Source organism: Triticum urartu, chromosome 2A (genome assembly GCF_056163025.1).
Source record: "Triticum urartu cultivar PI428250 chromosome 2A, HENAU_Tu73, whole genome shotgun sequence".
NCBI lineage: Eukaryota > Viridiplantae > Streptophyta > Magnoliopsida > Poales > Poaceae > Triticum > Triticum urartu.
In genome coordinates, this window is record NC_141874.1 from 653,418,227 (window position 1) to 653,479,174 (window position 60,948).

The 60,948-nt window shown below is 48.8% G+C and overlaps 1 protein-coding gene across 1 annotated transcript; it reads left to right on the forward strand.

The window, feature by feature from the left end:
- Window positions 1-39,049: 39,049 nt before the first annotated feature.
- On the forward strand, window positions 39,050-40,210 carry LOC147986436 (putative F-box protein At3g25750). The gene has a single exon (XM_087542008.1). The coding sequence runs from the start codon at window positions 39,050-39,052 to the stop codon at window positions 40,208-40,210; it is 1,161 nt and encodes a 386-aa protein (XP_087398134.1).
- The last annotated feature ends 20,738 nt before the right edge of the window (window positions 40,211-60,948 follow it).

Sequence of the window (60,948 nt, forward strand, 5' to 3'; positions counted from 1 at the left end):
GGCTCACTTAAGTTGTTGAGCGGACTCGAAACAAAATAAGGGCGCAACTAGCTACGAGTTGGTTCCTCCGCGCACAGGTTTTCCATACAAAGTGCGGTCGTTCAAGGGAGATAACTTAAAATTTAAAAAATTTGATTGCTCAAACTTTGGCAACTTAGCTTTTCTGTTGTTTGCTTCCCGGCAAGGCGAAACTTTCTTGAACGACGCCTGGTCCATACCATCGTCTTCTCCTTCCCCCCCCCCCGGCAAACTTGTGGGCAAGGGGAACCTTCCTTTCAAAAGAAAGAAGAGACAAATACAGATATGGAGCTTTACGGCTCGTTACTGCTTACCGTGGAGTAGGTGCTGCACAAAGTGTCAGATCATATATGCCAAAAAATAGAAAGCATAAAATCGACAAAATGTGCGGGGCACACGAGCTTTATTTACGCACGGGGTCTGCGCCCGGCTTTGTACAAAGGATTACATGCAGCAGCGGCAAGACTTGTACAAAAGGTGGTTGCCGGAACAGGTTCCGGCAACCGCGCCTTACGGGTAAAACTTACGAAGATGCTCAATGTTCCAGGAGTTGCTCACCGGAATGCCATCTTCGGTCTCAAGGCGGACAGCGCCAGGCCTAGTGACTCGTTTCACCCGGTAAGGGCCTTCCCACTTCGGCGTCAGCTTGTTGGAATTCTTGGCGGTCTGAACGCGCCGAAGAACAAGGTCGCCTTCCTCGAGACTTCTGGCGTTGACTTTGCGGCTATGGTAGCGGCGCAAAGCTTGCTGGTAGCGAGCAGCTCGCACAACAGCCTGAAGACGGTCTTCCTCAAGGAGCAGCGCGTCATCTTGTCGCAGCTGCTCTTGCTCAAGCTCATCATAAGCGAGCACTCGAGGTGACCCGTATACGAGTTCCGTGGGGATAACTGCCTCTGCTCCATAGACTAGAGCAAAAGGTGTCTGGCCAGTGGCTTGATTTGGCGTCGTCCTGATCGACCAAAGAACCACCGGCAGCTCCTCGATCCAGTTTCTTCCGCACTTGTGCAGCCTGTCGAAAGTTCTGGTCTTGAGCCCGCGCAGCACTTTAGCATTTGCCCTCTCCGCTTGACCGTTGCTTCTCGGGTGAGAAACAGAAGCGAAGCAGACCTTGGCGCCAAGATCTTGGACGTACTGCATGAAGGTGCGGCTCGTAAATTGTGTACCGTTGTCGGTGATTATCATGTTAGGGATCCCGAAGCGGCAAACAATCAACCTGAAGAACTTGACTGCTGACTGTGCTGTCACCTTCCTCACTGGTTCCACTTCCGGCCACTTTGTGAACTTGTCGATTGCAACGTACAAGTACTCAAAGCCCCCGACAGCTCGGGGAAAGGGGCCGAGGATGTCGAGCCCCCAGACCGAAAATGGCCAGGATAAAGGGATCGTCTGGAGAGCTTGAGCTGGTTGGTGTATCTGCTTGGAATGGAACTGGCACGCTTCACACTTGGTTACTTGTGCAGTTGCATCCTGGAGGGCTGTTGGCCAAAAGAAACCTTGCCGGAAAGCTTTTCCGACAAGTGCTCTTGCGCCAATGTGGTGACCACATATGCCTCCATGTATCTCTGCCAATAGTTTTTGTCCATCTTCCCGGTGAATACACTTCAATTTCACACCGTTCAGTCTTCTTCTGTACAGTGTCTTGTCGACAAACTGGTACATACTTGACTTCCGGGCTACTCTTTCCGCTTCTTCTTGCTCTTCAGGAAGCTCTCCTGTCTGAAGGAAATGGACAATCTGCTGCACCCATGCTGGAGCTTGTGGCTCGACAACAAGGACTAAAGGCAAATCTGCGGCTGCGAGAACGTCCGCTTCTACGGCAAGAACCTGCGGGTCTGCCGGAGCCTGACGTTCCCCGGGAAGCTTGCCGGAGCAAAACTTGTCGGGAGCTTCTGCTTCAACGGGACAAACCCTAGGGCTTGCCGGAGCAGACTGCTCCTCAGCGCTCTTGGCGGTGATCTTAGGGACTTTCTTGGCGGCGGCTTCGGGAAGCTCTGCCGGCAAATAGTCACCTGAAACCAACTTCCTCTTCTTGTTCGGTCCAGTTGATTGTGTTACGGACGGCTGAGTCAGCTTGAGCACAAAGATCCCTGGTTCCACAGGTAACTTAAGTGCGGCGCACTTCGACAGGCCGTCGGCAATGGCATTCTGAGCTCTTGGAACATGCTCCATCTGCAAGCCTTCAAAGTGCTCTTCTAGCTTTCTCACTTCGTCGACGTAAGCTTCCATCAACGGACTCTGATAATTCTTGTTTACTTGGCGGACGACAAGCTGTGAGTCGCCCCTGACAATGAGCTTCTTGATCCCAAGGTCTGCTGCGATCCTGAGACCGGCAAGCAAGCCTTCATACTCTGCAGTATTGTTTGTCGCTTGTTCCTTGGGAAAGTGCATCTGGACTACGTACTTGAGGTGCTCTTCTGTGGGTGCGACAAGCAGCACACCAGCACCGGCGCCTTGCAGCGAAAAGGCACCATCAAAGTACATCAGCCACTCTTTGCTTACTTCCTTGTCGGGGATGCTCGTTTCTGGGATTTCTTCATCTGGTGTTGGCGTCCATTCTGCTATAAATTCTGCCAATGCTCTGCTCTGTATAGTTGAAGTACTTTCAAATTTGAGGCCAAAGCTTGACAGTTCCAGTGCCCACTCAACAATCCTGCCTGTCGCTTCTGGATTCTGTAGTATCCTCTTCAGCGGAAAGCGAGTGACAACTGTGATCTCATGTGCTTGGAAGTAATGGCGCAGCTTTCTCGAGGCCATGAGGAGGCCGAAAAGCAATTTCTGCACGCTAGAGTACCTTGACCTAGCCCCCTGCAGAAGGGAACTGACAAAGTAAACTGGGCGCTGCACCATCTTCTTCTGTGTCTCCTTGTGCGTCTGCGCAGACCCATCTTTGTCGGGACCAGAGCTTGTCGGAGAAGCTCCCCGCTTGTCGCTGGATGTGCTTGCCGTGGTTGCTGGCTCGTCATCTGCCTCCCTCTCTGCTACTAACGCAGCACTAACCACTTGATTGGTTGCCGCTATATACAGCAGCAACTTCTCTTGTGGCTTAGGTGCGACAAGTATTGGAGGGGAGGACAGGTATCTCTTCAAGTCCTGCAGCGCAGCCTCCGCTTCCGGAGTCCATTTCATTGGACCTGCCTTTTTCAATAATTTGAAAAACGGCAGGGCGCGCTCAGCAGACCGAGAGATAAACCTGCTGAGAGCAGCCACACAACCGGCAAGTCTTTGTACATCCTTGACGCGCTTTGGTGCTTCAATCTGCTCAATGGCCTTGATCTTGTCGGGATTGGCTTCAATTCCCCGCTGAGACACGAAGAACCCGAGAAGCTTGCCAGAGGGGACTCCAAACACACACTTCTCTGGGTTGAGCTTGAGGCTGATCTTGCGCAGATTTGCAAAGGTCTCGTCTAAATCTTGAATCAAAGTTGCTCTGTCCTTGCTCTTGACCACTATATCATCCATGTAGGCTTCCACATTTATGTGTATTTGTGGCTCAAGAGCGACATGGACTACTCTTGCAAATGTTGAACCAGCATTTTTTAAACCGAAAGGCATCCGTACGAAACAGTACGTGCCACATGGAGTAATAAATGCGGTCTTCTCTTCATCCTCTTCTGCCATGAAGATCTGATGATATCCTGAGTATGCTTCAAGAAATGAAAGCAAATCACATCCGGCTGTGGAGTCAACAATCTGGTCAATGCGCGACAAAGGAAATGGGTCTTTGGGACAAGCTTTGTTAACATCAGTAAAATCGATACAAAGTCTCCATTTCCCATTTGCCTTGCGCACGACTACAGGATTGGCCAACCACGTAGGATGGAGCACTCCCCTGACAAGGCCTGCTGCTTCCAGTTTCTTGATTTCTTCTGCAATGAACTCTTGGCGCTCCACTGCCTGCTTCCTGACCTTCTGCTTGACGGGCCGCGCATGAGGACAAACGGCAAGGTGGTGCTCAATCACTTTCCTGGGAACACCGGGGATGTCAGACGGCTGCCACGCAAACATGTCGACATTCGCCCGCAGGAAAGCAACGAGCGCACTTTCCTATTTAGGGTCGAGAGTGGCACTGATGGTGAAGGTACCACCAGTGCCGTCCTCCTTGGCGGACACCTTTTTCGTCTCTAGCGGAGCTGCCATCGTCTTCTTACACTTGCCAGTGGAGCTCGATGGCGCGTCCTCGACGGCAGCGCAGCACTCCGAAGAGGTGCGCTTGCCGGAGTGGGCATCAGAACTCTTGCCGGACTTGGTCTTCTTCCCCCCGGGAGCTTCAGCGGCAAGTGGTTTGCGATCTGCCGCGGCTGCCGCTTCCCGGTAGATCTTGTCGGCACAGATAAGAGCATCCTTCTTGTCGCCGGGGACAGAGATGACGCTTATCGAGCCTGGCATCTTCAGCATGTTATATGCGTAATGAGAGGCTGCCATGAACTTGGCGAGTGCTGGACGGCCAAGTATCCCATTGTAAGGCAATGGAATATCGGCAATGTCAAATGTGACCCTCTGAGTCCTGAAGTTTAGCTCGCTGCCAAATGTTACTGGCAGCGTGACTTTCCCCTTCGGCTTGCTCCTTCCTGGATTGATTCCTTGGAATGTGCCGGTCTCTTCGAGCTCGCTGTCAGGGATCTGGAGTTTTTGGAGTACAGTGGAGGAGATCAGGTTCAAGCCGGCCCCGCCGTCAACTAGCATCTTGGTGACTTTGAGGTTGCGGATAGTTGGTGAAACCAACATCGGCAAACACCCGACCGCAGTTGTGCGATCAGGGTGGTCCTCAATGTCAAAGATGATAGGCGTGCTGGACCATTTCAGAAGTTTGCGCGATTCGACAGGTGGTTCTGCCGCATTGACTTCCCGCACCCACTGCTTGAGTTGGCGGTGCGAAGTATGCAGAGAAGCACCGCCGTCAACGCACAAGACCTCTGTGGCTTTCTGAAACTCCTGCTCACTGGTCTCAACATCATCCATGTCTTCGTCATCGTCGTCGTCTTCATCATTGTCGCGGCCGCGGGGAGGTCTATCTCCTTGCCGCTGCTTGGCCTTGCCGCGGCGCCCTCCCCGGCCGGCACGCTTCTTGCCGGATTCTCTAGCACCTCCTTGGGCCCTCTCCTTGTCTCGTCGCTCATACTCAGCCTTTTGCTGCTGGACAAGCTGCTCGACCTTCTTGCAGCTCTGGAGGTCATGGCCCTTGGTGCGGTGAATCTTGCAGTACTGCTTGTCGGTGTCGTCCTGCTTGTCGGCGACCGCCACAGCCTGACAGTTGGTGCACGCGGCAATCTCCTTGCCGGCGCAACCAACCTTGGCCTTCTTGGCGCCACCTTCATTGCCGGACTGCTCAACGACTAGCACCTCTTGGCCTTTCTTCTTCCTGTTCCGCCACCGGTTTTTCTTTGCCGGGGCAGCATCCTCACTGTCAGATCCTTCTTCTCCGGTCTTCTCTCTGGGGAGTTTCCTTCCTTCCTCAGCTCGTGCACACTTGTCTGCCAGGGCGTACAGCTCACTGACGTCTCTGATCCTGCACATCGCCATCTCCTCCCGCATCCTGCGGTTACGCACGTTCTGATGGAACGCGCTGATGACCGCGGCGGGGTGGACGTCTGGGATGTTATACTGTACACGGCTGAACCTCTGAATGTACTTGCGCAGGGGCTCTCCTTTCTTCTGGGCGAGCAGATGAAGGTCACTCTCTTGGCCATGAGGTTTGTGGCCGCCTGTAAAGGCGCCAACAAACTGATGGCATAGGTCTGCCCAGGAGGATATGGAGTTGTCCGGCAAGTGCATGAGCCAGGACCTGACGTTGGGCTTGAGCATCAACGGGAAGTAGTTGGCAAGGATCTTGTCGTCTCGCCCCCCGGCAGCTTGCACCGTGATGGTGTAGATGCTGAGGAACTCCGACGGATGCGTCTTGCCGTCATACTTCTCTGGTACATCTGGTTTGAAATTCTTCGTGCTGGGCCATTGGACTTGCCGCAGCTCACGAGTGAACGCTGGGAAACCTACCGCGTACGACAAGTCGCCTGGTTCCCCTGGCGCATGCATGTCAACAGAGGGCCCAACACGCTGGTCTGATTGACGTCGCGCTTCTCTTTGGCGCTCGATGCGAGTACGAGCGTCTTCTTGTTGTCGTTCTTGAAGAACTTGGCGCTGATCGCGACGAGCTCGCGGATCTGACGACGCGGTGGAGTCATTGTCGAGGTGGATCCGGCGAGTCGGCGATCTTGGCCTTCGGGGAGGAGAGTGCACAGTAGTTGCACCCCCACCAGTCTTGTCGTCTCCGGCTCGTGCCTGGCTGGCTTGCCGCGGCTGCGACGTGCTCGACTGCCGTGGAGTGTCGCCGTTGGCGAAGCCGATGAGACTCTGGATGGTGGCCCTCTAGTCATCGATCTTGTCCGCCGTTGGAGGGTAGTCTAGGAGCAGCTGAGCTCGCGCCAAAGCTTCTGCTGCAGTGGCGGGTGGCGGTGGCGAACGGTGCGAGGAGCGGGACATGCTCGGACTCCTAACCACGTTAGAAGGAGCAATATCCCGTCCAGGCGACCGTGTCTCGCTCGCGCCAGCATGTTGGCGTGCATGGTGGTCTTGAGCGCTCCGAGATCCACCGGCTTGATCTTGGTCTAGCAGACGCATGGTACCGTGAGTACCATGACGCTGCCGGTCCCGCGCCTCCTGAGATGGGCGCGGTGCATGCACGGACGCCGAGGTCTTGGAGTGCGCCCGGTCGTTGTGGGAGCCGGCTACGCCGCCGATGGGCAGCGCAGCCCTGTCCTTAGACCTGGCAGCACCGTGAGCTCCCTCGTCGACGCGTGTTCTTCCGCCAGCGCCTGCCCCATCAGCCGTTTGCTCCGGCGATGGTGGGTTCGGCGCGGACGGAGCAGCCGCCTCCGAAACCTTCTTCTTCGGCGGCATGTCGATGAAGATGATGAAGATCTAGCTCGCGAGAACGCCGGATCTGGTTCACACAACTTCGACGCCCCCTACCTGGCGCGCCAAAGATGCCGGGGTACTGATCCACGAGCACCTATGGGACCGGCGGACCGGGTCCCTTTCGGTTCGGCGGGGGCGGAGGTCGTGCAAAGAGCAAATCGAGGCGATGCACGCGAGCGATTTACCCAGGTTCGGGCCGCATGGATGCGTAAAACCCTACTCCTGCTTTGTGGTTTGTATTGATTTCTTGCTCGGGAGCGCGGAGTGCTACAGTACACACCAGCAGCTAGCGAGACCGAGCGTGAGTGTTCAAACCCCCCTCTACGTTGCACACGGGCCTCCTTTTATATGCTCAAGGGGTTACCGACAGGTGACAACGGAGGTAAAGGGCAAAAATGGAAAGGTGATGTGGTAGGCACAGCTACCTGCTACAGTGTATCATACCTAACCCTGACGGCAGGGGACAAGAGCCTTAAATGCCCGTCTGTGTCACCTAAACAGTGCGAAAAGGGACCGCCAGGGACGCCACCGTTTGCCACGATGGCGATCTTGTCAGCGCCGCTTGCCACCGCACGCCGCTGGCTGCATAGCCTCCCGCCACGTACGCCTGGAAGGGCCCCAGAGCGACACATTGGTGGATGTGCTGGAGTGCGGGCCTAGAGAGGTGGCTTGCCGCGGCAAGCGCCTTGCCGCTGTCGTTGTCTTGTCGCGTCCGGGAGCTTGTCTCTCACCGGGCCTTGCCGGGGCGCGTGGTGCGCCGCGGCAAGTTCCTTGAAATGCCTTGGGTAGCCTTCCTGGCAAGCTCCTCTTGCCGGGGCCTTGGGATGCTTTTGTTGGCCTTCCCGGCAAGCTTCTCTTGCCGGGGCCTTGTCTTCTTGGCTTGGACACTTTATTCTTGAATGGCTCCAAAGGAACCACGGAGGACCTTGGCGGTCACCCGGCAAGCCTTGCCGCGGGACGCTGCGACTGCCCGTGCACAAGTTCGGGATACTAGGATACCCCTACTCTAGTACACCGACACTACAACAAAAGTATTAAGGTAAACCTAACCATAGCATGAAACATATGGATCCAAATCAGCCCCTTACGAAGCAACGCATAAACTAGGGTTTAAGCTTCTGTCACTCTAGCAACCCATCATCTACTTATTACTTCCCAATGCCTTCCTCTAGGCCCAAATAATGGTGAAGTGTCATGTAGTCGATGTTCACATAACACCACTAGAGGATAGACAACATACATCTCATCAAAATATCGAACGAATACCAAATTCACATGACTACTAATAGCAAGACTTCTCCCATGTCCTCAGGAACAAACGTAACTACTCACAAAGCATATTCATGTTCATAATCAGAGGGGTATTAATATGCATAAAGGATCTGAACATATGATCTTCCACCAAATAAACCAACTAGCATCAACTACAAGGAGTAATCAACACTACTAGCAACCTACAAGTACCAATCCCGGACTTGGAGACAAGAATTGGATACAAGAGATGAACTAGGGTTTGAGAGGAGATGGTGCTGGTGAAGATGTTGATGGAGATTGCCCTCTCTCGATGAGAGGAGCGTTGGTGATGACGATGGCGATGATTTCACCCTCCCGGAGGGAAGTGTCCCCGGCAGAACAACTCTGCCAGAGCCCTAGATTGGTTCCGCCAAGGTTCTGCCTTGTGGCGGCGGAGTCTCGTCCCGAAAGGTTGCTTATGATTTTTCTTCGGACGAAAGACTTCATATAGCAGAAGATGGCCACCGGAGAGCCAACAGGGGGCTCACGAGGCAGGGGGCGCGCCCAGGGGGTAGGGCGCGCCCCCCACCCTCGTGGACAGGTGGTGGCCCCCCTGACTTATTTCTTCTGCTCAGTATTTTTTATTATTTCCAAAAATAACTTTTGTGGAGTTTTAGGACTTTTGGAGTTGTGCAGAATAGGTATCTAATATTTGCTCCTTTTGCAGCCCAGAATTCCAGTTGCCGGCATTCTCCCTCCTTATGTAAGCCTTGTAAAATAAGAGAGTGAAAGAATATGCGGTGCCCCCATGTTTGATTTTGGTAATTGATGACAATCTCTATGGACTAATGGTTGCCTTGAGTTATATTTGAAGGTTTTGTCCATAGGCTTTTCTTGGTTTCAAGGAGAGTTTATGTCGACCAAGGTGTTATTCAAGGAATTACCTAAGAGATTGGTCTTATGAGAGGTTGATCAAGACTAAGTCAAAGAGTGAATCAAGTTGATCAACACACAAAGCATAGAAGATGTACCGAGAGGGATCAAGTGATCCCATGGTATGATAAGAATTGTCAATTACGCTTTCTGTACTAACCCCTAGTCTTCGTGAGAGTTCTTTGTGGGGTTAGGATGCGGTGTGCAAGTTCAAGTGATGCATCATGAAGAGATCAAGTGCTTGAAGCTTGCCATCCATTGTGGTGACAATGGACTTGTGAAGATGAGCCGAAGAGTGGCTCACCCATAGTGGACTATGGGGGAGCAATCATCTAGTCTTCATCGAGCCAACACAATCAAGAAAGGTGGTCCAACTTGAGGGAGTCAAGATCGTCATCATCTAGCTCAAGTGGACCATGTGCAAGGCAAAGGTTTGCCCTTGATAGGTTTTCTATTTTACCGGTCTCATAGTGGTAGCTGGGAGACCGGGTTATAGGATCGATTGTCGTACTATCAAGAGGGGCTCTCAATGAGTAACTTGATCGTATCGTTCGTAGATAGCTCAAACCGCTGCATCCTTGCATCATCCTTCTTGGTTCTTGTTTGGTTCTCTTTGTGATTCTTAGAGCTTATGGTCATCTTGTTGACAAGCTCGAGTTCATCGATAACGGAGTTCACATGCATCTTCTATGATGTTTTCGATGTTGGAGGTTCTGTCGGTTCTTCTCTGTTGGAGGTCTCTCTCCCCTTTTCGTTAGGCATACCTCCCCTGCCTCTTCTCACAATAACCGGTTCTTCTCTGCCTCGTCTCACTGTAACTGGTTCTTCTCTGCCTTTTTGATGTTGGAGGTTATGCTGTTTTGACGCTACTCTTCGTCTTGTATCCAACAAGCTTGAGTTTGCTCAATTCAGAGCTCATATGAAGAAGTTATGGCAGTTCTGTTTTTCTCCTTGTGGTAGTACCGCGGTGGCAGCGGTAGTACCGCTTGTAGCGTCAAGCGGTAGTACTGCTCCAGTACCGCTCTACTACCGCCTCGATTTTGGGTCTGCTCTTTTCGTGTCGGGTTCAGCAGTAGTCGCGCGGCAGTAAGGCACGGTAGTACTGCCTAAGCGGTAGTACCGCTCCGGTCGGGCGGTAGTACCGCTACTACACTACTGCCACCGTTCTCTGATGTGTCCTGCCTCCTTTGGCCCCGTGTTCTGCTTCTCCAGCGGTAGTACCGTTGGGTGAGCGGTAGTACCACTTTTAAGTAGTACTACCGCCCCAAGGTTCATGTTTTGGTGCTCCTTTTCCCTGCTTCTTCCGCCCGAGCGGTAGTACCGGTCGTGGAGCGGTAGTACCGCTCGTGTGCGGGCTGAGCACATAACAGTTGGATTCGGGAGGCCCTATAAAAGGGGGTCTTCTTCCCCAATGAACCTTATCCTCTGAGCTCGTGTTCTTCCCCCATTGTTGACCTTCTTCGAGCTTGCTAACTCTTAATCCCTCCATGGATTCTTGCTAGTTTTTGAGGGAAAAGAGAGAGGAGATCTAGATCCACATTTCCACCAATCACTTTCTCCTCTATGTGAGGGGAACCCCTTGGATCTAGATCTAGGAGTTCTTGGTGTTCTCCTTCTTGTTCTTCCTCTCATTTTCCTCCCTAGCATTAGTTGCTTCGGTGGGATTTAAGAGAGAAGGACTTGGGCACTCTGTGTGCCCTTGCCATTGCATTTGGTGCATCGGTTTGAGTTCTCCACGGTGATATGTGGAAGTTACAAGTTGAGAAGCTTATTACTCTTGGTGCTTAGTACCCTTGAGCTTGTTCCTCTTGGGTGCTTGGGCGCCTGAGGGAGTCCTAGATTAGGGGGTGTCCGGATAGCCGGACTATACCTTCAGTCGGACTCCTGGACTATGAAGATACAAGATTGAAGACTTCATCCCGTGTCCGGATAGGACTTTCCTTGGCGTGGAAGGCAAGCTTGGCGATACGGATATATAGATCTCCTACCATTGTAACCAACTCTGTGTAACCCTAGCCCTCTCCGGTGTCTATATAAACCGGAGGGTTTTAGTCCGTAGGACGAACAACAATCATACCATAGGCTAGCTTCTAGGGTTTAGCCTCCTTGATCTCGTGGTAGATCTACTCTTGTACTACCCATATCATCAATATTAATCAAGCAGGAGTAGGGTTTTACCTCCATCGAGAGGGCCCGAACCTAGGTAAAAACATCGTGTCCCTTGTCTCCTGTTACCATCCGCCTAGACGCACAGTTCGGGACCCCCTACCCGAGATCCACCGGTTTTGACACCGACATTGGTGCTTTCATTGAGAGTTCCTCTGTGTCGTCACTTTTAGGCCCGATGGCTCCTCCGATCATCAACAGTGATGCAGTCCAGGGTGAGACCTTTCTCCCTGGACAGATCTTCGTATTCGGCGGCTTTGCACTGTGGGCCAATTCGCTTGGCCATCTAGAGCAGATCGAAAGCTACGCCCCTGGCCATCAGGTCATATTTGGAAGTCTAAACTACACGGCTAACATCCGCGGGGACTTGATCTTCGACGGATTCGAGCCACAGCCGAGCGCGTCGCGCTGTCACGATGGGCATGATTTAGCTCTATCGCCGAATAGTGCCTTGGAGGCCGCACCCGCATCAGCTCCGACCCTTAATTCGGAGCCAACTGCGCCGATCAAGGATGGGTGGTTGGACACCGCCTCTTGGGCTGCAATCTCTATGGCGATCGAGCTGAACACCAGCCCTGTCCTCTGCAAAACTCGTGACTCCAAGGAGCCGGACTCCTCTCCGGACTTCGAGCCCCCTGCGCCCCTGCCGATCGAATCCGATTGGGCGCCGATTATGGAGTTCACCGCCGCGGACATCTTTCAGCACTCGCACTTTGGCGATATTCTGAAATCACTAAAGTCTCCCTCTTCATCAGGAGAGCCCTGGCCGGACTATGGTCAGCAAGGTTGGGATACGGACGACGAAGAAATTCAAAGCCCACCCACCACCCACTTTGTAGCCACTGTTGATGATTTAACCGACATGCTCGACTTCGACTCCGAAGACATCGACGGTATGGACGCCGATGCAGGAGACGATGAAGAACCAGCGCCTATAGGGCACTGGAAAGCCACCTCGTCCTATGACATTTACATGGTGGACACCCCAAAAGAAGGCGATGGCGATGGAACAGCGGAGGATGACCCCTCCAAGAAACAGCCTAAGCGCCGGCGTCAGCGGCGCCGCTCTAAATCCCGCCAAAGCAAAAACGGTGATTCCGGCACGGGAGATAATAACACTCCGGACAGTGCCGAAGAAAACCCCCTCCAGCAAGATTCAACACAGGAGGATGGAGAAGCCAGCCCTCATGAGAGAGCGGCAGACAGAGAGGTCGAGGACGATAATTATATGCCTCCCTCCGAAGACGAGGCAAGCCTCGACGATGACGAATTCGTTGTGCCGGAGGATCCCGTCGAACAAGAGCGTTTCAAACGCAGGCTTATGGCCACGGCAAGCAGCCTCAAGAAAAAACAGCAACAGCTTAGAGCTGATCAAGATTTGCTAGCTGACAGATGGACTGAAGTCCTTGCGGCCGAAGAGTATGAACTCGAACGCCCCTCCAAGAGCTACCCAAAGCGCAGGTTGCTACCCCGATTAGAGGAGGAAGCACCCAATCCTACATCACCAGCGCATGATGCGGACGACCGGCCACCTCGTGGCCGCGACAGAGAGGCCTCTCGGCCCTCCACTCAAGCCGCACCCCGGCGCCACTCAAAAAATACCAAGGCATGGAAAAATGTGCCAGACCTGCGAGATATATTGGAGGACAAGGCAAGGCAAACAAGATCGATCTACAGATCGCGTGGGCGCCCCACTGCACGAGACAGTAATCGTCACTCCGGATACAGTAAATCCGGCCGGGCCGAACACAATGGACAAAGCTTGTTTGAGCTGCGTCGTGATATAGCCCAATACAGAGGCGCCGCACACCCACTATGCTTCACAGATGAAGTAATGGATCATCAAATCCCTGAGGGTTTTAAACCCGTAAACATTGAGTCATACGATGGCACAACAGATCCTGCGGTATGGATCAAAGATTATCTCCTTCATATCCACATGGCCCGCGATGATGATCTACACGCCATCAAATACCTCCCACTCAAGCTTAAAGGACCAGCTCGGCATTGGCTTAACAGCCTGCCAGCAGAATCAATTGGTTGTTGGGAGGACCTGGAAGCCGCATTCCTCGACAACTTCCAGGGAACTTATGTGCGACCACCAGACGCCGATGACCTAAGCCACATAATTCAGCAGCTAGAGGAATCGGCCAGACAATTCTGGACTCGGTTCCTAACAAAGAAAAATCAAATCGTCGACTGTCCGGACGCAGAGGCCCTAGCAGCCTTCAAGCATAACATCCGAGACGAGTGGCTTGCCCGGCACCTTGGACAGGAAAAGCCGAAATCTATGGCAGCACTCATGATGCTCATGACCCGCTTTTGCATGGGAGAAGACAGCTGGCTGGCTCGTAGCAATAACTTGACCAAGAACCCTGGTAATTTGGATACCAAGGACAACAGTGGCAGGTCGCGTCGCAACAAGCAAAAGCGCCGCATTAACAGCGATAACACTCAGGATACGGCAGTTAATGCCGGATTCAGAGGCTATAAATCCGGTCAACGGAAAAAACCATTCAAAAGAAATACTACGGGCCCGTCCAGTTTGGACCAAATACTCGACCGCTCGTGCCATATACATGGCACCCCCGAAAAGCCAGCCAATGACACCAACAGGGATTGTTGGGTGTTCAAGCAGGCAGGCAAGTTAAATGCCGAAAATAGAGACAAGGGGCTGCATAGCGATGACGATGAGGAGCCCCGGCCGCTGAACAACAGTGGACAGAAGGGATTCCCCCCACAGGTGCAGACGGTGAACATGATATACGCAACCCACATCCCCAAGAGGGAGCGGAAGCGTGCGTTAAGGGACGTATACGCGATGGAGCCAGTCGCCCCAAAGTTCAACCCATGGTCCTCCTGCCCGATCACTTTTGATCGAAGGGACCACCCCACTAGCATCCGTCACGGCGGATTTTCCGCATTGGTTTTAGACCCAATTATTGACGGTATTCACCTCACTAGAGTCCTTATGGATGGCGGCAGCAGCCTGAACCTGCTTTACCAGGATACAGTGCGGAAAATGGGCATCGATCCTTCGAGGATTAAACCCACTAAAAGGACCTTTAAAGGCGTCATACCAGGTGTAGAGGCCAACTGTACAGGCTCAGTTACACTTGAAGTGGTCTTCGGATCTCCAGATAATTTCCGAAGCGAGGAGTTAATCTTCGACATAGTCCCGTTCCGCAGTGGCTATCACGCACTGCTCGGGCGAACCGCATTTGCCAAGTTCAATGCGGTACCGCACTACGCATACCTTAAGCTCAAGATGCCAGGCCCTCGAGGAGTCATTATGGTCAATGGAAACACCGAACGCTCCCTCCGAACGGAGGAGCATACGGCGGCCCTCGCAGTGGATACAAAGCAGCCTCTCAAGGCAGTTCTCCAGTCCGGCCATTAAACGTCCGGACACCGTCAAGCGTGCCCGGAGTAACCTACAGTAAGACCGCCTGGCATGTTTTGAGCAGGCATAGCAATGCGGCCCCAACCCCTGCCCTCGCGAAATTGCAAAACCAGTGCTTCGCGTACATAACTATGCTCTCGAAATACCATGGGCACAGGGGGAGGGGCACCATCACGGCACGCCCAAAACACGGCTTAAACCGCACTAGGGGCTGCCGATTTTTTAATTTTCTCTTACTTTCAGGACTCCATTCTTCGGAAGGCCTGTCCGGCAGTACAATTGCCGCATAAACGATGCAAGAACCAGGGAAGCAGAAAGCTACACCGCATTATGGAACTCCCAGGTGGTCTCTATCACGAGCAGTATACCTGTTTTGCATACCATTCAGCAGCCTGCCCCTGGAAAGGACATGTTAAATAGTCCAACCTTTTGCTTATCGCGTTATTTGTATCGTTCTGCCTTGATCACAGCCTTTTTAATAAACAATGCATAGCTTTTGTCTATTTTTGCATTACTCTTTTTTACAAATATATGTTCATTAATGACATGTTGCACCCATACACTTTGGTACGGCCAATACGCCAGGGGCTTCAGTACCCCTCAATATGGTGTGAGAAGTCCGAACACTTTAACAAGTGCGGCACCCCGAACTTATAGCATTATATGCATCGTCTCCGAATCATGTCTTGGGTCAATAGTTGGGTTTGCCCGGCTCCTATGTTTTGGTGCCTTACGTTCCGCTATATCAGCTAAGGTAGCACTAGGAGAACTACTGCGATTGTGCCCCAGTTGAGCTGGGCTAAGCACCTCAGTAGAGAAAGCTAAAACTGACTATCATGATGAAGCGAGAGCTGGTCGCTGTTCGGGAGGTTTTTCGAGTCCCTAAAGACTTATGCCGCTTAGAGCGAGGAGTTGGCTTTGTCCGGCCTAGGCGTGGATAGCGCCCCGAACTCGGTCTTCCGAATACTAGGGGCTTCGCTGAAATTTAAAATTATAGAATTATATGGCTAAGTGAGAGTGTTCAAGCATTATAGTCCGATTGCCTTGTTCCTTGTGCTGAGTGCCTCCCTCGAAGGACCCAAAAATGGGGAAAAGAGCGCTCAGGTTTATCCCAAACACCCCAGCACTAGTGGCATGGGGGCAGATGCCGACGACTCGCCATCTCTCAAATTTGATAAACGGCCGCACAGAAGGTAATATTTTAAATTCAAAAAGCATTGCTTAGCGCATATGAACAAGTTTTCAGTGCACAGGACAAAACGAGCGAGTTTACTCAAAAATTACATCCCTGGAACATTCATCCGCCATAAGGCGGGTACCCTTCAGAACGCCCTCATAATACATCTCGGGCTTGCGATGCTCTTTCCCCGGCGGTGGCCCGTCCTTCACAAGCTTCTCAGCATCCAACTTGCCCTAGTGCACCTTAGCGCGGGCAAGGGCCCTACGGGCACCTTCGATGCAGACTGAGCGCTTGATGACTTCGAGCCTTGGACAGGCCTCCACCAGCCACCACACCAGCCCGAAGTAGCTCCCAGGCAGAGCCTCTCCAGGCCACAACCGAACTATGAGGCCCTTCATGGCCTGTTCGGCCACCTTGTGGAGCTCGACCAGTTGCTTCAGCTGGTCGCTCAGGGGCACAGGGTGTCCGGCCTCAGCATACTGAGACCAGAACACCTTCTCCGTCGAGCTGCCCTCCTTGGCTCGGTAGAATGCGGCGGCATCGGACACGCTACGGGGCAAATCTGCGAATGCTCTTGGGGAGCTCCGGATTCGGGTAAGTAACAAGTAACTCACTTTTACATGTTTTCTTTGCATAAAGAATGCCTTACCCGCCGCTATCTTTTTCATCGCATCCACCCCCTGGAGGGCCTTCTGGGCTTCGGCCTTGGCAGACTTGGCATTTTTAATGGCCGCCGCGAGCTCGGACGCTCGCGTCTTTGAGTCAAGCTCCAAACTCTCATGTTTTTTCATGAGAGCCTGGAGCTCTTGCCGCACCTCGCCAACCTGGGCCTCATACTTCTCCCTCTCGGTGCGCTCCATGGCCGCCCTCTTCTCGGCCTCGGACAGCGCTTGCTTAAGGGTCGCCACCTCAGTCGTGGCCCCTACAATAGCCACGTTAATCCTGTCATTTCTTGCAATTGCACTTTTTATATATTTCAATAAGGTATCTCTTACCTTCCTCCTCCTCGAGCTGCTGCTTGGCAAGGCAGAGCTCTTGCTCGGACCGCTCGAGGTCCTGCTTCAGCGTGCCCACCTCCGTAGTCAGTGCGGCGGACGTTAGTAGCGAAGCCTGCATACGCATATTGACTCCTTTTTTGTTAGACTCCTGCGAATTTCATTACATCCTCTATTCGGCTTTTCTTTCCGAACGTCAAACAAAGCATCAGGGGCTACTGTCTATGCTGTAATATTTTTACATATTCTTTACTTACATCAAAGCCTGTTAAAAGGCTGGCACAGGCTTCAGTCAGTCCGCTCTAGGCGGACTGAACCTTCCGGATCACCGCACTCATAATGGTGCGGTGCTCCTCGTCGATGGAGGCGCCGTTAAGCACCTCCAGCAAATTGTCCGGTACCTCTAGTTGGACGGAGGTCATCGGCTCGGTAGGCTTGCTCCTCTTGGAAGGAGGCTGCCTAACGGAGTCCGGAACCGTTGAAGGTTCCGGCACGAAGTCCGGCTCAAAGCCAGACTTGGAGCCCTTGGGGGATATATCCCCTTTGCGCCTAGAGTCCGGGAGGTCGCCTTGCGGCGCCTCCAGGACCACCTCCTCCTGGCTTGGCACCTGTTGGGACAGCACCTCGGCGTCGTCCCTAGGGTGGGGGGAGGTAGCGGGCGGAAGTGAATTCACGTACGACGAATCCAGGGAGCCGCTCGACGACTCGTCGAGTCCGGCCTTGGGCGAACTGCATAATTATATTCGACATAAGGAAAGGCTATGCAATAAAGGAATATTATGAATTACTCTGGTATCCGGATACTTACGATTTCACCGGGCGCTTGGCCCTGTGCGGCCACTCCTCTTCGCCGTCGTCGGCGTTGGTGGAGTAGCCCGGAGGAAGGGTCTTCCCCTTCTTGGACCCTTCGGCCTCCCCGGTCGGGGCGGCCTGACTTTTCTTTCCTCCCCCCGCTGGAGGGGGAGAGGTTTCTTCTTCCTCCTCCTCGTCTTCACGGGAGGAGCGCGTCTCGGAGTCATCGGATGATGAATCCGACACCTCCAGGCGTCGGGCACTCTTTCGAGTCCCTGTGGCCTTCTTCTCCGGCACCACATAGGGTACCGGAACCAGCAGCATCGCCAAGCGAGCATCGGCTGGGTCTTCGGGCAAAGGAGCCAGACAGTTGATCTGTCCGGACTTCGCCTACCAATCCTGTCAAAGGTAAGGGAGCTTAGATCCCACATAGAGTCAAACTATGAAAAACTAATACCTTGTAAAAGGTAAAAATAGCTTACCGCACTAGCGTGACGCTGCGTGCTGAATCCGCGATCCTCGGAAGCGGATGCGGGAGCCTCGGCGCCCTTGAATAGAGCCTTCCAGGCATCTTCGTACGTCGTGTCGAAGAGCCTGCTCAGAGTTCGGTGCTGCGCCGGGTCGAAATCCCACATGTTGAAAGCCCGTTGTTGACACGGGAGGATCCGGCGGATGAGCATAACCTGGACTACGTTGACAAGTTTGAGCTGCTTGTTCACCAGGGTTTGGATGCATGTTTGCAGTCCAGTGACCTCTCCTTTGTTGCCCCACGACAGGCCCGTCTCTTTCCAGGACGTGAGCCGCGTAGGGGGTCCGGATCGGAACTCGGGGGCTGCGACCCATTCAGGGTCGCGCGGCTCGGTGATGTAAAACCACCCCGATTGCCACCCCTTTAGGGTCTCCACGAAGGAGCCCTCAAGCCATAGGACGTTGGGCATCTTGCCCGCCATGGCGCCTCCGCACTCCGCCTGGTTGCCGCGCACCACCTTTGGCTTGACGTTGAAAGTCTTGAGCCATAGGCCGAAATGGGGGCGGATGCAGAGGAAAGCCTCGCACACGACGGTAAACGCCGAGATGTTGAGGATGAAGTTCGGGGCCAGATCGTGGAAATCCAGGCCGTAGTAGAACATGAGCCCCGGAAAAAAGGGTGAACAAGAAAGCCCAGTCCACGGAGGAAGTGGGGGAGGAACACTACCCTCTCATGGGGCCTTGGGGTGGGGATGAGCTGCCCCTCTTCGGGAAGCCGGTGCGCGATGTCATTAGACAAGTATCCGGCCTTCCTTAGCTTTTTGATGTGTCCCTCCATGACGGAGGAGACCATCCACTTGCCTCCCGCTCCGGACATGGCTGGAGAAGGTCGAGGTGGGAAGTGCGGACTTGGGCGCTGGAGCTCGAGTGCGCGGAAAATGGATAGGCGGAGGAGGAAGAAGGCGTAGGTGAAAAGGTGGATCCTTATCCCCTTATATGGGCGGACGCAACTATGCGTCCCCACCAGCCTGATAAAACTCGCTTATCTCCCAAGCGCCGTAATCAATGGCGCGGTTGGGTTACCCACGTCCGTATTGATGAGAATCCCGTGAAATGAGGGGACACGATCTCTGCTTTGACAAGATGTGCCAAGGAAACCGCCTCGCAAAACGCGCTGAGGTGGGGCAGTAAAAACGATTTGAATAAAGGCTTGGCCGTGGTGTGATGTCACGCTACGGAATACGTCAGCAGATTAGATTTGTGTAAACATTATTCTCTCTATGGCCATATGTGGAAGCTTATTTTGCAGAGCCGGACACTATCCTTTGTGTTCAAAATCTTCTATGAAGTACTTGGAGGAGGAACCCGCCTTGCAATGCCGAAGACAATCTGCGTGCCGGACTCGTCGTCATTAAAGCCTGGTTCAGGGGCTACTAAGGGAGTCCTGGATTAGGGGGTGTCCGGATAGCCGGACTATACCTTCAGACGAACTCCTGGACTATGAAGATACAAGATTAAAGACTTCGTCCCGTGTCCGGATAGGACTTTCCTTGGCGTGGAAGGCAATCTTGGCGATACGGATATATAGATCTCCTACCATTGTAACTGACTCTGTGTAACCCTAGCCCTCTCCCATGTCAATATAAACCGGAGGGTTTTAGTCTGTAGGACGAACAACAATCATACCATAGGCTAGCTTCTAGGGTTTAGCCTCCTTGATCTCATGGTAGATCTACTCTTGTACTACCCATATCATCAATATTAATCAAGCAGGAGTAGGGTTTTACCTCCATCGAGAGGGCCCGAACCTGGGTAAAAACATCGTGTCCCTTGTCTCCTGTTACCATCCACCTAGACACACAGTTCGGGACCCCCTACCCGAGATCCGCCGGTTTTGACACCGACAGCGCCCTAGACGGTTGGTGGTGTTCGGAGATCAATCATTGTGGTGTAAAGCTCCGGGCAAGCGTCGGGGTCTGCAATTAGGTTGTGGAGATCGCCCCGAGCAATTTGACGGGTACCAGTGACCGCCCCCAAGGGTTGCCAAAGTGTACGGGTTCGGTGACCGCCCCCAAGGGTTTCCATTTGTACGGGTTCGGTGACCGCCCTCAAGGGTCCCTTAGTGGAATCACGGCATCTTGCATTGTGTGAGGGCGTGAGGAGATTACGGTTGCCCTAGTGGCTTCTTGGGGAGCATTGTGCCTCCACACCGCTCCAAACGGAGATTAGAATCCGCAAGGGTGTGAACTTCGGGATACATCGTCGTCTCCACGTGCCTCAGTTATCTCTTACCCGAGCCCTTTACTTATGCACTTTACTTTGTGATAGCCATATTGTTTCTTGTCATATATCTTGCTATCACCTAGTTGTTTATCTTGCTTAGCATAAGTTGTTGGTGCACATAGGTGAGCCTAGTTGTTGTAGGTTTTGTGCTTGACAAATTAACCGCTAGATTTATTCCGTGTTTGTTCAAGCCTAAAAGGTAATTATTTTAAAGCGCCCATTCACCCCCCTCTAGGCGACATCCACGATCTTTCAGAGAGAATAGGCATAAGTATTGTGACATAGTGTGTAATAACAGCCCATAATGCAATAAATAACGATATAAAAGCATGATGCAAAATGGACGTATCAGGAGCCTATGTGCGATGTCCGCAGACAGATACCCCGCCTCCCGGAGCTCCTTGACATCCTTCTCCGTGACGGAGGAGGCCTCCCACTTGCCCTTCGAGCCAGATCCAGACCTGGCTGGAGAGGTTGGTGGCGGTGGGAAAGATTGAATCTTGGGCACTGGAGCTTGAGGATGGGAAAGCAGGAGAAGGAAGAAGGTGTGGGGAGAAAAGAGGGATCTTTATCCACTTATATAGGCAATGAATATCAAGCGTCCCCCCTCAAGCCTTAAAACTCGCCTGTTCCCAAGGGGTCATGTGAATGACATGGTTGGGTTACCCAAAACCGTATTGATGAGGATCCCGCAATAAGTGGATACGATCTCTGCTTTGAAGAGACGTGTCAATAGAGGCCGCGCCTCGAAACGCGAAGCGGGAGGCGAAAAACCGTTCAAAATGTTAAAGAGGCCAGACATGGCGTCTCGCCGAAAAGTTGTGAGTTGGCAGATATCATTTTGATTGAATATTTTGCCTTCATGGTCGAGGGTTGTGACTATCATGCAGAGCCGGATACAGTTCTTTAATCGAAACATTGCTTTGTAGTATTCGGAGGAGGAACCCGCCTTCACTACAAAAAAAGACACATCCGTGACATTTCGGGCCGAACAAAAAAATTCTGTCATACATATGACACTTCTATGACGATAATTGTGACAAAACCCGGTATCATCATAGATGTGGTGGGGTCCTACTTCTATGACAAAAAATCATGACAGAAAATGGGCTTTTCGTCCTGGGCAGGTCGGAGACGCAGCTGCATGACATTCTTTGGGCCGTCCATGATGGAAAAAGCCGTGGTAGAAGCGAGGGGGAGGAAAATTTCGAGGAGTTCCCGGTTACGGTGGGAGGTCGGGGGCCGAGCGATGTGCGTTTCTCTCGTACACGTACGCGCGTGTGTGTGAGGCATTGGCTCTAACTGAACCCGAGCGAGGTGTTGGGCTCTAACTGAACCCGAGCGATTGCGCTGCAGGCTACGCATTACTGAACCCGAGCAATCGATCGATGGCTGTTAACTGAACCCGATCTAGCGATTCCTTCGCTACTGCTGATAACTGAAGCCGATCGATTGGATGAACAGTGAGCGTTGTGGGGGGGTTGGATGAACAGTGAGCAGTGGCATTGCCTCTGGATGAACAGGACCCCGTGGTGTGGAGGGCTGGATGAACAGTAGACGGTGGAGGGGTGCCCATGGAGGGGTGGTTGAACAGGTGGTGTGGAGGGCTGGATGAACAGTAGACAGTGGAGGGGTGCCCGTGGAGGGGTGGTTGAACAGTAGCCGGTGGAGTAGCGCGCGGTGGAGGTTGGATGAACAGGAGCCCGTGGAGGCTGGAGGAGGTCGACGGTAGCCCGTGGAGGCTGGAGGAGGTCGACGGTGGAGATGAACAGTATCCCGTGGAGTCCCGTTTTGCGGTACGCCACACCCCTCCCGATGAACAGGACCCCCGTTTGGACCGTAGGAGGTCCGTTTCGTCCGTTTTGCGGTACGCCACACCCCTCCCGATGAACAGGACCCCCGTTTGGACCGTAGGAGGTTCGTTTCGTCCGTTTTGTGGTACGCCACACCCCTCATGATGAACAGGACCCCCATTTGGACTGTAGGAGGTCCGTTTCGTCCGTTTTGCGGTATGCCACACCCCTCCCGATCAACAGGACCCCCATTTCGACTGTAGGAGGTCCGTTTCCTCCGTTTTGCGGTACGCCAGACCCCTCCCGATCAACAGGACCCCGTTCTGAACGTAGGAGGTCTATTTCCTCTGTTGTGCGGTACACCAGGCCTCGTTTCCATCGCCTGTTCCGTCCAAGCCCTCCCGATGAACACGACCACGCATTCCGTTCCGACCCAGACGGTTGGCTCCCACACGTTCCGTTGCCTCCCGATGAACACGACGCATTCCATTGCCTCCCCATGAACACGATGCATTCCGTTGCCTCCCCATGAACACGACGACGACGCTATTTATCTGTTCCGACCCAGCCATGTACACGAGCCCTGGCCGTACGTATGCGCGAGTAGGCGTTCGAGACCCCGCCCGTATGTACACATACGTGGTCGTATTTTCTTTCTTGCACCCTGGCCGCTGTACGTACGTGTACATGCTACGTGCGCGCCTCTACTACGACACGTACGCGCCTCTACTATGACACGTGCGCGCCTCTACATCGACCAGTATATATGTACATACACGTTCATGACCAGAATGACAACGCTACGTACGCTTCGACCAGGTGGGTCCCGACTGTCAGGCACTTCCTTTCCTGCGAAGATGTAGCTGGTGGGTCCCAGCAGTCAGGGGGGCGAATCATTTTGGTTTTTTTTGCCCGGACGCACTTCCTTATGTGCGAAGATGTAGCTGGTGGGTCCCAGCAGTCAGGGGGGCGAATCGTTTTTTTTCGGACGCACTTCCTTGCGTGCGAAGGTGTAGCTGGTGGGTCCCAGTAGTTAGGGGGGAAACGTTTTTTCGCGAAATACGGTGGCCCGTCCGGTGGGTCCCTGCTATCAGGTGGAGGAATCATTATTTTCCGCGTAATAAGGAGGCACTTCCTTGCTGCCGTCGTGGACCCAGCGGTCAGCCTCTCCACGTACAGTCCACGTCCGATGGAAGTCGTTCCTTGACCACGTTGACCACGCCGCGCCGAGAGCACTGGGACAGTGGACGACGGCGAGGCCACCCGTAGCGTTAGTCGATTTTCAGGGGTTGGGGGGGCTCTCCGGAGTTAAGGAAGAACCACCTGCAGCGGGGACGGGGGCTCGCCGGAGAGGTACCCCACTATCTATCTTAGGGTTCAGGGTGGGGGCGGGGGGCCTAGAGGGCTGGCCGGGGCGGCGGTGGCGAGTTGTTTCGGGGCAGCGAGGCGGCGCTGGGGCCGGCGGTTCGGCCGGTGGTGGCTGGCGGCTCAGGGGGGTGTAGATTGAAGATGAACCGCAGGCCCTCCCTAAACTACATGTCAAGTGCCTCTCTGCTACCATTGCATTCAGTTTCGACAGTAGCATTCAGATTTCACAGTAAATTTCAGTTTCGACAGTTAAGTTCAGAGTCAACAGTTTTTACCTCATCTGTTGTAGTCAGGTGGTTTTTGGTGATGTTAATTTTACATCCATTTTACATCATCTATTGGAGATGCTATTAGAATCCCACTTGAGATTGACGATGTCTGTCTTGTGCTGCTTCAGCCTTGAGGTCTTACGGCTCACCGGAGCTGCTCCAACGACAGAATGATCCATCACAACAGAGCAGTGCCCTGGACGCCGTCTACAGATTCCTCAGATCTTCCTCCACACCTCCGACAGCCACCTCTGCCTCAACTGCTTCAGCGACCAACCCAATGATGCTGAGGTCGACACGGCTACGGTAAAGAGGTTGTACACTTGTTACATCACTTATTACTATACATTCACGTCGATCCATTAGGGCTATTTTGGTTCAACGGAAAAATGTCAATCCACTGGTTGTTACCATCACTCTAAATTTCTGCATGCTCTCCTTACATAATCTCCCCATATTTTTTTCGTATGCATGTCAGATATTGTACACAGTCATGCTGAACATGTAGAGAAAAAGAGAAGAGTTTTGCGCGGCAATACAATGTCATGCAGACATCGCTCCATGGTGGGTTCAATGGCAAACCCTCCCCACCCCCCTCTAGATTGTAATCCAGAGGAAGATATCTGTTCTGAGGCGGATTCAGACGCCGCTGACCACTCCTATTTACCCCCCAAGGTGTTTGCTCTACCTTGGCATGATGATGTTAGTCATATCATGCATATGTTGCCTTGCAGTGCCTACTTTTGACATCATATATGTCATCTGCTTAGTTTAGACATGTTCTGTAATGCCACCTGTTTAGTTTCTATATCATATATGGGAATTATGTAGTCTCATGTCTTTTAGCCAGCCATAATATATGTGAAATGTGCAATGCCATCCTGTTTAACCAGGAATCATATATTTGAATGATATCTTGCCCATCCTTTTCTTCATTACATTTCCATTTGTCGACAATGTTTGTACATTAAACTACTCTTCCTGTGAATCAGCCATTTGGGTGGGAGATGGAAAAATTTGGAGTGAAAACAAGGCCTTCAGAGCAGACAGTGCTACCTGTCGAAGCAGATCTCTTGTTGGGTCCCGATAGCTCCTGAGAGATGGATTCAGAGACAGATGACCAGTCCTATTCCCCCACCGAGGTGTATGCTCTAACTTGACACGGTTATACTGCTCATATCATGCATACGGTGTCTTGCATTGCATAGTTTAGACATCATATACACAATATTCAACACCATGTTCTTAGTTCAGACATCATATCGAATGCCCTCTGTTTAGCATATAAATCACATATGTGAATTAAATGATGCTATCCTGATTACTTAGATAACATGTAGGTGAATTATGGCATGCGATCCTGTTTAGTTATTCATCATATCTTTGAATTATGTTATGCTATGATATCCAGTTTAGATAGACATCATATATGTGAAATTATGTCATGCTATCCGTTTTAGTTAAACAATATACATGTCAACTATTTCATGCCCTCTTTTTTCCACACTATCTATTGCATCTGTCTCTCATACAATGTATGTACATTCAACTATGTTTCCTATTTATCAGCCATTTGAATTGGAGCGGGTGATGCCAGTATCTAGCGGACTAAAAACACGGTCTTCAAATAAAACAGTGCTACCTCTTGGTGGAGATAGCACCCCGGTTGTACACAGTGTTGGAAAAAGTAGTGCCTAGGTGGCGCTTAGGCACGCCTAGGCACTAGGCCATAACCAACCGCCTTGCCTAGGGCAGAGGCGGAAGCCTAGGAAGTGCAAGCAATAAATTGTCCACTCAAGCAAGAAATCATGTCATATTTTGTTGATAACCCAAATGGGACATATTCCAATGGACATTAGATGTTAGTTTAATAATTTATATGTTATAAATTATGTGTATGTGTATATAATACCGCAAACATGCCCTAATAGTCAAAATTATATGACTGCCTAGGCCACGCCTAGTGCGCTTAAGCACCGCCTAGGCGTTTGGCAAAGGCCAACTGCCTCGCTTACGCCTAGCGCTTTTTCCAACCTTGGTTGTACATGCACAAGAACCAGCCCTACCACACATAACCCAAACTCTCGCAGATTGTACCCCTACTGCGATGGATAGAGAACCAGCTTCACCCAATCTAACCCCAACCCCAGTCGATAGTATCCCAGTTCCTGTTGACACAGAACCATCTCCACCACAGAGCTCCCAAACAAGAGCAGTTAGTAAGGTAGCTCCAGTGCCCAAAGGGCCAGTACTATCACGGCGAACCCCAACTCCACCAGTTAGTACGCCTATTCCTGTGGAGGAAGCACAACCAGCTAGTCTTAGTTTAGCATCTATCGCATTTGATGTTGTTAAATCATATGTGCATATCTTCCCATCTTGGAAATATTATACTGAAGATGAAGGAAAATGCCAGTTGCAGGTGTTTGTCCAGGAGTTATGTGTAAGTAATGTTATTCATGGCAATTACTTTGCTTCGTCCCATACATCCTACCTCCATGATGGTTATAATACAGCAAATTTTTCCATTTTTATCTATAGAGAAGGACCGATTTGGAAACTCAGGATGAGGTAACCTGTGCTAATACCTCTGCTATCTTCAAGAATGCTTGGTGGCAGTATCGGAATTACCTGAAGAAAACGTACTTCACCGGCAAAGAAACTCATCAAATTCCCTTACGTTCTTTTGAGACACATTTACTGGACGATGACTGGGAACGCCTTGTTCTGTACTGGTCCCGAACCAAGAATGTGGTAAGGTCTATGAGCTCATTTTCTATTTTTAAGTATTATATTCTTGCGTCTTACTGTACTCTGTTCATGTAGAACAAGTGCCTAAACCTGAAGAATAACTGTTCTAATTTAACATTCCATTGCTATCATAGTTCAAAAAAGCGCTAGGCGTTAATTGTGCGTTTTGCCACCGCCTTGCGCTTTACTGACCAAAGCGCATGCTTATGCGCAGTTATGCATAGATTATGCGTAGTTATGCGCAATACGTTTTGCCAACGCCTAGAGCCTAGGCGCGCTTAAGCGCTCTCTTAGGCGCGCCTTTTTTAACTATGATTGCTTTGCTCTTGTATCACTGTATTTACTCATACAAACTTATTTTTAAATTGAAGGATCCAATCGAAACTCCAATGGCATAGCAGGTATATTCACGCATGTTTCTTTAACAGGTTTGCTCTTATCAATAGCTCTGTTGATTTCAATTTCAATTGTGTATACAGTTGACTTTCATATCATGCACATTATTAGCATCACAACAGAGCCAATAGTGTTGTTCTACATGTCGACCCGTGGTACCCATCTGAAATCTTGTTGTGCCGTGTAGTTTCCCACTCTTTGTATTCTTTCACTACTGCTTTGTCTTGAACTGATATGATTTGAAGCGTGTCTCTATTTTGATTTGGCAAGACAATGCAGTGACCATAGGACATAGATATATGTTTGTTTGATGCTTTTATTATGTACTAGTACTTGGCAATAGAAGACTTGGTAGTTTAATCCTGTCCACCTTACTAATGAACTGGTTCACCGAAATGAGTTTCATATACTAGTACATGCTAAACTTGTTATGTGTCTGCTTGTTTGTTCTTTTATAATGCTGACAGAATATTGGGGAAGAGTGCCTTATTAAGCAATGGTAAAGGAAGTAATGCAGATAAGGTTCAGGATAGTGACACATCCTTGTTGGTCTCCAACAAAGCTGATAAAACAGCTAAGGAAGACTATCTTGAAGACAGCGAGACAACCCCAAAGTCCTGTCTTGGTTTAGTGTTCGAGTTACTGGCCACTACCGCTTGCACAAGCTATTCAAACTCACTATCTAAATCAGTTCAGTTTCTTGAGTCTCAACTACAAGCTGAAAGACATCGATCAGCTGTGCTGCGACAAGAAGCGGAAGGACCGCGGAAGTCCCTAGAGCATTCAGATGCATACTTTCTGGTGCAACAGCAAGCGTTGGAGGATTTTAGCGCCAAACAGGACAAAGCTAATCAACTTGCTAAGCTTATTGCCAGCATGGTGGATACCGAGGATAACGTTTCTTGAGCTCTTCTGAAGTTGTTTCAGTTATGCTGTTGTTTTGCTGCCGCGTTTATTTGCACTGGTGACCAATTTTGACGGCCAGTGTATGTAATGTGCTGCTTTGTTCCCTATATTTGCACTGGTGGCGAACTTTGATGCCTAGTGGATGTAATATGTGTAATAGCGGTAATAGGCTAGCATTAATTGCTTGCTTATTTATTTCCTTATTGTCTTGTTTAGTTGTTTGCTTGTAGTCACTGCAGTTCTTTTTCTGTTTTTTTCTAGTGGCCACAATAGCCTATTTTTGGTAACTAGGCCAAAATAATCATGGCAACACACGGACTGTTGTAACCAAGGGCCTCCTGCAGGCCGTATGATCCATGGGCCTTCGTCCGGCCGTAGGATCCATCGGCCTTCTATACGGGCCTTAGGGTCCATGGGCCTTCTACGGGCCGTAGGGTCCATGGGCCTTCTACGAGCCGTACGTTCCATGGGCCTTCTACGGGCCGTACTATCCATGGGCCTCATAAGGGCCGTAGGATCCATGGGCCTTCTACGGGGCGTATCATCATTTCGCCAATCATGGGCCGTACTATTCGTGGACCATAACGGGCCGTTAATAGGCCGTATTTGATAACTCTATGAAAAAAGCCCAACGGGTTTTTTTACATGAAAACGGCCCAACGTATTAACGGTCCCCAAACGGGCCGACTGTAACGACGGGCTGAATTTGGCCCACAAGCAGAAAATGACGGTAACAAGCTGTATGTAACCGAATGCTGCAAATGAGCCCAAGAATCAATGGGCCCTGAGAAGGCCGAAAGATAACTTGGGCTGGAAACGGCCCAATGGAATAACGGACCGTTAATGGGTATAAAGTGATACACTGTTCATTACGGGCCAGTTTCACCACGGGTCGTTAATGGGCCAAGAGTTACAAAGGTCCTCATATGGGCCGAAAGAAGTCATGGGCCACACATGGGCCGGAAGTTAAAATGGGCTGAATCATATTGGACGGCCCAGATGATGCTACTGGGCCTAATTCGGATAGGGCGTAACGGGCCCTGGGTTAGCAGGCTGTAAATGGGCTATATGCGAACAGGCCGTTAACAGGCTTTCCGTGGGCCGGCCCGCCACCTTTTGACCAAGTCAAACGGGCCGGCCTTTTCACAGGAATGGGCCTCTGTTGGCCCGTGCCACATGTCGCCCTATCATAGGCGCCTTCGGTCCAATGAGCGGATGACATCTGTCCCAATGGTGAGCCGACACATGTTTCCTCCAGCCAATGATGATTTTACACGTGGAAAATCCCCATTGGTCGGGGCTGTTAACGGGTTATCGGATCCAAAACCTGACCCGATAGCTTAACGGTGTTCCATTACGGTGGATGCCACGTGTCGGTCACCCTTGACGAAAGCACTTCTGTGACGCGCGATTTATCGTCATGGAAGTGGACACTTCCGTGATGATAATTTTGGTAATGTCATGGAACACTTCTACGACAGCACAGGTATGACTATCTTGATTCTGTCATAAAATCATCATGGATGTACATGCATGACAAAATACGCGACCTACTATGACAAACACGTATCATCACGGAAGTGTTTTTTTTGTAGTGCTTGCAACGCCAAAGAAATTCTGCGTGCCGAACATATCGTCATTGAAGACTGGTTCAGGGGCTACCGAGGGAGTCCTGGATTAGGGGGTCCTCAGGTGCCCGGGCTGTGTGATATGGGCCAGACTGATGGGCCGTGAAGGTACAAGGTAGAAGACCTTTCCCCGTGTCCGGATGGGACTCTCCTATGCTTGGATAGCAAGATTAGCGTCCGGATATGTAATTTCCTTCTTTTGCAAGCCGACTCTATACAACCCTAGGCCCCTCCGGTGTCTATATAAACCGGAGGGTTTTGTCCGTAGAGGCTATAAGAATTCATACAAGCTAGACTTCTAGGGTTTAGCTATCACGATCAAGGGGTAGATCACCTCTTGTAACCCCTATACTCATCAAAGAAAATCAAGCAGGAAGTAGGGTTTTACCTCCATCGAGAGGGCCCGAACCTGGATAAACATTGTGTTCCCCATGTACCTTGTTACCTTTGATCCTCAGACGCACAGTTCGGGACCCCCTACCCGAGATCGGCCGGTTTTAACACCGACAGGGACATACCCGATTCAAGTGCTTAAAGTCGATACACATTCCTAGGGAATTTTTCCTCTTCAGCACCATAAGTGGGTTTCCCAGCCATTTCAAGCGGAAGATCTCTCGAATGAATCTAGCTGCTAATAGCCAAGCAATCTCCTCGCCAATCGCCTTGCGCTTTTATCTGGAGAAGCAGCTCAGATACACTTTGACTGATTTAGTGTTCTTGTCCACTCGGAGCTTTTCCTCAACCAATTTCCTTAGGATACTAGGCATGTCAGCGGGCTTCCATGAAATAATGTCTCAATTCTCATGGAGGAACTAGATTAGCTTGCTTTCCTATTTCTCATCCATGCCTATGGCCACATTGACGGTTTTTGCTACATCAATAAGATGATCTTGGAGTTTCTTAGTATTATTGGTCAACTGGAAAGAAAACTCTGAGGCTGAACTCTTTGTGGTCAAGAGATCACTCATGTTAGCGGTCTTCTTGTATTCATCAAGCTCTACTGATACCATTTGTGCATCGGCTATAGTCGAGCCACACTGCAAACAATCTTTAGCTCTCTTCATGTCTCCAGTAACTGTTATCACTCCATTTGGGTCGGGCATTTTCAACTTGAGATAAATGTAACATGATCAGGACAAGAATCTCCCATATGTAGGCCAACCCAAGATTGCGTGATATGCACTCTGGAAGTCCACCATTTCAAAGGTCAAATTTTCCTTCCAAAAATTCTTGTGGTCACCAAAAACCACTTCTAAAGAAATCTGGCTGAGTGATTGGGCCTTCTTTCCTAGAATGATGCCATAAAACAACATCTGGATTACGATCAACTTGGACAAAGGGATGCCCATTTTCTCCAGAGTGCTGATGTATATGATATTAAGACTGCTACCGCCGTCCATGAGAACATTTCTCAGTCGGTACTCATTTACCAGTGGATTTCAGAGCAATGCCTGCCGACCCAGAATTGTGACATGGGCTGCATGATCCTATTGATTAAAGGTAATGGGTGTCTTTTACCAATTTAGCTATTTTTCCACCGCTGGAGCGATAGCATTTACCTCCCACCTGGACCGCTTGAGCACTCGCTTGCACTCGTGTCAGCGAAGATCAAGAGCACTCTCTGCTCCCTAGGAAATCCACTTGCTAGTGTGACATTTTCATCATCGTCTTCTCTTTCCTTTCTCTTAGATGGTACTTACTTGTTAGACACCATTTTCTTCAACGGCTTACACTACCGAATGGTATGCTTGGGATAAACGAGGTTGCCTTATGCATCCTTGGTAACATGAATCTGACAAGGCTTGTCCAGGATGTTGTCTCCGGTGTTTACCTTCCTAGGAACCCACTCCTTTTTCTGGCCCTTTCCTTCCCCCTGACTGGCCAGAGCCACCAAATCGGCTCCACCGTCATTTCTGTTGCCTTCGGGCTTATGCTTGTTCCAGTTGTTATTGTTATTGTGGTTTTGGCCCAACTAGTTGTTGTCGGCACCATCGCATCCTTTGCCGCTCCTCATCTTATCGTCCTCGCCATTAGCATAGAGATTTGTGATTTCCATCATTCATCTTAGGGAATAAACATCCGACTGGCCAAACTTCAAACTAAGCTCTCTGAATCAGACACCTTGTTTGATTTCCTGATGCTCAGTGACATTCTCAACTGAGTTATGCAATGCGGTCCACCTTTGAATGTATTCTCTGAGAGTTTCATTTGACTTCTGGACGCAATGTTGTAGCTTGACCAAGCCACTAGGTCGCTTGTAAGTGCCTTCAAAAAATTGATGAACACTCGATGCAAATCCTCCCAGCAGTAGATACTAATATGGGGCAACTAATTAAACCATGCTCGAGAAGAACCTTCTAAAATAAATGATAAATGTTTCATGGCCACATCATCATTTCCACCACCGATCTGGACTACAACCTGATAGTCATCTAGCCATGTCTCTGGTTTGGAATTACCGCTATACTTGCTGATTCTAGTGGCCATCCTGAAATTCTACGGAATTATAGCAGAACATATGTACCGACTGAAACATCTGGGACCCGATGAACTGGATCCACTCAGGTAATCTCTCTCGCAGTCGCCCCTTTCTTCTCGACCTCGATCCACTCAGGTAATCTCTCTCGCAGTCTCCCCTTTCTGCTCGACCTCGATCCACTCGGGTAATCTCTCTCGCAGTCTCCCCTTTCTGCTCGACCACGATCCACTCGTGACTGTGTTAGATGAGACTGAGTTTCATATGGCCGCTCATCATGCCTGTGCGGTGAACCACGATGGCCACGAGGGTATAAGTCATCTCATTAACGATGACGAGTGCCCCGCCTTCGATCCTCACTATAACAAGGCACATCATCATATTGCCAGGGCGGATATGGATTATGATGAGGAGGACTCACTCAGTTGCGATACTGATATTCGCTTCCTGGTGGAACAGGATCTCCACAAAGCGGCGGTGCATCATGCTAGTGAGGGGGACCTACTCCTCTTGGCGGTGGAGATGTTGCTGGCCTTCTAGCTCCATGAGCACTATAATACGACTGGGTGGTTTTGGTCCAACCCAGTTTGGAATGTATCCGCTTATCTGAGTGAGTCACAACTGAATTCTGCCCCAAAGATGCCTTCAATAATGCTTGCACATGCTGAATATTCTTTGTTGCTTATCCGGAAGGTTGGATTGCATCAACAATCCATGTTGCAGCCGCCAAATTCTACACGGGTGTGCGCAATATCTAGAAAATGCCAGTGCCAGCTCTTTGGAAAGGCTACCTTTGATGCCTACTGGTGCTTAGAATCTCTTGCCCTTACATCAATTTCTGCTCCAACTGACAAGCACTCTCACTCAGCCAAAGTGGCTAAACGAACAACCTCAAGATAAATTCTCTGAAGGGTTGTCATAATGATTGGGGTTTGCAACATCTGCTATGCTTCCCGAGACAAAGTTGCCAACTATTCCCGAGTGAGAGTAGTGGCAACGCCACGAGCGCCACTGCCCCCAAGGACCCCACCATATCCATGGCCGGTGTCAGCACCATCTTGTGTGTTCTAATTACCTTACTCCTCACCTTCCCTCGCAGCGAGTGGATTGACCATCCTGGGTGGTGGATTGGCCATGAAAACCTCTGGAACGGATGTGAGGCTCCCACTGCTCTCGCAGCTCTCATCATCACCATCGTAAATAGATGCAAATAGATCATGAACAGACTCTGAGTGTTGGATCATTTCTACCTGCTGTGAAGAAGCCTGAAACGCTACAACATGCCTAGTCCAATGATGAAGACACGGCTTGCCTGAGCTCTTGTGGCGTCGAAGAACGGCGAGCCACCCTGCCGCCTGATACGAGACGAATGGATGGTGATACAGCAAGCCAGAGTCATCAGCACGACAATGTGTGATGTTGCACTCGGGCAAAGAATCGGCATCTAGAGGGGCTTCGGGGAGCCAGTCAAATCATCAGCAATGAAACCGATCAACCCGAAGAAGATCTTCTCCCCCCGGGATCAGCTATGAATGAACCACCTGCGTAATCAATCATGATATGTGCAACCCCACAGTGGGTGCCAACTATCATGGTCTAAATTCTGATAATAAGAGAGCGGGAGGAATGAGGCCTGATCACGCGAGATGCATGGGGTGATGCAAGGAAGTATAGAGGTTCAGGCCATGTTCTCCAAGGAGAGTGTTCTTGCTTATGAGTTTCTGAGTACAAATGTTTCGAACCTGTAGCTAGGTGTTGAAAGGGAGCTTATATAGAGTTTGATATCCCCCTCACATGCTACATTACATGTGATTTAAAGTTCAAGAGTAATGCGTCCCCACTAGTCGTAGTAATGAGTGCCCTTATATCTAGAAATAATGCAAGTTCTTGATGGTTGCGGTAACACCTTAATTAATGCACCTGGTCGTTGAGGTGCTCCTATCCGAGTGAAGTACGCCCTAGTGGAATTGTGCTCTTTTCGTTCCAAGTGAATCTCCATGTGGTTGACTGGCCCCAGTGAATAAACCTCCACCATTCTGACTGGTATACCGGTATCTGACGAATGTGGGCCTGGCCCCCATGGGTTTCTATTAGGTTTAAGTCACCGTGCGCCTACCTGCTAGGAGATGACCTAGTCAGGTGTCATTCCCCCTCCTTGGAGGCGTCGATGTAGTGTGTCAGCACCTCATTCGCGCGCTCTATCTCTCTCACTTGGTTTGTTGTCTCCTGGCGAAAGCCTAAATTCAGATCCGGATCAGCAATGGTGACGTCCATGGCATCATTCCTCTTTTTCTTTTGGCAGGAAACAACCCTATAAAGAGGTCTCCGTGTTTTATTGTTAGCAACCTAGGCAGTGTATAGAGACCAGGTTTGCTCTAGAAAAAGAGATGACTTCAAAAGCAATATTGGAGTTACAGCTTGAGCCTTTGCTGCAAAGAAGATTGCAACTAGAGGGAGTTCTACTAGAGAAAGCTTTATATGTAAGATTATGAGCCATAAGATTCTTGTTCCTGGGAATGTGCTCAATCATGTAAGAACCAAGACCAGAGACAAGATTGAAGAAATCAGTAAGAGTAGGTCGCAAGTTACAATCACCCGGGTGTCGTATCAGGTCCTTCACCATCGTCACTACTACCAAAGTCCAGCAATCAGAGAAAATGAGATAGAGTGGTGCTTCAGCCTACAAAACTGAACAAACATTTGTAGAAACAACTTGAATAAAGATATAATGGATTCTTGATTCATCCCTTAAATATACTTCGAGAGAGGCTTTATCCTAATTAGTTGCAGGATTATATCCTGCATCGACATAGGCTTATTCAAATACATACATATAGAAGCGCTGGCTGATTCCTTATTAGAAATCCTCTTATCTTCCTCGGCATCCTCTAGTGCACCTGCATTGTTCCTCTGTTGGGAGCATCCTTTTTGGAGACATGCCTTGGAGGTTCTATGTTGTGTTTCTTTGGTGCTCAGCGTTGTTCTAGATTGTGTTGCAAGGGCTCTATGTGCGCCGTCGCGGGTGAGTCCAAGACAATGGCTTTCTCGGGGATGGCCAAGTCCCGCCACCCACCTGCCAACTCTTCTAGGTGCTCAAGGGTGGTTTGTCCGTTGACAAGAAGATTTTTTTTGGACTCATTGCTCTTTGGAGGTGATCGGCATTGGTCGAGACACGACTTTGTTTGACCAGTTTAGGACATGCTCTTATCCGTTGTGGTTGTTTTGTGCGTGGTGAAGTTTGAGTCAGATTTGTTTCTCACCGGGTTGTGGTGGGAGCTTGTTGATCTTTCTTGTACTTTACTCCTTGCCTTCTATAAAGCTAAGGCACACAATTTACTTGCTTTCGAAAAAAAAGCTTCTATAATGGCCACGAATCATTTCAACCATTTCTTTTGCCGATGCTTTTACCGTGCAATTTGTCGGTGTCTGTGATTGATCAACGTGAAAAAGTGTTCCAGCTTGGACACAAAGTTTCTGATACCGAACTCATATCCACCTGTATCAATAGTAAAAACAAAAAAATATCTTAGAAAATTTTCTGCTTTTTTAATAAACATTGATGAAGGTTTTACCTATGTGCAATGGAATGACAGTCGTGGAGGTCTCAACAAAAAAACAAATGGATGCTCCACAAAAACTAGTTTTAAAAGCATTTTGGAGCATCGATCTTGTTTTGTTTAGACCTCCACAAATGTCATTCCATCACTAAAACTTGCATGCTGTTGAAACACTCATCAATGTTTGTTGCTAAAAAAATTACTAACTTTTTAACATTTTATTATTGATCATTGGGTGCATATGACCTTGGGATTACAGATCATCCGACAGTTTTGCTTTTTACCAATATACTAGCACATATTCCCGTGCGTTGCAATCGGAGAGATACTTCTTTGCGAGAAGCAATGGGAGAGGTAATTGATATGTCCACCAAAAATGATCTCCATAGCGGCGCGATAGAGAGATGAGTTGTGGTCTTCTCGCAGGTCATGTTTTTCTCACGAGATCTTGATAGTGGCGGGGTTAGTCGGTGTGGCGGCAACCATCCAACTCGTGCCTTTTTTTTCTCCAGGCCCGTCTCTGTCTCGGGGTTGTGTCTGCCTCCTTATTTGGTAGCTATACGGCGACCTTCGAGGCACGGTTGCTTCGACCACTCTCGCTTATGATGGCATAACAGGATGGATGACTAATTGTAGCGCATAAATCTCATTTCATTAGCATATTTAGCGCATAACCAGACATCAATGTCCCTTCTTTATTAGGGTTTATTCTCTTTGATTATTTTAGCGCTCAAGTGCCCACAGATTTTTTATTCGAGCTAAACCAACATATTCTCTTTTATTGGCCCAAGAAAAAAAATTGCTCCCTCGGATGACCCAGTAGGGGAGTGCGGCTGAGGCCCAATACTGCATGTGCGACGGAGCAATTTTTTCTTGGGCCAACTTCATGGGGGCTAATATATGACGCTAGTTGCATAAAATAGCGTGTGGGACGCACATTGGTTCGTGTATGGGCCAGCACACTGGTAGACTCCAAGACGGCCTGTGTTTGTAAGTCGCAAAAAATTCCAAAAAAATGTCGAGTTGAAGGATCGAAATCATGCCCTCAAAGACCTAACAAAGTGTTGCTAGCCACTCAAAGAAACGAGTCCTACCAATATATGGCCAGCTCAAATCTTTAAGGTGATACTTCAGTTTCAGATTAGAAACAATTTTTGTTGTTTTTAACTTTAAAAAAATATAAATTGGTGAATATACTTGGAAACATGAATAATTTTGAAAATCCCATTTTTTTAAAAAAATCCTTACATTTTCAGAAATAGACAACAAAATTTGAGACGTTTGAAATTCACAATTTTATTTGAAAACACAACCTTTTATAATAAAATAAACATTTTTTAATTTATGATTTTTTGAAAAAGGTAACATATTTTGATCATTCAGAACAATTTGTGAAAATGTGTTTCTTTAAACTCGGACATTATTATAAATTTGCGAACATTTCAGTAAAACATCGTATTTGGGACATTTTTAAAATCTCCTACAACTTTGGAAAACAGAAAGAAAAAATGGAACATTTTTTTAAAATCGGAACCAATTTGGAATGAGAACAAAGATTTAATGTTCTGGTCATTTTTCAAAACGGAATATACTTTAAAATTCCGAACATTTTTAAAAACATTGAGTTTTTATGATATTATTTTTTTCGGAATTTTGGAATTTATGAAAGAGGGAGAAATAAAAATAAACTTGAAGGGAAAAAAGACAAAAGAAACAGGAAAGACAAATAGAAAGAAATGGAAAAAAAAGAAAAAGAAAAAAGAACACAGAACAAAAAAACGGTTCAGCCCAGCTTGGGTGCCCCGTGCGAATTTGCGACTATTTTCGAATGAGAACAAAGTTTCAATTTTCTGAACACTTTTTAAACGGAATATATTGTAAAATGATGCACATTTTAATAAAAATTAAATCCAAAATTTTATGATATTACCAACTTTATTAAAAAAATTGAATTTACGAAAAAAGGAAGAAAGAAAAATAAACTTAAAAGGAAAAAAGACAAAAGAAACAGGAAAGAAAAAGAGAAAGAAACGAAAAAAGATAAAGAGAAGCATAACACAAAAAAAATTCAGGCCAAGTTGGGCGCCCTGTGCGAATTTGCAGCTATTTGACGCACCATGCGTAAATAGGGTTTTCCCACCTGCATGGCATGAAAATAACTAGGTTGGCTTTGCAGAGCCACACTGCGGGCGGCCCATGTATGAAACTCTAGCGTTTTTTCTTTTCTAATAGAGGAACGGATAAAAAATTAGTACCACCTCGAATAGAAACAAATATTTTCAACACTGAACGAATGAAAAAATTAGAGAAACGCACGTAGGTAGGTAGATATAAAGTTTTTGTTGCTAATAAGTAGCTTTAGTGATCTCAACACTCTTATATTTCTTTATGGAGGGACTATATAGTAAGTTGGGATTAAGTTGACGAAGTATTATTGGGTTGGCTCCTCACGCATTTCAGAACACGAGGAATGCACTGAGCAGACCTCTGTATCCGTTCTTGCATTGCGCTGTGTGGATAATCCTGTTTTGGACATGGTTGACAGACGGAAACTTATTATGTACGTCCTTTGTTCCAAAAATTTTGTTTTTGATTTGTCTAGATACGGATTATCTAATACTAAAACGTAACATTATATATTCGTATGTAACAAATCTACGATAAGAATTTTAGGAGGAGGAAGTATTTGTTTGGAGTGCAGGAGTCGGCGTTGGAATCCGGGCGTTCATTGATACTGACACTATTATGTTGAACTTTAGGCCCTCGCTTCCCCGCACCCTGAAGCTCTGCCGGGATGACGCGAGACTCTAGCGCGTGCGGCTTCCTTCCAGCAAAGTCTCCGCAGTGCCTTATTATTAACTCGGACAATCTGGAGGTGATTGATACCATGAAGAACGGAGGACAGTTGGCGGGTGCGGCGGCGGCAATTTTCGACGATTGTTTTCATTATGCTTGTGACTTCATTGCTACTAGATTCGAACATTGCAACAGGGAAGCAAATAAAATAGCTCATAAGCTTGCGAGTTTAGCTAAATTTTCGTTGATTTCTGATTGATTTGAGGAACCTGTAAATGAAATTGTAATGACCCTCACAAATGATGTACTCCCTCCGTAAACTAATATAAGAGCGTTTAGATTACTAACGCTCTTATATTAGTTTACAGAGAGAGTACTTGCTATCTCTAATGAATAAAGTTTTCGTTTATTTCAGAAAAAAAAGTCTCCGCAGTGCGTGCGAGTTGCGACGGCTGGCTCTCCTGACATGCTTCGGCGAGGAGGCCGCAGTCACGGATCCTCGTGTAACCTGCTTCCTCCCCTGGTTTGCCTTCTCTGTATATGCAAGTGTTTGGACTCTACTTTCGATTCGGATTAGAGCGACAGGCACGATCGGAGACCAGACTCGGTGTAACAGATCGACCCAATCGCTACAAATATCACCAACAAAAAGGTTCGATTCTCGTTTCTAGTGCCACTTGTGCTTGCCAACCGCTCGTAATCGACCGAGAGACACGGACGCGCGGTATGTCGACAACCGCCGGCAGCACCCAGTCGTCGTCATCGCCGCAGTGGTCCGACCTGCCAGACGACCTCCTCGGCCTGGTCCGCCTCAGGCTTGCCTGCCCGCGCGATCGTGTGCGCGTCGCCGCCGTTTGCAAGGGGTGGCGAGCCGCCGCGTCGCTGCTCCCGCGGCCGCCGGGCCGCCCGCTTCTGCTCGTGTCGCTGCGGCGTGTCCGATGCAACGGGACGAAGCGGCTGTGCGGCCCCGACGACAGCTGGGTCGTGCGCGTTCCAGACAAGGCAGAAGACAAGTGGTTCCTGGGCTCACACGAAGGCGGCTGGGTCGCTGCGGTCGACTGGAGCAAGCTCGTCATCGTGAATCTCTTCTCTGGTGAGGAGGTGGAGGCCAGCCCATCTCCAGACGTAGATGACATCGGAACAACCAGCCTTCGAAAAATCATCTTCTCCGAAGCTCCCACCTCTAGCAGCTGCATCCTTGCAGCCATCGCTTATGAGCGGTCCCACATTGCACTGTGTAAATCTGGCCGTCACGAGAGCGGGTGGACCGTAAAAACATTAGGCGAAAAATTCATTATAGACATTGCATTCTGCAAAGGTGAGCTATATGGTCTTGTCTATCCTAACGAGGAGCTGATCAGGTTCAAGATTGACATGAAGGCAGAGGGCACGCCGGTCATCACATCCTGCCACCCGCTGGCCATCGAAAGGCGCCACGGTACCCAGGTATATGAGGCCCATCTCCTCGAGCTACACGGCAAGCCAACTATGGCAATAGATCGTTGGTGGTTGCCGAACCGAGAGTCCTTCTTCAAGATTTTTACACTTGTCGACACCGATAACGACAAGGCTTACAAGTACAAGTGGGTAGAAGTACTTAATTTTGGTGACCACGCCTTGTTCTTAGGGGTGAATTGGTCTAAGGCGGTGCACGTGACGGCAGATGGGCATCATGGTTTGGAGAGAAATCATGTCTACTACTCCGAAGAAAACTTATCACCAACAAAGAAGTTGCCCGATGATGTGGTGTACCTTGTTACAATTGACAACGACGGGCAAATGTACTGTAGGGAAGACCAAAGTATTGGTGATGGGGTCGAGAGGACAGGATATTACGTGACGAGTCATAAACATCGTCCCATGTGGGTTTGCCCTACATTGTTCTAGCTAATGTATTAATTAGTCTGATGGGCATATATACCACAAAAGATGTTACATTGCTTTACCCTCGTAATTCATGTGTGTATGAGGATGGTGTACGAAAAGGAAAATTGCACGGTGACAGCATGTAGCGGCAGATCTCCAGCCATCCAGTACGTTTCCAAGGTTGATGCTATGGATTTGTGTATAAGTTGCATTATATACGTTTGAAATACCTCTGTCCATTCTGACGCATATGCTCTGTGTCGGAAGTCGATGAAGACGAATGAACCACCCGTGTCATCGATCGCGACATGTGCAACCCCACGGTGGGCATCAACTATTGTGGTGTGAATTCTGATATAGTAAGAGAGGCAAGGAAAGAGGCCTGATGATTCAAGATGTAGGGGGTGAGGGAGTCCTGGATTAGGGGTCCCCGGACGTCCGGGCTATGTGACGTGGGCCGGATTCGTGGGCCATGAAGATACAAGATGGAAGGCATTCCCCCGTGTTCGGATGGGACTCTCCTTGGTGTGGAAGGCAAGCTTGACGTTCGGATATGAAGATTTCTTTCTCTGTAAATCGACTCTGTATAACCCTAGCCCCCTCTGGTGTCTATATAAACCGGGGGGTTTAGTTCATAGAGGCAATCATAATCATATAGGCTAGACGTCTAGGGTTTAGCCATTACGACCTCCAGGTAGATTAACTCTTGTAACCCCTATACTCATCAAAATCAATCAAGCAGGAAGTATGGTATTACCTTCATTAAGAGGGCCCGAACCTGGGTAAACATCGTGTCCCCATCTCCTGTTACCTTCGACCCTAAGACGCACAGTTCGGGACCCCCTACCCGAGATCCGTCGGTTTTGACACCGACATTGATGCTTTCACTGAGAGTTCCACTGTGCCGTCGTCGAAAGGCTCGATGGCTCCATCGATCATCCACAGCAATACCGCCGCAAAGGAGATTTTTCTCCCCAGCCAAATCTTTGTATTCGGCGGCTTCGTACTACGGGCCAACTCGGCTGGCCACCTAGAGCAGATCGATAGCTACGCCCCTGGTCATCAAATCAGTTTTGGAAATCTGAATTATGTCGCTGATATTCGAGGAGACTTGATATTCCAGGGGTTCGCGGCCCCAACCACCTCTCCGGCCTTAGATCCGGAGCACGTCACCAAGTCCAAAGACGAGAGTCTAGAGCCCGCCGGACTCTCTGCAGCTATAGAGATCGATACTAGAGAACCGGAGGGGGTAGCATCACCGGCAGGCCCGGAGTTATGCCATGCTCCCTCTATCAGCGTAAAGTCGGACTCCTCTCCGGACACTAACTCTGAACCCTCGAAGTCCGCGTCATGCGAGCTCGGCCAGGGAACTTCTGTCCCGCCCAACTCCACGGACTCTCGCTTCCCCGTCCAAACCTCGCTCTTAAACAAGGTTTTGGACTTAATTCGATCCCTCGCCATCACAGAGGAATCACCCCTGAGTTGCGCTCAGCCCGGACTAGGGGCTGAAAGCAGGGAATTTTACTTCCCACCCACCACCCACTTCATAGCCACTATCGAGGATTTAACTGACATGCTCGATTACACCTCAGAAGACATTGAAGGTATGGATGACGATATGGGCAGTCCTTTTGGTCTTGGTTACCCCCGAGCTTGCGTGCTCGTTAATTTGGCTGGTAATGCCATGTAATGCACTTTATTTCGTCGCCGTTGCCTTGTGTGGCATGCCTTAGAACATGGGTGACTAGTTGTGGCTCCGTTTGTTAGGTTTGTTTGTGTGTGCACACTGCCTATGTTGAGGGCTTTATTAATTTAAAGCCGGACGTCCCTGACGTCTATGTTCTAAAAAAAGGTATGGATGACGATGCCGGAGAGGAGCAGGCCAAAACCCGCCATTCACCGGACGCTGGACGGCCACTTCCTCATATGAAGTGTACATGGTGGACACACCTAAAGAAGGCGACGGCGATGATGAGAAGGATCCAGTCGAGGACGAACCTCCTGAGATACCACCAAAGCATCGACGTCAGCAGCGCCGCTCTAAATCGCATCGCGACAAAGATAGCAACACCGGCACCGGAGACAATAATACTCCGGAGAACGCCGAAGACCAAGAAGGCCCTATCGAACCAACATCCGAAAAGGATGATTGGGAGGACGGGCAAGTTGACCCTGACGAGCTAGCAGGGAATGAGGACTCGGAGGAACGCAATTATCTACCACTCTCCGAGGACGACGTGAGCCTCGGCGACGAAGATTTCATCATGCCAGAGGAACCCCTTGAACAAGAGCGCTTTAAGCGCCGGCTAATAGCCACTGCAAGAAGCATGAAAAAGAAGCAGCAACAGCTTCAAGCTGATCAAGATCTGCTCAACAACAGATGAACTAACGTCCTGGCAGCCGAGGAATACGGCCTCGAACGCCCAACTAAGAGTTACCCGAAGCGCAAGCTACTACCACAATTTGACGATGAAGCCCTGGAGCCCATACCGCCAACGTGTGATGCGGTTGACAGACCGGACCAACCACCACGTGGCCGGGACAGAGTGGCAACTCAAGCCCAACACCCACCCGCACCACCTCGCCCTAGAGGCAGAGAAACAGCGGCTCTAGGATACACCTACGACCTACGATAGGACCTGGACAATAGAGCCGGTCAGACTAGATCAATCTACGGATCAAGGGGGCGTGCCCCAGCACGAGAGGCCGGCCATCAGGCCTGGCGCGACAAGCACAACCTCACCCGGGCATAAAACCGCATACGGACTTCACCCGGACTGCGTCGAGACATTACCCGATACAGAGGCACCACACACCCCCTATGCTTCACCGATGAGGTAATGGAGCACCAGTTCCCAGAAGGGTTTAAACCCGTAAACATCGAATCATGCGATGGTACGATGGATCCCACAGTCTGGATTGAAGATTTTCTTCTCCACATTCACATGGCTCGTGGCGACGATCTACATGCCATCAAATATCTCCCCCTAAAACTTAAGGGACCAGCACGGCACTGGCTAAACATCCTTCCAGAAAACTCCATCGGTAGCTGGGAAGATTAGGAAGATGCCTTTTGAGATAACTTCCAAGGTACCTATGTATGGCCCCCAGATGCTGATGACCTCAGCCACATAGTTCAGCAACCCGGAGAGTCAGCCCGGAAACTCTGGACTAGGTTCTTAATTAAAAAGAACCAAATTTTAGACTGTCCGGACGCCGAAGCCCTCGCGGCCTTTAAACACAGCGTCCGCGACGAATGGCTCGCCAGACACCTCGGCCAAGAAAAGCCGAAGTCCATGGCAGCCCTTACCGCGCTCATGACCCGCTTTTACGCGGGAGAAGACAGCTGGCTAGCCCGTAGAAGCAATAGCACCAGCGACCCGGGACCTCCGAAGCCAGGGACGGCAATGGTAGGCCACGACACAACAAGCACAAGCGCCAAATCAATAATGACGGGGCCGAAGATATGGCAATCAACGCGGATTCAGTGGCCCTAAACCCGGCCAATGAAAGAAGTCGTTCAAAGGAAACAAAGATGGTCCATCCAGTTTGGACAGAATACTCGATCAGCCTTGTCTGATTCATGGCACCCCCTATAAGCCTGCCTATCATACCAACAGAATCTGTTGGGTTCTTAAACAGGCCGGCAAACTCAACGCCGAACACAAAGGGAAAGGGCCGCCTGATACGTCTCCAACGTATCTATAATTTTTGATTACTCCATGCTATATTATCTACTGTTTTGGACTATATTGGGCTTTATTTTCCACTTTTATATTATATTTCGGACTAACCTATTAACCAGAGGCCCAGCCCAGAATTGCTGTTTTTTGCCTTTTTCAGTGTTTCGAAGAACCGGAATATCAAACGGAGTCCAAACGGAATGAAACCTTCGGGAACGTGATTTTCTCACCGAATATGACCCAAGAGACTTGGACCCTACACCAAGGAAGCTTCGAGGTGGGAACGAGGTAGGGGGCGCGCCCTACACCCCCAGGCGCGCCCCCACCCTCGTGGGCCCACCGAAGCTCCATCGACGTACTTCTTCCTCCTATATATACCTACGTACCCCCAAACAAACAGATACGGAGCCAAAAACCTAATTCCACCGCCGCAACTTTCTGTATCCACGAGATCCCATCTTGGGGCCTGTTCCGGAGCTCCGCCGGAGACGGCCGTCATCACGGAGGGCTTCTACATCATCATAGCCTCTCCGATGAAGTGTGAGTAGTTTACCTCAGACCTTCGGGTCCATAGTTATTAGCTAGATGGCTTATTCTCTCTTTTTGGATCTCAATACAATGTTCTCCCCCTCTCTTGTGGAGATCTATTCGATGTAATCTTCTTTTTGCGGTGTGTTTGTTGAGACCGATGAATTGTGGGTTTATGATCAAGTATATCTATGAATAATATTTGAATCTTCTCTGAATTCTTTTATGTATGATTGGTTATCTTTGCAAGTCTCTTCGAATTATCCGTTTGGTTTGGCCAACTAGATTGGTAGTTCTTGCCGTGGGAGAAGTGCTTAGCTTTGGGTTCGATCTTGCGGTGTCCTTTCCAAGTGACAGAAGGGGCAGCAAGGCACGTATTGTATCGTTGCCATCGAGGATAACAAGTTGGGGTTTATTTCATATTGCATGAATTTATCTCTCTACATCATGTCATCTTGCTTAAGGCGTTACTCTGTTTTTAACTTAATACTCTAGATGCATGCTGGATAGCGGTCGATGAGTGGAGTAATAGTAGTAGATGCAGAATCGTTTCGATCTACTTGTCTCGGACGTGGTGCCTATATACATGATCATACCTGGATATTCTCATAACTATGCTCAATTCTGTCAATTTCTCAACAGTAATTTGTTCACCCACCGTAGAATACTTATGCTCTTGAGAGAAGCCACTAGTGAAACTTATGGCCCCCGGGTCTATTCTCATCATATCAATCTCCATCACTTTAATCTTCCTTTGCTTTTTACTTTGCCTTTTACTTTTTGCTTTGCATCTCTATATCAAAAATACCAAAAATATTCTCTATCAGATCTCACTCCCGTAAGTGACCGTGAAGGGATTGAAAACCCCTAATCGTGTTGGTTGCGCTGAGCTATTGCTTTTGTGTAGGTACGAGGGACTTGAGCGTGGCCTCCTACTGGATTGATACCTTGGTTCTCAAAAACTGAGGGAATTACTTACGCTACTCTGCTGCATCATCCTCTCCTCTTCGGGGAAATCCAACGCAAGATCAAGATGTAGCACCGCCCAGCGAGGACGACGACGAAGAGCCTCATCAACCGAGCACAGGGGGACAGAAGAAATTCCCCCCAAAGTGAAAACGGTGAATATGATATATGTCACACATATCACTAAGCGGGAGCGCAAGCGCGCATTACGGGACGTCTACGCCATCTAGCCGGTCGCCCCAAAATTCAATCCATGCTTGGCATGTCCGATCACCTTTGACCGAAAGGACCACCCAACCAGTATCCATCACAGAGGTTCGGCAGCTCTGGTCCTCGATCCAATCATCGACGGATCCACCTTACGCGAGTCCTTATGGACGGCGGCAATAGTCTCAACTTGCTTTACCAGGACACTGTCCGCAAAATGGGCATTGATCCGTCAAGAATCAAGCCCACTAAAACCACCTTTAAGGGAGTAATACTTGGTGTAGAGGCCCGCTGCACGGTCTCAATAACATTGGAAGTCGTCTTCGGTTCGCCAGACAACTTCTGAAGCGAAGACTTAATCTTCGACATCGTCCCCTTCCGCAGTGGCTATCACGCACTACTCGGAGAAACCGCTTTCACCCATTTTAATGCAGCCCCACACTATGCCTATCTAAAGCTCAAGATGCCCGGTCCATGGGGCGTCATTACAATCAATGGAAACATGGAACGCTCCCTCCGTACTCAGGAGCATACTGCAGCCATCGCGGCTGAAGTACAGAGCGGCCCTGTCAAGCCGCACACTGTTGGGGAACGTAGTAATTTCAAAAAAATTCCTACGCACACGCAAGATCATGGTGATGCATAGCAACGAGAGGGGAGAGTATTGTCCACGTACCCTCGTAGACCGAAAGCGGAAGTGTTAGCACAACGCGGTTGATGTAGTCGTACATCTTCATGATCCGACCGATCAAGTACCGAATGTATGACACCTCCGAGTTCAGCACACGTTCAGCTCGATGACGTCCCTCAAACTCCGATCCAGCCGAGCTTTGAGGGAGAGTTCCGTCAGCATGACGGTGTGGTGACGATGATGATGTTTTACCGACACAGGGCTTCGCCTAAGCACCGCTACGATATTATCGAGGTGGACTATGGTGGAGGGGGGCACCGCACATGGCTAAAAGATCAATGATCAATTGTTGTGTCTCTGGGGTGCCCCCTTCCCCCGTGTATAAAGGAGCAAGGGGGGAGAGGAGGCCGGCTAGGAGGAGGCGCGTTAGGAGGAGTCCTACTCCCACCGGGAGTAGGACTCCCTCCCTTCCTTGTTGGATTAGGAGAAGGGGGGAAGGAGGAGGAGGAGAAGAAGGAAAGGCCCCCCCTCCTTGTCCAATTTGGACTAGAGGGGGAGGGGGCGCGCAGCCTGCCCTGGCCGCACCTCCTCTTCTCCACTAAGGCCCATGTAGGCCCATTAAACCCCCGGGGGGGTTCCGGTAACCCCCGGTACTCCGGTATATATCTGATAACCCTCGGAACCATTCCGATGTCCGAATATAGTCGTCCAATATATCAATCTTCATGTCTCGACCATTTCGAGACTCCTCGTCATGTCCGTGATCACATCCAGAATTCCGAACTACCTTCGGTACATCAAAACACATAAACTCATAATATAACCGCCATCGAAACTTTAAGCGTGCGGATCCTACGGGTTCGAGAACTATGCAGACATGACCGAGACACGTCTACGGTCAATAACCAATAGCGGAACCTGGATGCTCATATTGGCTCCGACATATTCTACGAAGATCTTTATCGGTCAGACCGCATAACAACATATGTTGTTCCCTTTGTCATCGATATGTTACTTGCCCGAGATTCGATCGTCGGTATCTCAATACCTAGTTCAATCTCGTTACCGCAAGTCTCTTTACTCGTTCTGTAATACATCATCCCGCAACTAACTCATTAGTTGCAATGCTTGCAAGGCTTAAGTGATGTGCATTACCGAGTGGGCCCAGAGATACCTCTCCGATAATCGGAGTGACAAATCCTAATCTCGAAATACGCCAACCCAACAAGTACCTTCGGAGACACCTGTAGAGCACCTTTATACTCACCCAGTTACGTTGTGACGTTTGGTAGCCCACAAAGTGTTCCTCCAGTAAACGGGAGTTGCATAATCTCATAGTCACAGGAACATGTATAAGTCATGAAGAAAGCAATAGCAACATACTAAACGATCGAGTGCTAAGCTAACGGAATGGGTCAAGTCAATCACATCATTCTCATAATGATGTGATCCCGTTAATCAAATGACAACTCATGTCAATGGCTAGGAAACATAACAATCTTTGATGAACGAGCTAGTCAAGTAGAGGCATACTAGTGACACTCTGTTTGTCTATGTATTCACACAAGTATTATGTTTCCGGTTAATACAGTTCTAGCATGAATAATAAACATTTATCATGATATAAGGAAATAAATAATAACTTTATTATTGCCTCTAGGGCATATTTCCTTCAGTCTCCCACTTGCACTAGAGTCAATAATCCAGATTACACAGTAATGATTCTAACACCCATGGAGTCTTGGTGCTGATCATGTTTTGCTCGTGGAAGAGGCTTAGTCAATGGGTCTGCATCCAGATCCGTATGTATCTTGCAAATTTCTATGTCTCCCACCTGGACTAGATCCCGGATGGAATTGAAGCGTCTCTTGATGTGCTTGGTTCTCTTGTGAAATCTGGATTCCTTTGCCAAGGCAATTGCACCAGTATTGTCACAAAAGATTTTCATTGGACCCGATGCACTAGGTATGACACCTAGATCGGATATGAACTCCTTCATCCAGACTCCTTCATTTGCTGATTTTGAAGCAGCTATGTACTCCGCTTCACACGTAGATCCCGCCACAACGCTTTATTTAGAACTGCACCAACTGACAGCTCCACCGTTCAATGTAAACACGTATCCGATTTGCGATTTAGAATCGTCCGGATCAGTGTCAAAGCTTGCATCAACGTAACCATTTACGATGAGCTCTTTGTCACCTCCATAAACGAGAAACATATCCTTAGTCTTTTTCTGGTATTTCAGGATGTTCTTGACCGCTGTCCAATGATCCACTCCTGGATTACTTTGGTACCTCCCTGCCAAACTTATAGCAAGGCACACATCAGGTCTGGTACACAGCATTGCATACATGATAGAGCCTATGGCTGAAGCATAGTGAACATCTTTCATCTTCTCTCTATCTTCTGCAGTGGTCGGGCATTGAGTTTTACTCAACTTCACACCTTGTAACATAGGCAAGAACCCTTTCTTTGCTTGATCCATTTTGAACTTCTTCAAAACTTTGTCAAGGTATGTGCTTTGTGAAAGTCCAATTAAGCGTCTTGATCTATCTCTATAGATCTTGATGCCCAATATATAAGCAGCTTCACCGAGGTCCTTTATTGAAAAACTCTTACTCAAGTATCCCTTTATGCTATCCAGAAATTCTATATCATTTCCAATCAGCAATATGTCATCCACATATAATATCAGAAATGCTACAGAGCTCCCACTCACTTTCTTGTAAATACAGGCTTCTCCAAAAGTATGTATAAAACCAAATGCTTTGATCACACTATCAAAGCGTTTATTCCAACTCCGAGAGGCTTGCACCAGTCCATAAATGGATTGCTGGAGCTTGCACACTTTGTTAGCTCCTTTTGGATCGACAAAACCTTCCGGTTGCATCATATACAACTCTTCTTCCAGAAATCCATTCAGGAATGCAGTTTTGACATCCATTTGCCAAATTTCACAATCATAAAATGCGGCAATTGCTAACATGATTCGGACAGACTTAAGCATCACTATGGGTGAGAAAGTCTCATCGTAGTCAATCCCTTGAAACTTGTCGAAAACCTTTTGCAACAAGTCGAGCTTTATAGACAGTAACATTACCGTCAGCGTCAGTCTTCTTCTTGAAGATTCATTTGTTCTCGATGGCTTGCCGATCATCGGGCAAGTCAACCAAAGTCCACACTTTGTTCTCATACATGGATCCCATCTCAAATTTCATGGCCTCAAACCATTTTGCGGAATCTGGGCTCACCATCGCTTCTTCATAGTTCGTAGGTTCGTCATGGTCTAGTAACATAACCTCCAGAACAGGATTACTGTACCACTCTGGTGTGGATCTTACTCTGGTTGACCTACGAGGTTCAGTAACAACTTGATCTGAAGTTTCATGATCATCATCATTAACTTCCTCACTAATTGGTGTAGGTGTCACAGGAACCGGTTTCTGTGATGAACTACTTTCCAATAAGGGAGCAGGTACAGTTACCTCATCAAGTTCTACTTTCCTCCCACTCACTTCCTTCGAGAGAAACTCCTTCTCTAGAAAGATTCCAAATTTAGCAACAAAAGTCTTGCCTTCGGATCTGTGATAGAAGGTGTACCCAACAGTCTCTTTTGGGTAACCTATGAAGACACATTTTTCTGATTTGGGTTCGAGCTTATCAGGTTGAAGCTTTTTCACATAAGCATCGCAGCCCCAAACTTTAAGAAACGGCAACTTTGGTTTCTTGCCAAACCACAGTTCATAAGGCGTCGTCTCAACGGATTTCGATGGTGCCCTATTTAACGTGAATCCGGCCGTCTCTAGAGCATAACCCCAAAACGATAGCGGTAAATCAGTAAGAGACATCATAGATCGCACCATATCTAGTAAAGTACGATTACGACGTTCGGACACACCATTACGCTGTGGTGTTCCGGGTGGCGTGAGTTGCGAAACTATTCCGTATTGTTTGAAATGAAGACCAAACTCGTAACTAAAATATTCTCCTCCATGATCAGATCGTAGAAAATTTATTTTCTTATTACGATGATTTTCAACTTCACTCTGAAATTCTTTGAACTTTTCAAATGTTTCAGACTTATGTTTCATTAAGTAGATATACCCATATCTGCTTAAATCATGTTTGAAGGTGAGAAAATAACGATACCCGCCACGAGCCTCAACATTCATCAGACCACATACATCTCTATGTATGATTTCCAACAAATCTGTTGCTCGCTCCATAGTTCCGGAGAACGGCGTTTTAGTCATCTTGCCCATGAGGCACGGTTCGCAAGTACCAAGTGATTCATAATCAAGTGGTTCCAAAAGTCCATCAGTATGGAGTTTCTTCATGCGCTTTACACCGATATGAACTAAACGGCAGTGCCACAAATAAGTTGCACTATCATTATCAACTCTGCATCTTTTGGTTTCAATATTATGAATATGTGTATCACTACTATCGAGATTCAACAAAAATAGACCACTCTTCAAGGGTGCATGACCATAAAAGATATTACTCATATAAATAGAACAACCATTATTCTCTGATTTAAATGAATAACCGTCTCGCGTCAAACAAGATCCAGATATAATGTTCATGCTCAAGGCTGGCACCAAATAACAATTATTCAGGTCTAAAACTAATCCCGAAGGTAGATGTAGAGGTAGCGTGCCGACGGCGATCACATAGACTTTGGAAGCATTTCCCACGTGCATCGTCATCTCGTCCTTAGCCAATCTTCGCTTAATCCGTAGTCCCTGTTTCGAGTTGCAAATATTAGCAACAGAACCAGTATCAAATACCCAGGTGCTACTGCGAGCATTAGTAAGGTACACATCAATAACATGTATATCACATATACCTTTGTTCACCTTGCCATCCTTCTTATCCTCCAAATATTTGGGGCAGTTCCGCTTCCAGTGCCCAGTCTGCTTGCAGTAGAAGCACTCATTCTCAGGCTTAGGTCCAGACTTGGGTTTCTTCTCCTGAGCAGCAACTTGCTTGCTGTTTTTCTTGAAGTTCCCCTTCTTCTTCCCTTTGCCCTTTTTCTTGAAACTGGTGGTCTTGTTGACCATCAACACTTGATGCTCCTTTTTGATTTCTACCTCCGCAGCCGTTAGCATTGCGAAGAGCTCGGGAATCGTCTTATCCATCCCTTGCATGTTATAGTTCATCACAAAGCTCTTGTAGCTTGGTGGCAGTGATTGAAGAATTCTGTCAATGACGCTATCATACGGAAGATTAACTCCCAGTTGAATCAAGTGATTGTTATACCCAGACATTCTGAGTATATGCTCACTGACAGAACTATTCTCCTCCATCTTACAGCTGTAGAACTTATTGGAGACTTCATATCTCTCAATCCGGGCATTTGCTTGAAATATTAACTTCAACTCCTGGAACATCTCATATGCTCCATGACGTTCAAAACGTCGTTGAAGTCCCGGTTCTAAGCCGTAAAGTATGGCACACTGAACTACTGATTAGTCATCAGCTTTGCTCTGCCAGACGTTCATAACATCTGGTGTTGCTCCTGCAGCAGGTCTGGCACCTAGCGGTGCTTCTAGGACGTAATTCTTCTGTGCAGCAATGAGGTTAATCCTCAGATCACGGATCCAATCCGCATCATTGCTACTAACATCTTTCAACTTAGTTTTCTCTAGGAACATATCAAAAATAAAAACAGGGGAGCTAAACGCGAGGTATTGATCTACAACATAGACATGCTAATACTACCAGGACTAAGTTCAAGATAAATTAAAGTTCAATTAATCATATTACTTAAGAACTCCCACTTAGATAGACATCCCTCTAATCCTCTAAGTGATTACGTGATCCAAATCAACTAAACCATGTCCGATCATCACGTGAGATGGAGTAGTTTCAATGGTGAACATCACTATGTTCATCATATCTACTATATGATTCACGCTCGACCTTTTATGTCTCAGTGTTCCGAGGCCATATCTGTTATATGCTAGGCTAGTCAAGTTTAACCTGAGTATTCCGCGTCTGCAACTGTTTTGCGCCCGTTGTATTTGAACGTAGAGCCTATCACACCCGATCATCACGTGGTGTCTCAGTATGAAGAACTTTCGCAACGGTGCATACTCAGGGAGAACACTTATACCTTGATAATTTAGTGAGAGATCATCTTATAATGCTACCGTCAATCAAAGAAAGATAAGATGCATAAAAGATAAGCATCACATGCAATCAATATAAGTTATATGATATGGCCATCATCATCTTGTTCTTGTGATCTTCATCTCCAAAGCACCTTCATGATCACCATCGTCACCGGCGCGACACCTTGATCTCCATCGTAACATCGTTGTCGTCTCGCCAACTTATGCTTCTACGACTATCGCTACCGCTTAGTGATAAAGTAAAGCATTACAGGGCGATTGCATTGCATACAATAAAGCGACAACCATATGGCTCCTGCCAGTTGCCGATAACTCGGTTACAAAACATGATCATCTCATACAATAAAATTTAGCATCATGCCTTGACCATATCACATCACAAAATGCCCTGCAAAAACAAGTTAGACGTCCTCTATTTTGTTGTTGCAAGTTTTACGTGGCTGCTACGGGCTGAGCAAGAACCGTTCTTACCTATGCATCAAAACCACTACGATAGTTCGTCAAGTTCAACTAAAGTTGGAGAAACTGACACCCGCCAGCCACCTGTGTGCTAAGCACGTCGGTAGAACCAGTCTCGCGTAAGCGTACGCGTAATGTCGGTCTGGGCCGCTTCATCCAACAATACCGCGGAACCAAAGTATGACATGCTGGTAAGCAGTATGACTTGTATCGCCCACAACTCACTTGTGTTCTACTCGTGCATATAACATCTACGCATAAAACCAGGCTCAGATGCCACTGTTAGGGAACGTAGTAATTTCAAAAAAATTCCAACGCACACGCAAGATCATGGTGATGCATAGAAACGAGAGGGGAGAGTATTGTCCACATACCCTCGTAGACCGAAAGCGGAAGCGTTAGCACAACGCGGTTGATGTAGTCGTACGTCTTCACAATCCGACCGATCAAGTACCGAACGTACGGCACCTCCGAGTTCAGCACACGTTTAGCTCGATGACATCCCTCGAACTCCGATCCAGCCGAGCTTTGAGGGAGATTTCCGTCAGCACGATGGCATGGTGACGATGATGATGTTCTACCGATGCAGGGCTTCGCCTAAGCACCGCTACGATATTATCGAGGTGGACTATGGTGGAGGGGGGCACCGCACACGGCTAAAAGATCAATGGTCAATTGTTGTGTCTCTGGGGTGCCCCCTGCCCCCGTATATAAATGAGGAAGGGGGAGAGGCGGCCGGCCAGGAGGAGGCGCGCCAGGAGGAGTCCTACTCCCACCGGGAGTAGGACTCCCTCCCTTCCTTGTTGGATTAGGAGAAGGGGGAAGGAGGAGGAGGAGGAGAAGAAGGAAAGGGGGCGCCCCCCCCCTCCTTGTCCAATTCGGACTAGAGGGGGAGGGGGCGCGTGGCCTGCCCTGGCCGCCCCTCCTCTTCTCCACTAAGGCCCATGTAGGCCCATTAAACCCCCAGGGGGGTTCCGGTAACCCCCGGTACTCCGGTATATATCCGATAACCCCCCGAACCATTCCGGTGTCCGAATATAGTCGTCCAATATATCAATCTTCATGTCTCGACCATTTCGAGACTCCTCGTCATGTCCCTGATCATATCCGGAACTTAGAACTACCTTCGGTACATCAAAACACATAAGCTCATAATATAACCATCATCGAAACTTTAAGCGTGCGGACCCTATGGGTTCGAGAACTATGCAGACATGATCGAGACACGTCTCCGGTCAATAACCAATAGCGGAACCTGGATGCTCATATTGGCTCCCACATATTCTACGAAGATCTTTATCGGTCAGACCGCATAACAACATACGTTGTTCCCTTTGTCATCGATATGTTACTTGCCCGAGATTCGATCGTCGGTATCTCAATACCTAGTTCAATCTCGTTACCGGCAAGTCTCTTTACTCGTTCTGTAATACATCATCCGCAACTAACTCATTAGTTGCAATGCTTGCAAGGCTTAAGTGATGTGCATTACCGAGTGGGCCCAGAGATACCTCTCCGACAATCGGAGTGACAAATCCTAATCTCGAAATACGCCAACCCAACAAGTATCTTCGGAGACACCTGTAGAGCACCTTTGCAATCACCCAGTTACGTTGTGACGTTTGGTAGCCCACAAAGTGTTCCTCCGGTAAACGGGAGTTGCATAATCTCATAGTCATAGGAACATGTATAAGTCATGGAGAAAGCAATAGCAACATACTAAACGATCGAGTGCTAAGCTAACAGAATGGGTCAAGTCAATCACATCATTCTCCTAATGATGTGATCCCGTCAATCAAATGACAACTCATGTCAATGGCTAGGAAACATAACCATCTTTGATCAACGAGCTAGTCAAGTAGAGGCATACTAGTGACACTCTGTTTGTCTATGTATTCACACAAGTATTATGTTTCCGGTTAATACAATTCTAGCATGAATAATAAACATTTATCATGATATATGGAAATAAATAATAACTTTATTATTGCCTCTAGGGCATATTTCCTTCACACACTTTATCGGCTATCAAGCCGCTGGACTTTGTTACACAAGTCCGGTCAATTCCGCACGCTGGCAGCTCGGCAACTCCAGAGCTAGATTAGCAGTTTCACCTCCGTCGATCGCCACGTACCTGCGCGAGATTCGTACTGCGCGTGCATAATTATGCACTCAAGATACCCTGGGCATCAGCGGAGACACAATATGGACAAGCCTATAGTACGGTTCAACCCTATATGGCCCTCCCCCTTTTCTTTAATTATTTTTTCTCTTTTATCGCAAGTGAGTCAAAACCTATTCACCCCACGGACTGACAAGGACTCTCCCCGAGCCAGGTTCCATACAAATAGTCGAAGACCATTCCTCTCAAGGAATCTTTCTCTCTAAGGCGAAAGCGGCACAGACGTGCAGCAGGAGGTCCAATGGATTTTGTAGACCAAAACTTTATTCAAGAACCTGTATAGGGCCTTCCCCTTAGACCCCCGGCATGTAAAATGTCCTTGGTGATTACGGTACCCTCTGTAAGATTACGTGTTGACGTATCAATCAGATTCCAGTGAACACAATTTTTATCCGGTATTGCCTTTATTCATAGACTGTGTTCCGTCTTTTCAGTTGTCTCACGCACACACCTCGGCAAAAATTGCCAGGGGCTCTATGTGGCAACATATGTGTTGCCAAACAAAGTCCGAACAGCTTTACAGCACAATCCGGCGTCCCGGGCTTGGCACTATATGCACCGGCTCTGAATCATGTCTTTGGTCAATAGTTGGGTTGCCCGGCTCCTGTGTTTGCTACCTTACGTTCCGTCTGATCGGCTAGGGTTGTAAAGGGAGAACTACTGCGATTGTGTTTCTGGTTCGTCCGGATAAGCACCTCAGTTGAGAAAGCCGAAAACTGACTATCATGATGCGGCGAGAGCTGGTCAGCCACTCGACGACTTATTAAAATATTTTAGCGATTTTTTCCGTATTACATGAAGGACTGCTTTCCGGTCACATATGTAAACGCATCTGCCTTCGGATAGCCACGTACATACCAGGGGCTATCTCGTAAGACCCATCATCAAACTCCTATGGCTAAGTGAGAGTGATAAAGCCTCATAGTCTGATTGCCTGGTTCGCCGCACTGACACCTCCTTTACGGACCAAGACGTTGGATCAAGTGTGACCATGTGCTATTCTGAATACCCCCATAGTATCTACGTGGGGGCTGAAGCCGATGACTAGAAAACTCTCAGGAATACAAAAACGGCCGCACAGGAGGATAGAACTTTCAGATAAACACACAAATATATCACAAAGCCTTAATACATAATGAAGACGTCCAAGCAGTTCAGGTACATTCATTCGAACATAATGTCCTTTGAGCACTGACCCTCTATCAACCGGGCACCCTCTAGGACGTCGTCTAACTAGCGCTCCGGCATACGGTGGTCCTTGCCTCCAGGCGGGCCCTTAACTCCAACATCGGCGGCCTTCATCTTTGCTCAGTACATCTTGACGCGGGCGAAGGCCATCCGCGCACCTTCTATGCACACTGATCGCTTGACTATGTCAATTCGCGGCACTGCATCGACAAGACACCGCACCAAGCCGAAATAGCTGCTTGGAAGGGGTTCGACTGGCCATAGCCGAACTATAACGTCCTTCATGGCCGCTCCGGATATCTTATGCAGCTCGGCCCACTGCGCCATTTGGTCGTTCAGCAGCGTCGGGCGCTCCTACGCCGTGAACTGCGTCCAGAATAGCTTCTCCGTCGCATATCCCTCCTGAGCCTTGAAGAATTGCGCGGCGTCGGCGGCACTCTTTGGAAGATCCGCAAAAGCGTCTGGAGAACTCCACAGTCGATTAAGCAAGGCATATCTCTGATCGCCAAACTTAGTCTGTAAAAGAAAGGGCTTACCAGCCGCTATCTGTCCAGCCTGCCGGATCCCCTCGCGAGCCGCTCTGGATTCGGACCGCACGTCTTTGGCCTCCTGAAGGGCTTTGTCGAGTTCGGTTGCCTTGGCTTTATTCTCCTTCTCGAGGGATTCGCACTTGCAGGCGGGGTCCTTGAGCTCTCGCTCTACGACGGATATCCGCTCCGTGCACTAGCGCCGGGTGGCCTATTCAGCCTTCAAATCCGCAGCCGCTTTATCAGCGGCCGCATTGCTCACCCTGGCCTGTTCTTTGGCCTGGGCAAGTTCACCCCTGAGGGTCTCGACCTCGGCAGTGCCATCTGCAATTATGCAAATAACGGCGTCTGAGTTTCAACCTGGTGTTCGCGCATTCATATAGGCACAACAGGGATGTTCAAAGCATACCTTGCGCCTCGTCGAGCCGCTTGTTAATGAGGACAATGTCCTTATCACCAGCTCCAGTTTCTGCTTTAGTTCAGAAACCTCTGCGGCCTGGGCGGTTGCTACTAACAGTGAAGCCCGTTTTTCCAATAAGTATGTTATTTCCCGTAGACATCTATAGATCCTCTGTTCGCCCTTGTTCATGGGCCGACCAGAGTCTCAGGGGCGATCTATATACAGGCGTATTGTTCATATGGAAAGCGGCTAAAGACATTACATTGCATACCTTGAAGCCTATTAGTAGGCTCGTGAAGGCTTCATTCAGCCCGCTTTTGGCGGACTGAATCTTCTCAACCACCGTACCCATCATGGTACGGTGCTCCTCCAAGACGGACGCACTCTGCAATACGTCCATTAGGGTGTTCGGCGCCTCCGGGTTCATGGAGGTCGCCGCAGTATTAGGCGCTCCCCCTCCCTTGAAGGGGGCCGCTCACCCGACTCCGGATCTGTCTCCGGAGCGGTATTCGGCTGGGGGCCGAACAATCCAGGGCCCCCATCGCTGACCTTCACGAGGGTCGCACCTCCTATGCCCTCGACGACTGAGGTACTCCCTTCTGATGCTGTGTTGATAGTCCCCAGTACCTCTCGGCGATACGGAGAAGTTCTCTGGGATGACACCTCGATGTCATCCGCCCTTGGGGGCGAGGAAGCTTGCGGTGGTGTCTCACTCTCCATCATCTCTGGCGGTAGATCCCCCGATGATGATGATACTTGAGGGAGGTCGCGGGCCAGACTGGAACACGTAATTGGACATTATTCTCTCAATTCGCAAAGGATTGGAAGTATGTGAAGTATCCTTAAGTACTTACAATGCATCAGTAGGCTTGGTCCAGGGCGGTGCTTGGGGATTGCTTCGGCGTCTGAATCCGAGTTGTCCGAAAGAGATATCCTTCCCCTCTTGGACGCTCCCTCCTTCAGATCTCCGGAGGCCACCCTCTTTTTCCCTTTGTGAGGAGGGTTCTCTTCTTCCTCCTCCCCTTCCTCCTCATCTTCATCTTCCTCGTGGGAGGAAGGAGCCTCGGTCCCTCCGGACGTAGCGCCCAAAGTACCTTCGTGGTGGAGGCCATCTCCGGCCTCCTTGCCCTTCTTCTTGTCTTTCTTTGTCGGCGCCTAGTAGGGCGCCAGGACCAGCATCCTCATTAATAGAGGTTCGGCTGAGTCTTCGGGGAGTGGAGCTGGACATCTGATCTGTTTCGCTTTCTTTATCCAGCCCAGTTCAAGAGGTGGAATTTTCAGTACCCCTCCCTAAAGAATGACGAACTTGGTAATGTTCAGAAATTTAACACTTACTGGGGAGGCCGGATTGTTGCAGTCGAGGCTGGTGTCGTCAGATGTCCGTGGCCACGTCTTCTGATTCTTGAAGAGCAGCTTCCAGATCCCTTTGTGCGTCGTGCCAAAGAATCGATGCAGGGTCCATGGACCTTCCGGATTAAACTCCCACATGTTGAGAGGCTGTCGTTGGCAGGGGAGAGCTCGGCGGATAAGCATCACCTGGACCACGTCGGCAAGGGTGATGTCCTTTTCTATCATGCTCTTGATGCGTTTTTGCAGCATCAACACCTCATCAGAGGATCCTCACTCTAGACCTTTGTTGGTCCAAGATGCGAGCCGCAGCTGAAAGTGCGACTATCCCTGGGTGGTTTTGATAATTCCTAACAACATATAGCTCATTGAGCTAATGTTATTCCAAGAAAAATATTTCAGGAAAGCTCAATGACTGGCATGGCATGGATTAGAAAGTGGACCCTTCAAAATGCTAAGGACAAAGGATTGGCTCAAGCTCAAAGCACAAGACTCTACATTTTCTATTTTAGTGATCCAAGATCACATTGAGTCTATAGGAAAAGCCAATACTATTAAGAAGGGATGAGGTGTTGCTTAATGAGATTCTTGCTCAAAATGCTTAGTGATATGCTCCAAAACCCTCCACTACTTTCTCATATCCACATATGTCCTAAACCAAAAAGTCCAACTCGGCCCACCGATTCTTTCCATCCGGAGCCACCGAGTTCAGTTGACATAGCCACTGCCAGAAACCCTAATCAATTCGCTCTCACCGATAGGGATCTCGGTCTCACCGAGATGGGATTGCAAACTCTCTGTTTCCCTTTGTAACGTTTTGGTCCAACCGAGATGAGCGAATCGGTCCCACCGAGTTTGCCTGACCAACTCTCTGTTTGGCTATTACCAAAATCGGTCTCACCGAGATTACGTTATACCCTAACCCTAATGACATCGGTCCCACTGAGTTGACATGTCGGTCCCACCGAGAATCCTAAAGTTCACATTTTGAACTAAATCGGTCCGACTGAGTTTAATGATTCGGTCCCACCGAGTTTGGTGATTTGTGTGTAACGGTTAGATTTTGTGTGGAGGCTATATATACCCCTCCACCCACTCTTCATTCATGGAGAGAGCCATCAGAACATGCCTACACTTCCAATACATATTTTCTGAGAGAGAACCACCTACACTTGTGTTGAGGTCAAGATATTCCATTCCAACCACATAAATCTTGATCTCTAGCCTTCCTCGAGTTGCTTTCCACTCAAATCTTCTTTCTACCAAATCCAATCCTATGAGAGAGAGTTGAGTGTTGGGGAGACTATCATTTGAAGCACAAGAGCAAGGAGTTCATCATCAACACACCATTTGTTACTTCTTGGAGAGTGGTGTCTCCTAGATTGGCTAGGTGTCACTTGGGAGCCTCCGACAAGATTGTGGAGTTGAACCAAGGAGTTTGTAAGGGCAAGGAGATCGCCTACTTCATGAAGATCTACCCTAGTGAGGCAAGTCCTTCATGGGCCACGTCCATGGTGGGATAGACAAGGTTGCTTCTTCGTGGACCCTTCGTGGGTGGAGCCCTCCGTGGACTCGCGCAACCGTTACCCTTCGTGGGTTGAAGTCTCCATCAACATGGATGTACGATAGCACCACCTATCAGAACCACGGATAAAAAATCTTCGTGTCAACATTGCGTTTGCTCCCTCAAACTCATCCCTTTACCTTCACATGCAATTGCTTTACATTCCGCTGCTATACTCTTAGAATTGCATGTGTAGGTTGATTGCTTGACTTATGCTAAGTTGCTAAAATCTGCCAAGAACTAAAATTGAGAAAAGGCTAGATTTTTATTTGGTCAAGTAGTCTAATCACCCCCCTCTATACATACTTCCGATCCTACAAGTGGTATCGGAGCTTTGGTCTCCATTTGCTTTGATTTCCATAGCTTTTTGGTGGTCATAGCCTTGGTTTCACAACCTAGGAGAGTATGGCGTCTAGTGAGGGAAATTACCACCGTAGAGGTCCTTACTTTGATGGCACTAATTTTGCTAGTTGGAAGCATAAGATGAAAATGCATATTCTTGGACATAACCCCGCCGTTTGGGCTATTGTGTGTATTGGCTTGCAAGGTGAATTTTTTGATGGGAGAGAACCGAACCGTGAAGCTACCGCGGAAGAGTTGAAGATGCTACAACACAATGCTCAAGCTTGTGATATTCTCTTCAACGGATTATGCCCCGAAGAATTCAACAAAATCAGCCGTCTTGAGAATGCAAAGGAAATTTGGGATACTTTGATTGATATGCACGAAGGTACCGACTTCGTTAAGGAGTCCAAATTGGATGTGCTCCAAAGTCAACTTGACAAGTTCAAAATGAAGGATGGTGAAGGTGTTGCTGAAATGTACTCTAGGCTTGCTCTCATCACAAATGAGATTGCCGGCTTAGGAAGTGAAGAGATGACCGACAAATTCATCATCAAGAAGATCCTAAGAGCCTTGGATGGAAAATATGATACCG

What these genes read in the sequence shown, in the direction of transcription:
- LOC147986436 (XM_087542008.1), top strand. Translation starts at nt 39,050, where the DNA reads ATGTCGACAACCGCCGGCAGCACCCAGTCGTCGTCATCGCCGCAGTGG.